Here is a 72,089-nt window from a genome sequence, read left to right on the forward strand (position 1 = left end):
AAGTTGAAAAACGTATTCGGGTTTTACCATTTAATGGTCAATTGTACGGAATATGTACTGTGCAATCTACTAATAAAAGTGTCAATCAATAAATCAAAAAAACGTGAGTCGCTTTTAGACCAATAACTTAAGAGATTGTCTGATTGGTCAAAAGCCCCTCACGTGAAATTTTGGGCCCGTACTCTCGGACCAGTGTTTTTCAACCACTGTGCCGCGGCACACTTAGCGGACTGTGACGTGAGATATTGTTTGGTGTGCGATTTCACCAAATTGGTCGGAAAAATATTTATTTGCAAACCAATAATTATAATCCGCAAACAATGTGTAGAGCAGGGGTCACCAACGCGGGGCCCGCGGGCACCAGGTCGCCCGTAAGGACCAGATGAGTCGCCCGCTGGCCTGTTCTAAAAATAGCTCAATTAGCAGCACTTATCAGCGAGCTGCCTCTATTTTTTGAATTGTATTTATTTACTAGCAAGCTGGTCTCGCTTTGCTGGACATTTTTAATTCTAAGAGAGACAAAACTCAGATAGGGCTTCACGGTAGGAGAGGGGTTAGTGCGTCTGCCTCACAATACGAAGGTCCTGCAGTCCTGGGTTCAAATCCAGGCTCGGGATCTTTCTGTGTGGAGTTTGCATGTTCTCCCCGTGAGTGCGTGGGTTCCCTCCGGGTACTCCGGCTTCCTACCACTTCCAAAGACATGCACCTGGGGATAGGTTGATTGGCAACACTAAATTGGCCCTAGTGTGTGAATGTGAGTGTGAATGTTGTCTGTCTATCTGTGTTGGCCCTGCGATGAGGTGGCGACTTGTCCATGGTGTACCCCGCCTTCCGCCCGATTGTAGCTGAGATAGGCGCCAGCGATCCCAAAAGGGAATAAGCGGTAGAAAATGGATGGATGGACAAAACTCAAATAGAATTTGAAAATCCAAATAAATATTTTAAAGACTTGGTCTTCACTTGTTTAAATACATTCATTTATTTACTTTGCTTCTTAGAACTTTCAGAAAGACAATTTTTGAGAAAAAATACAACCTTAAAAATGATTTTAGGATTTTTAAACACATATACCTTTTTACCTTTTAAATTCCTTCCTCTTCTTTCCTGACAATTTAAATCAATGTTCAAGTAATTTATTTATTTTTTTATCGTAAAGAATAATAAATACATTTTAATTTAATTCTTCATTTTAGCTTCTGTTTTATCGACGAAGACTACTTGTGAAATATTTCTTCAAACTTATTATGATTAAAATTTTAAAAAAAATATTCGGACATATCTACAAAATCTGTAGAATCAAATTTAAATCTTATTTCAAAGTCTTTTGAATTTCTTTTAAAAATTTTGTTCTGGGAAATCTAGAAGAAATAATGATTTGTCTTTGTTAGAAATATAGCTAGGTCCAATGTGTTATATATTGTAACAAAGTGCAGATTGGATTTTAACCTATTTAAAACATGTCATCAAAATTTTAAAATGAATCTTAATCAGGAAAAATGACTAATGTTCCATAATTTTTTTTTTTTTTTTTCAAAAAGATTCGAATTAGATGGTATTTCTTTTAATTTTTTTCGGTTGAATTTTGAATTGTAAAGAGTCGAATTTGAAGATAAAATATGTTTCAAAATTTAATTTTCATTTTTTTCGTGGTTTCTCCTCTTTTAAACCGTTCAATTAAGTGTTTTTTTTTTTATTTCTTCTCTACAAAAAACTTCCGTAAAAGGAAAAAAAAAATGTACGACGGAATGACGGACAGAAATACCCGCTTTTATATATGTATATATATATATATATATATATTAAAGGTAAATTGAGCATATTGGCTAATTCTGGCAATTTATTTAAGTGTGTATCAAACTGGTAGCCTTTCGCATTAATCAGTACCCAAGAAGTAGCTCTTGGTTTCAAAAAGTTTGGTGACCCCTGGTGTAGAGTCTGGGGATCAGCGGAGTAACCATGCAGTACTCTTGCGTACCAGTAGGTGGCAGCAGGTAGCTCGTTGTAAGCCTACTTCGAGACAAGACAATGATGGTTATGGTCTGAAGTCATATCGAACAATTGCGCCAGGTATTTCAATCAATCAATCATCAGAGCCCACATAAGGGTAAGGAAAAACTCACCACCCAGTAGGATGTCATTGGGACTGACTATGAGAAACCTTGGAGAGGACCGCAGATGTGGGTGACCCCCGTACTCTGGGAGAGACCAGATGCAATGGTCTAACATAATATTGTGAAAGTCCAGTCAATAGTGGATCTAACATAATAGTGAGAGTCCAGTCCATAGTGGGGTCAGCAGGATTTGATGAGAACAACTTAATATTGTAGAGCTGTGGACCAGCTCTATACTCTCGGCAGGGTCCTAGAGGGTGCATGGGAGCCTGCCCAACCAGTCTACATGTGCTTGGTGGACTTGGAGAAGGCATTCGACCTGTGAGGAGTGCTCATAGAGTATGAGATATCGGACTGTCTGTCATGATCAGTGTCAGAGCTTGGTCCGCATCGCCAGGCCCGTTTCCAGTGAGAGTTGGACTCCGCCAAGTCTGTCCTTTGTCATCGATTCTGTTCATAACTTTTATGGACAGAATTTCTAGGCGCAGTCAAGGCATTGAGGGGTTCTGGTTTGGTGGATGCAGGATTAGGTCTCTGCTTTTTGCAGATGATGTGGTCCTGATGGCTTCATCTGGCCGGGATCTTCAGCTCTCGCTTGATCGGTTCGCAGGCGAGTGTGAAGCGACCGGGATGGGTATCAGCACCTCCAAGTCCGAGTGCATGGTTTTCACCCGGAAAAGGGCGGAGTGCCATCTCCGGGTTGGGGAGGAGACCCTGCCCCAAGTGGAGGAGTTAACGAACCTCAGGGTTTTGTTCACGAGTGAGGGAAGAGTGGATCGTGAGATCGACAGGCGGATCGGTGCGGCGTCTTCAGTAATGCGGACGTTGTACCGATCCGTTGTGGCGAAGAAGGAGCTAAGCCGGAAGGTAAAGCTCTCAATTTACCGGTCGTTCTACGTTCCCATCCTCACGTATGGTCATGCGCTTTGGATCATGACCGAAAGGATAAGATCACGGTTACAATGAGTTTCCTCCGCCGGGTTGCGGGGCTCTCCCTTAGAGATAGGGTGAGAAGCTCTGTCATCCGGGAGGAACTCAAAGTAAAGCCGCTGCTCCTCCACATCGAGAGGAGCCAGATGAGGTGCTTCGGGGATCTGGTCAGGATGCCACCCGAACTCATACTGGCGAACCTTAAGACCTCCGAATTCGGGAGATGGGGAAGGGGTGTTTGAGGTTGGCGGGGTTGTGGGGGCAGAATTTGGTGGTAGCGAGGATGTATATTGTAGCGTCCCGGAAGAGTTAGTGCTGCAAGGGGTTCTGGGTATTTGTTCTGTTGTGTTTGTCATTCTTGTTTGGTGTGGGTTCACAGTGTGGCGCATATTTGTAACAGTGTTACAGTTGTTTATACGGCCACCCTCAGTGTGACCTGCATGGCAGTTGACCAAGTATGCTTTGCATTCACTTATGTGTGTATTATGTGACTGCTTGAATGGAGGAAAAGCAGACATGATGACAGGTTGTGGAGAACGCTAATGACGGTGCCTTTAGGGCACGCCCCCAATATTGTTGTCCGGGTGGAAATCGAGAGAAATTTGGGAGAATGGTTGACCCGGGATATTTTTGGGAGGGTCACTGAAATTCGGGAGTCTCCCAGAAAAGTCGGGAGGGTTGGCAAGTATGCCTGAACGCCTCCCTAGGGATGTGTTTCGGGCACGTCCGACTGGTAGGAAGCCACGGGGAAGACCCAGGACACGTTGGGAAGACTATCTCTCCCGGCTGGCCTGGGAACGCCTCGGGTTCCCCCGGGAGGAGCTGGACAAAGTGGCTGGGGAGAGAGAAGTCTGGGCTTTCCTGCTTAGGCTGCTGCCCCCGCGACCCGACCTCGGATAAGCGTAAGAAGATGGATGGATGGACTTTATATTGTCAATATGGGCTATTGAGTTTCGTTTTTAACATTTTCTGCTGGTGGTGTCAGTCATGTATTGGTTACCCGGGTCACAGGACAAATCCTGGAACCATTGTAAGGGGAAGTTAAGGGAAGGGGACACCGGATATGATGACACGTGTTGTGTGTTGGACACCCGGAAGTGGGAAAAGTAAGAGAGGGAATAAAAAAGGTAGAAAAAGACAATAGGCTTTTTTTTGGTGTATTGTTAAGCTTTGATTGCTAATAAGGGACACGTTTGTCACACAATAACGGCGACGAGGATGGGATAGTATCCGTCTAGATTAAAAAAAAATAAAAAAATTGTGCCTTGGCTCATAAAAAGGTTGAAAAACACTGCGCTGTACACGGCTCTGATTAGGCTTGTGTTACACTGCCACCTGGTGGCGAACTTGCCACATGGCAGCCATGTGACGACCAAAGCTGGATTTGTGTTGGTTTCTCTAAGAAATCTGTTAGTGAAATGTTGTCGGTGAAGATATTTATGGGTTGTCATTATCATATCAGCTTCTGACTTTTTATCTGACTCCATGTGCTGTGTAAAGGTAGAGGAAAGGGACATCCTTTTTTTTAATTTTTTTTTGCATTAAATTTTGGCGTGTAATGTCAGAATTGTCAAATGTTTTTCTTCAAACCCATTATAACACTCATGCTTTTAAATGACATTTGAAGTTTTACATACACACAAGGTCTTATGAACACACAAATATATTCTCTTCTAAATGGGAATCCATATATTCATTTTCGGCCTTTGCATGTTTTAAAGGCCTACTGAAACCCACTACTGCCGACCACGCAGTCTGATAGTTTATATATCAATGATGAAATATTAACATTGCAACACATGCCAATACGAACTTTTTAGTTTACTAAATTACAATTTTAGATTTCCCGCGTATGATGATGTGTGTTTGTGACGTTATTGGTTGGAGGGGACATGTTCGCTCAGCACCACTTACAGCTAAAAGTCGTCTCTTTTCACCGCATAATTACACAGTAATTTGGACATCTGTGTTGCTGAATCTTTTGCAATTCGTTCAATTAATAATGGAGACTATAAAGAAGAATGCTGTTGGTGGAAAGCGGTGTTTTGCAGCTGTCTTTAGCACCGAGACACAGCCGGTGTTTCTTTGTTGTGAAACTTTAACACAGAGCGGTCAAGCGAACATGTTTTCTCTATGTCAACCAGCATGTTTTTGGATGGGAAAATTGTGATTTATATCTTACCGGAGACATCATTGGATTATGCGTCCTCATGCAGTAGCTGTCAAAAAAGGCAGCTGTGAGCTTGGCTCCTCGGCTTCTCTGTGAGACACTGTGTTCACCGCAACCATCCGACTTTGAGGTATGTCTTTACAATCTCACTAAAACACTATTAAAACAATAAGCAGATAAGGGATCTTCCAGAATTATCCGAGTAAATGTGTCTAATTACATCTGAAACGCTCACACTGCCGCCGCTCGGAGCCGTCGCTTTTTATTTTATTTTATTTTATTATTATATTTTCTAATCCTTCACTATCAATATCCTCATCCACAAATCTTTCATCCTCGCTCAAATTAATTGGGAAATTGTCGCTTTCTCGGTCCGAATTGCACTTGCTGCTTGTGGCTCACATTATAAACAATGTGAGGATGTGAGGAGCCCTCACACCGGTGACGTCACGCGCACATCATCTGCTACTTCTGGTAAAGGCAAGGCTTTTTTATTAACGACCAAAAGTTGCGAACTTTATCGTAGATGTTCTCTACTAAATCCTTTCAGCAAAAATATGGCAATATCGCGAAATGATCAAGTATGACACATAGAATGGACCTGCTATCCCCATTTGAATAAGAAGATCTAATTTCAATAGGCCTTTAAGATATTATAAACATGCAAACAATCCGTCATGCCGTCTGCTACAAGCTTGGCTGACACCTTCGCTGGAAGCACGCCAGGACACGCCCCCTGTTCGCTCTCCACGTGCCAGCAAAGCTGCAGGCAATCTGTAATCAACACACCTGAGATTAATGAGGGCAGACAGCATGAACACCAACGGACCTGAAGATCCAGTGCCGGAACGTAGTTCACTCTCACAGTCACAATCCCGTCTATGGCTTCCCTCCCTTGTACTTGCGCTCTCTCTGTGCCTTCCCTGTTCCCGTGGCGTATGTCCTTTGTATCTCCCGACCGCTTGCCTGCCCACGGACTGCCTTCTCGTCTTGCCCCTTTGGTCTGACGAAACACGCACATGGTAACATTCCCATGGTTAATTCTACACATCGTTTTGCACCTATCACTTAGAGTAGCATACACATCCCACACACTCATCAAGTTCAATAGACCCATTGAAATGACTCCTGCCGTGGTGTCGTCTCCTTCCCCTGCCGTACATAACAGATATATTATAATTTTTCATGTAAAAACCCCATTTCCATATGAGTTGGGAAATTGTGTTATATGTAAATATAAACTGAATACAATGATTTGCAAATCATTTTCAACCCATATTCAATTGAATGCACAACAAAGACAAAATATTTGATGTTCAAACTCAAAAACGTTATTTTTTTTTGCAAATAATAATTAACTTAGAATTTCATGGCTGCAACACGTGCCAAAGTAGTTGGGAAAGGGCATGTTCACCACTGTGTTACATCACCTTTTCTTTTAACAACACTCAATAAATGTTTGGGAACTGAGGAAACTAATCGTTGAAGCTTTGAAAGTGGAATTCTTTACCATTCTTGCTTGATGTACAGGGGTCTTGTTGTTGTATTTTACGCTTCATAATGTGCCACACATTTCCAATGGGAGACAGGTCTGGACTGCAGGCGGGCCAGGAAAGTACCCGCACTCTTTTACTACGAAGCCACGCTGTTGTAACACGTGGCTTGGCATTGTCTTGCTGAAATAAGCAGGAGCATCCATGATAACGTTGCTTGGATGACAACATATGTTGCTCCAAAACCTGTATGGACCATTCAGCATTAATGGTGCCTTCACAGATGTGTAAGTTACACATGCCTTGGGCACTAATACACCCCCATACCATCACAGATGCTGGCTTTTGAACTTTGCGCCTATAACAATCCGGATAGTTATTTTCCTCTTTGTTCCAGAGGACACCACGTCCACAGTTTCCAAATATAATTTGAAATGTTGACTTGTCAGACCACAGAACACTTTCCAACTTTGCATCAGTCCATCTTAGATGAGCTCGGGCCTAGAGAAGCCAGCGGCGTTCTTGGGTGTTTTTGATAAATGGCTTTCGCTTTGCATAGCAGAGTTTTAACTTGCACTTACAGATGTAGCGACCAACTGTAGTTACTGACAGTGCTTTTATGGAGTTTTCCTGAGCCCATGTGGTGATATTCTTTACACACTGATGTCGGTTTTTGATGCAGTACCGCCTGAGGGATCAAAGGTCCGTAATATCATCGCTTATGTGTAGTGATTTCTCCAGATTCTCTGAACTTTTTGATGATTTTACGGACCGTAGATGGTAAAATCCCTAAATTCCTTGCAATAGCTCGTTAAGAAATGTTGTTCTAAAACTGTTCGACAATTTGCTGACAAATTGGTGACACTCGCTCCATCCTTTTTTGTGAATTACTTAGCATTTCATGGAAGGTGCTTTTATACCCAATCATGGCACCCATCTGTTCCCAATTCACCTGCACACCTGTGGGATGTTCCAATTAAGTATTTGATGAGCATTCCTCAACTTTATCAGTGTTTATTGCCACCTTTCCCAACTTTTTTGTCACGTGTTGCTGGCATCAAATTCTAACACACAGAAAAAACAATTAAAATGTAAAAATAAAGGTAAAAGGCCTAATCTAAAAAGAAAAGGCTAAGATGTTGATATCAAAATGTACAAAACATGTAATTCAATCCTCATATTGACACAAAGCTTTGTCTTTAGATATATACAGTAAATGAAATGTAAGCCTCCATATAAAATTTTAAAAATGCAGCAAAAAATATCAAAGTGTTCCACAATTTTTAATTTTTTTTTCATTGTTCAGCCCTCAGTGGAGAAAAAAGTTTGGCCATGCCTCATCTACCATTGTAGATGACGCAGTAAAACATAATTTATATGGTATGATCAAATACATCATAACCTCAAGTAAAAGAAGATCTTGGTGCGTTCAAGTGCTAGTCAAACATAGCTTGACCTTCACCTCGTCCTACACTTCATCTTCTGTGCAACAAACATTTGTGTGGGTGAGCTGCCCAATATGGACGACGATACCTGACATAAATACTGGAATACATAAATAAAAGAATTAACAAATAATTAAATGCATGACTAAATCAATTAAAGTTGGTAAATAAATGGGACATAAATAATGAGGGACAAGCGGTAGAAAATGGATGGATGGATAAATAGTCAAATGTTTTAAATTTATACCTAACTGTATTTTATTTCCACATGTATTTATTTCTACATGTATTCATTTACACATGTATTAATGCCTACACGTATTTATTTCTAAATGTATTTATTTCCTAATTCACTAATTCCTACATTTATTTATTTCTACATGTATTCATTTCCACATTTATTAATCCTTACATTTATTTATTTCTACATGTATTCATTTCTGCATGTATTCATTTCCACATTTATTTATTTATACATGTATTTATTTCCTCATTCATTAATTCCTACATATATTTATTTATACATTTATTTGTTACAAAATGTATTAATTTCCAAGTTAATTAGTTTCTACATGTATTTATTTCCACATTTATTTGTTTTTACATGTATCTATTTTTTACATAATTGTTTTCCACATTATTTATTGCATTGTATTGTATTTATTTCTACATGTATTATTTCCTCATTCATTAATTCCTATATTTACTTGTTACTAAATGTGTTTATTTCCAAGTTAATTCATTTCTTCATGTTATGTATTTCCACATGTATTTATTCATGCATTTGTTTGTTTCTACATGTATTTATATTTTACATACTTTTTTCCACATTATTTATTTTTGCATGTATTTATTCCTACAAGTTTTCATTTCCACATTTATTAACCCTTAAATTTATTCATTTCTACATGTATTCATTTCTACATGTATTCATTTCCACATGTATTAATCCCTGCATTTATTTATTTCTACATGTAATTTTATACATATATTTGTTTTTTTACACAATTTTTCTCCACATTATTTATAACTACATGTATTTATTTTATACATTTATTCATGTCCATATTTATTAATTTAAATATTTATTTATTTTCATATTTATTTATGTCTACATGTGTTTATTTCTACATGGATTTATTTTCACATTTATTTTTTTCTAAATGTATTTATTTCCGCATTTATTTATACCCATGTTTATTTTTTCTACACGTGTTTATTTGCATGTATATTTATTTCTACATGTATTTATTCCCACATTTAATTATTTCTACGTGTATTTATTTCTACATGTGTTTATTTCCACATGTATTTCATCCTACATGTATTTATTTCTACATGTATTTATTTCCATAAATATTCATTCCTACATGTATTAATTTCCACATTTATTAATCCCTGCATTTATTTATTTCTACATGAAATTTGTTTCTACATATATTTATCTTTTTACATAATTTTTTCCACATTATTTATGTCTACATCTATATATTTCTACATGTATTTATAGATACATTTATTTATTTATATATTTATTAATTCATACATTTATTTATTTCCATATTTATTTATGTCTACATGTATTTATTTCTACATTTATTTTTTTCACATTTCTTTTTTCTAAATGTATTTATTTCCGCATGTATTTATTCCCATGTTTATTTTTCTACATGTGTTTATTTGCACATATATTTATTTCTAGATGTATTTAGTCCCACATTTATTTATTCCCCCATTTAATTATTTCTACATGTATTTATTTCTACATTTATTTATTTCCATATGTATTTTTACCTGTATTTATTTCTACACTAATTTCCACATGTATTTCTTCCTACATTTATCTATTTCTACATGTATTTATTTCTAAATTTCTTTATTTCCATATGTATTTCTTTCTACATGTATTTATTTCTACATGTATTTATTTTATACATGTATTTATTTCCATATTTATTAATTCATACATTTATTTATTTCCATATTTATTTATGTCTACATGTGTTTATTACTACATTTATTTATTTTCACATTTCTTTTTTTCTAAATGTATTTATTTCCGCATTTATTTATTCCCATGTTTATTTTTTCTACACGTGTTTATTTGCACATATATTTATTTCTAGATGTATTTATTTCCACATTTAGTTATTTCTAAATGTATTTATTTCTACATGTATTTATTTCCACATGTATTTCTTCCTACATTTATTTATTTCTACATGTATTTATTTCCATTTATATTTATTTCTACATGTATTTATTTTCACATTTATCCATCCATCCATCCATCCATCCATCCATCCATCCATCCATCCATCTTCTTCCGCTTATCCGAGGTCGGGTCGCGGGGGAAACAACCTAAGCAGGGAAACCCAGACTTCCCTTTCCCCAGCCACTTCGTCTAGCTCTTCCCGGGGGATTTCGAGGCGTTCCCAGGCCAGCCGGGAGACATAGTCTTCCCAACGTGTCCTGGGTCTTCCCCGTGGCCTCCCACCGGTTGGACGTGCCCTAAACACCTCCCTAGGGAGGCGTTCGGGTGGCATCCTGACCAGATGCCCAAACCACCTCATCTGCCTCATCTCGATGTCAAGGAGCAGCGGCTTTACTTTGAGTTCCTCCCGGATGGCATTTTCACATTTATATATTTCTAAATGGATGTATTTCCACATTTATTTATTCCCATGTTTATGTTTTCCTCCTGTGTTTATTTGCACATATATTTATTTCTAGATGTATTCATTTCCACCTTTATTTATTCCCACATGTAATTATATCTACCTGTATTTATTTCTACACTAATTTCCACATGTATTTCTTCCTACATTTATCTATTTCTACATGTATTTATTTCCACATACATTTATTCCTACATGTATTTATTTCTACATGTATTAATTTCCAGATGTATATATATCTCCATTTATTTATTAATTTCCACATTTATCTATTTTTACATTGAATTATTTATCACATAGCCCAAACCACGTTGAGATCAAAAACATGAGGATATGTTGAAGAAGAAATAAGTAATACAAAGAAAAGTACACATGTACAGTATTTTACTTCCATTGATGGCCAACAGGAAAAGGCGGGGACTAGGGCGGTCATTGGGTGTTTGGTTGACCAATCACAGACGAGTTTACTGCTTCCCAACGTAAACAAGGAAGTGGGAGCGAATAATGACTTGTTCGCGGGGTAGTGTGAAGGAGAAGAAATGACTCCGCTGGGAATTCCTCTGCCAAACATGACTCCTTAAAGGTTACAAATAAGACGTTCTCTCGATGAAGGTAAGGACGAGGCTCGCACACCAACAGCCTTCTTTCATTGTGAGTTTTCGGGAACTTAATTTAAAGATAAGTGTTCGCTAGTCGGTGACTGTTGCGACGTCAACATGGACGAATGAGTTTTATATTCATTATTATTTATCACCTATTTCTCATACATTTCTTTTTAATAATTTATTTATGTTCATTTAGTATTAGGTTTGTACTATGAAAATAAAATGTTTTTCATTTTTTTTAGACACATTATTTTTAAAACATGTTGAGTTTGTTTAAAATGATCCATCCATCAATTTTTTACCGCTTATTCCCTTTGGGCTCGCGGGGTTTAAAATTATGTTGAAGATAAATTATAAGTTGTGTTCGAAATAAGGTAAATACTGCACAGTAAAATAATATAGAAAATGTAAAACATTGTGTAATTTTCTTTGACATTTTTAGAAGGAGCAAATATACAGTAGATATACTTGATAAACATATAAAGTAGTGGTGCACAAAAAATTGATTTACATATGAATTTCATATTCTTATTCATCCCGATTCTAAATCGATTCATCATTTTTTTAAATGACTTATTAATTCCTACATGTATTTATTTTTATATGTATTTATTTCCTTATTTATTCATTCCTACATGTATTCATGTGTACATGTATTTATTTCTACATTTATTTATTTTCACATTTATTAACCCATACATGTATTTATTTCCACAATTATTAATTCCTACAATTATTTATTTCTACATGTATTTACTACTTTTCTTTATTTTCAAGTTAATTAATTTCTACATGTATTACTTTACACATTCATTTATTTATGCATTTGTTTCTTTCTACATGTATTTATTTTTACATTATTTCTCTCCACATTATTTTCACATGTATTTATTTGTACATTTATTTATTTATTTAAAATGATGTTGAAGATACATTATAAGTTGTGTTCGAAATAAGGTAAATACTGCACAGTAAATAATATAGAAAATGTAAAACATTGTGTAATTTTCCCCCTGCTTTGACATTTTAGAGGGAGCAAATATACAGTAGATATACTTGATACACATATAAAGTAGTGGTGCACAAAAAATCGATTTACATCACTATTCTTATTCATCCCGATTCTAAATCGATTTAGCATTTTCAAAAATTGACTTATTAATTCCTACATGTATTTATTTTTATATGTTTTTTCTTCTACATGTATTAATTTCCACATTTATTAATCCCCACATTTATTTATTTCTACATGTATTTATTTCCTCATTTATTAATTCCTACATTTATTTATTTCTACATGTATTTATTTCCTCATTAATTCCTACATTTATTTAATTCTACATGTATTTATTTCCACATTTATTAACCCGTACATGTATTTATCTCTACATGTATTTATCCCCACATTATTAACCCATACATGTATTTATTTCTACATGTATTTATTACCACATTTATTAATTCCTACAATTATTTATTTCTACATTTATTTGTTATTACATTTCTTTATTTTCAAGTTAATTCATTTCTGCATTTATTTATTTACACATTTATTTATTTATGCATTTGTTTCTTTCTACAGGTATTTAATTTTACATTATTTTTCTCCACATTATTTTCACATGTATGTATTTCTACATTTATTTATTTATTTAAAATGATGTTAAAGATAAATTATAAGTTGTGTTCGAAATAAGGTAAATACAGCACAGTAAAATAATATAGAAAATGTAAAACATTGTGTAATTTTCCCCCTTCTTTGACATTTTTAGAGGGAGCAAATATACAGTAGATATACTTGATAAACATATAAAGTGGTGGTGAACAAAAAAATGGATTTACATCCGAATCACTATTCTTATTTATTCTGATTCTAAATCGATTTATCATTTTCAAAAATTATCTTATTAATCCCTACATGTATTTATTTCTACATTTATTTATTTCCACATGTATTAATTCCAAAATGTATTTATTTATACATGTATTTATTTCTCTATTTATTCATCCCTACATGTATTTATTTGTACATGCATGTATTTATTTATACATGTATTTACTTCCACATTTATTTATTTATACATGTATTTATTTCTACATGTATTAATTTCCACATTTATTAATATCTACATGTATTTATTTGTACGTGTATTTATTTCCACATTTTTTAATCCGTACACGTATTTAATTCCACATGTAATAATTCTTACAATTAATTGTTTCTTCATTTAGTTGTTATTACATTTATTTATTTCCGTTTCTACATGTATTTATTTCCACATTCATTTATTCGTGCATTTATTTGTTTCTACATGTATTTATTTATACATAATTTTTTTCCACATTATTATTTTCACTTGTATTTTTGTCTACATTTCTTTAAGTTATAAGTTGTGTTCGAAATATGGTAAATACTGCACATTAAAACCCCGTTTCCATATGAGTTGGGAAATTGTGCTAGATATAAATATAAACGTAATAAAATGATTTGCAAATCATTTTCAACCCATGTTCAGTTGAATTTGCTACAAAGACAACATATTTGATGTTCAAACTGATAAACATTTTTTTTTTGCCAAATAATCATTAACTTTAGAATTTCATGCCAGCAACATGTCACAAAGAAGTTGGGAAAGGTGGCAATAAATACTGATAAAGTTGAGGAATGCTCATTAAACACTTATTTGGAACATCCCACAGGTGTGCAGGCTAATTGGGAACAGGTGGGTGCCATGATTGGGTATAAAAACAGCTTCCCAAAAATTGCTCAGTCTTTCACAAGAAAGGACGGGGCGAGGTACATCCCTTTGTCCACAACTGCGTGAGCAAATAGTCAAACAGTTTAAGAACAACGCTTCTCAGCATAGAAACTCTGATGGAAACATTGCTAATTTTTCCATTTTATTCTGTTTGATGATGCAAGTACTAACGTTAGTAATACTATACGTTTAAGTACCCCTGGGGATACTTGAACTTATGCCAACGGGTACGTGAGATTTAGTAAAAATAACAACAATTCAAAAATCCTTTATACATATATTTATTGAATAATACTAGAAGAAAATATGAATGTAAGTTCATAAACTGTGGAAAAAAATACACATTGACAGCTAGATTTTTTTGTGGACATTTTCCATAAATATTGATGTTAAAGATTTCTTTTTTTGTGAAGAAATGTTTAGAATCAAGTTCATGAATCCAGACGGATCTCTATTACAGTCCCCAAAGAGGTCACTTTAAGTTGATGATTACTTCTATGTGTAGAAAGCTTTATTCATAATTGAATCACTTGTTTATTTTTCAACAAGTTTTTAGTTATGTTTTAATCTTTTTTTACAAATAGTTCAAGAAAGACCACTACAAATGAGCAATATTTTGCACTGTTATACAATTTAATAAACCAGAAACTGATGACATAGAGCAGTATTTTACTTCTTTATCTCTTTTTTTTTTCAACCAAAAATGCTTTGCTCTGATTAGGGGGTACTTGAATAAAAAAAAATGTTCACAGGGGGTACATTACTGAAAAAAGGTTGAGAACCACTGTACTATACAAAGTGATTACATGATGCAAATATGAAAAAGAATAACACTGCCAGCTCTTCCTCTGCTGTAGCTGAATAACTGACATTCTTTGAGTCACAGGGTGCAGTCACACGCTTTCCTCACTGCCGTAGCTAATTATTCACTTTGATGCAGCACAAAATATCAAACCGCTTGTTGCAAGTTTAACTGGCAAACACACCCGTTCTTTCCTTCATACGTGGAAGACCAGTAACAATAGTACTTTCTTGTGCTTCTTCATCGGCGTACGCAGCTGCTATGGCCATAAGGAGTGCTCCCATGGTTCGGATCTGTTGATTATGAATCCCAGTGCTTCCTCGACTTGCCCCGCAGATGAGTTTATGGATGACTGGCTCTTCCTCTCTCCTACCTCAGCCGCTTCTCAGAGTGGAGAAGAGGCGGAGGAACGGGGAAAACTCAAATCCAAGTTGGTCTCAGCATGGAACAATGTCAAATACAGTACGTCTGCATTATAATGTGCTTTTATTGTCCCAACACTTGGTCTCTTTATCACTTTTTTTCATTTCTTTTTAGGCTGGTCTTTCAAACAAAAATCGACATTCAGCAAGACATCCCCTGTGATCTTGTTAGGGCATCCATATAATCTCAGTGATCAAGGTGAGCGGCCTTTAAAGCACGATGCCACATTATTGATCTAATTCACCTGTCTGTTGTCATGTCAGGTGAGAGGGACTGTTTCCACCGCTCTTTTGCTTCCTTATTGTGGTTGACGTACAGACGAGGCTTCCCTCAGCTGAGCGGCTGCGCACTGACCACCGACAGCGGCTGGGGATGTCTCCTCCGCACGGGGCAGATGTTGTTCGCGCGAGGGCTGCTTTTACACCTCATGCCACAAGGTGACGTCACATTTGCTATCAGCATGGAAAGGATTTGGGAATTTTGCCTATCGTTCACTATTATTATGACAGACAATAACTTTTTGGGGGGTTGGGGGATTTTAAACATGATTAAAAACGTGAGAGCCGTCAAAGCCATCCTAAACAACTTCAAAAACAACTGCAAGTAGATACCGTATTTTTCAGAGTATAAGTCGCTCCGGAGTATTAGTCGCACCTGCCAAAAATGCATAATAAAGAAGGAAAAAAACATTTATAAGTCGCACTAGAGTATAAGTCGCATTTTTGGGGGAAATGTATTTGATAAAACCCAACACAAAGAATAGACATTTGAAAGGCAATTTAAAATAAATAAAGAATAGTGAACAGCAGGCTGAATAAGTGTACGTTATATGAGGCATAAATAACCAACTGAGAAGGTGCCTGGTATGTTAACGTAACATATTATGGTAAGAGTCATTCAAATAACTATAACATATAGAACATGCTATACGTTTACCAAAAAAACTGTCACTCCTAATTGCTAAATCCCATGAAGTCTTATAAGTCTAGTCTCTTACGTGAATGAGCTAACTAATATTGTTTGATAATTTACGGTAACATGTTAATAATTTCACACATAAGTCACCCCTGAGTATAAGTCGCACCCCTGGCCAAACTACAAAAAAGACTGCGATATAGTCCGAGAAATACGGTATATAATGTAGTAACAGACACATTCATAACAATGGGGCTGCATAGCTCAGTTGGTAGAGTAGCCGTGCCAGCAACTTTAGGGTTGCAGGTTCGATTCCCGCTTCTGCCATCCTAGTTACTGCCGTTGTGACCTTGGGCAAGACACTTTACCCACCTGCTCCCAGTACCACCCACACTGGTTTAAATGTAACTTAGATATTGGGTTTCACTATGTAAAGCGCTTTGAGTCACTAGAGAAAAGCGCTATAAAAAATATAATCACAATATGTAATATGTACAATATACACACTGCAAGTATATATATATATATATATATATATATATATATATATATATGTGTGTATATATATATATATATATATATATATATATATATATATATATATATATATATACAAACCCTGTTTCCATATGAGTTGGGAAATTGTGTTAGATGTAAATATAAACGGAATACAATGATTTGCAAATCCTTTTCAACCCATATTCAGTTGAATATGCTACAAAGACAACATATTGATGTTCAAACTGATAAACTTTTTTTTTGTGCAAATAATCTTTAACTTTAGAATTTGATGACAGAAAAACATGACAAAGAAGTTGGAAAGATGGCAATAAATACTCATAAAGTTGACGAATGCCCATCAAACACTTATTTGGAACATCCCACAGGTGTGCAGGCTAATTCGGAACAGGTGGGTGCCACGATTGGGTATAAAAGCAGCTTCCATGAAATGCTAAGTAATTCACAAACAAGGATGGGGCGAGTGTCACCAATTTGTAAGCAAATTGTCGAATAGTTTTAGAACAACTATTGTCAACGAGCTATTGCAAGGAATTTAGGGATTTTACCATCCACGGTCCGTAAAATCATCAAAAGGTTCAGAGAATCTGGAGAAATCACTACACATAAGCGATGATATTACAGACCGTTTATCCCTCAGGCGGTAGTGCATGAAAAACCGACATCAGTGTGTAAAGGATATCACCACATGGGCTCGGGAACACTTCATAAAATCAATGTCAGTAACTACAGTTGGTTGCTGCATCTGTAAGTGCAAGTTAAAACTCTGCTATGCAAAGCAAAACCCATTTATCAACAACACCAAGGAACGCCGCTGGCTTCGCTGGGCCAGAACTCATCTAAGATGGACTGATGCAGAGTGGAAAGGTTGTTTTGTGGTCTTAAGAGTCCACATTTCAATTATATTTGGAAATTGTGGACGGTGGTGTCCTCCGGAACAAAGAGGAAAATAACCATCCGGATTGTTCTAGGCTCGAAGTTCAAAGGCCAGCATCTGTGATGGTATGGGGGTGTATTAGTGCCCAAGGCATGGGTAACTTACACATCCTGTGAAGGCACCATTAATGCTGAATGGTCCATACAGGTTTTGGAGCAACATATGTTGTCATCCAAGCAACGTTATCATGGATGCCCCTGCTCATTTCAGCAAAACAATGCCAAGCCACGTGTTACAACAGCGTGGTTTCGTAGTAAAAGAGTGCGAGTACTTTCCTCCAGTCCAGACCTGTCTCCCATCAAAAAGTGTGGCGCATTATGAAGCGTAAAATACGACAGTGGAGGACCAAGGACTGTTGAACGACTGAAGCTCTACATAAAACAAGAATGGGAAAGAATTCCACTTTCAAAGCTTTAACAATTAGTTTCCTCAGTTCCCAAGCGTTTATTGAGTGTTGTTAAAAGAAAAGGTGATGTAACACAGTGGTGAACATGCCCTTTCCCAACTACTTTGGCATGTGTTGCAGCATGAAATTCTAAGTCAATTATTATTTGCAAAAAAAATAAAGTTTATGAGTTTAAACATCAAATATCTTGTCTTTGTAGTGCATTCAACTGCATATGGTTGAAAAGTTTTTGCAAATCATGTATTCCATTCATATTTACATCTAACACAATTTCCCAACTCATATGGAAGCAGGGTTTATTTATATATATATGTATATATATATATATATATATATATATATATATATATATATATATATATATATATATATATGTATATGTATATTGTGTGGGAAAAATCACAAGACTACTTCATCTCTACAAAACTCTTTCATGAGGGGTTTCCTCATTCATCAGAAGATCTCCTGATGATTGAGGGAACCCCTCATGAAAGAGTTCTGTAGAGATGTAGTCTTGTGATTTCTTTCCACACATATATATACACGTGTGTATATATATATATATATATATATATATATATATATATATATATATATATATATATATATATATATATATATATATATATATATGTATATGTATAATGCAGTAACCTCATAGAATATGTAATATGTACAATATACACACTGCAAGTATATATATAATGTAGTAACAGACACCTTCATAACTATGTATTATGTACATATACACACTTTTCTTTTGACAAAAAGGGCATGAAAAACACATTAAAATAACTACTTAATATTGAACGATGGACTTGAAGTTGATTAAAAATATATGACTTATTTTAAAAATATTTATGACCAAACATGAGAAGGGCCCTAATCTTAATCTAAATGTATATATTGTATTGGTTTTGAAAATTAAAAATATCAGTATTATGCGGCCCTCAGTGGAAAAAGTATGAAAACCCTGTACTAATGCCTAAAACAGTCATACATCCTCATTAATCGCTGTTAATTGGTTCCCGACATGACCGCGAGCAAAATTAATGTCTGCATAGTAGGACTCGTTAATTATTGGTTTTTAAAATGAATTGAAATGTCCATGCCGCTGGAATCCTTCTTAAACTCATGACGTCTCGCGGGCCAAATTCAGACACCCCTGGTGTAAGGGAAGTGACTGTTAAACCTCGTGCAATGTTCAAATTGTTGTTACTCAGCCAGCGTTTGTGGGTCTGATGGGCCCCTTGCATTTTGCGGCTTTTAATGCCTCACAATCAAACACTTTTATGTGAAAATACTGAACAGATGTTTACCTTATCCTAATAAACATCTGTTCAGTATTTTCACATAAAAGTGTTTAATTTTGAGGCAATAAAAGCCACAAAATGCAACGGGTCCATCATCATCATCATTTTCTTTTTAATTCCTTTCATGTAAATGCATACATACAAGCCATGTGCAGTTGACACTTTCATTGTTTTTTTTGTTTCTTACACATTTCCATGATCAAAAAGGAGCAGATGGAAGAATACTATTATTATATTTATCTGCCCCCTTTTTAACACAAAGTATTTTAGATGACTTTATAACTGTTCCCTCCACCAACACCCGTACGCCAACATACTTTTATTTTTCGTTTAAGCAGTTTCACAATGACATTTCCAATCTAATAATCAAAAATCAGTTTGATATAATTCCAGTTGTCTCTTTTTGTAACTCTTTTTAAATTCAAAGATATTCTTACAACTTGTTATCTTTGTTTAGAGAATTCCATGCTTTCACACCAGCAACAGATAAGCACTTTTGTTTCAAATTAGTTCCATCCGACCCACAAACGCTGCCTGAGTAACAACAATATGAACATTGGACGGAAAATTTCTCTGCCAGTTTCTGCATCCCATAGGGATTTTTCTTTTGTGTTTCTGCACCTGCGGTTCCCTCACAAGGTTGCAACATTGTTTGTCAACACTGTCTGCTCTCATTTTCTCGCACATTTGACCCTCTGATGTTCTGTGTACCTACACTCTGTCCTCTTCCTGCTGTGTGTGTGTGTGTGTGTGTGTGTGTGTGTGTGTGTGTGTGTGTGTGTGTGTGTGTGTGTGTGTGTGTGTGTGTGTGTGTGTGTGTGTGTGTGTGTGTGTGGACACACAGGACATCAATTTCCACACTTCTATTAGCCCCGGGTCTAGTGGAGCCGGACATCTTATATGTAATAGAAATGTGTAGAGGGGGGTGTATGGCGTGTGGTCATTAAATATGTATTCTGATACATGTTCTTCCCAGAAAATGAGCCAAAGTCAGTGAGTCTCAGTTTGAAAAATTAATGAATGGTATCATTTTTCTTTTAATAAATAATGAAAACGGGTCCCACAGAGCCGAACACTACACAAGGGTTAAAAATTGCTCCTCTTTGTCTTCTATTTGTTCCAGGCTTGACTTGTACTGTTGGCCAGCACGTGTTCAAAGACGACATGGATCTCCCTGAGGTCCGCCCTGAAACCAGTGCAGCGGGTTTAGAAAATTCCAAAGGGCTCAGTAAGTGGGGTCGAACGTTGAGTTTGGGTTCCCTCGCCAGAGGCGTGGAGTCCACCCACAGGAGGGTGGTATCGTGGTTTGCGGATCACCCCTCTGCCCCCTTTGGGATCCACCAGCTGGTGGAGTTGGGCACAACGTTAGGGAAGAAGGCAGGGGACTGGTATGGCCCCTCGATTGTGGCACACATCCTCAGGTGAGTCATTCCCGGCCTGGTATGCCGCTCAACTCCAGCGACATATTTCCATTGATGTCATTGTGTCTCAGGAAAGCTTCTGAAGCATCAACTCACCTTCCTGATCTTGTTGTCTATGTTGCACAAGATTGCACAGGTTAGTCATTTGTTTTTTCTTTTCTCAATACTATATGTTCATACAGTATGTACAGTAGTGCAAGTACTTATTACTTATTAATGCTTATCTCTCCAGTCTACAAAGAGGATGTGAAAGCGCTGTGTGGAGCTTCTCCTACTCAGCCCTGGAAGTCTGTCATCCTCCTGGTTCCTGTGCGACTTGGAGGACAAAATCTCAATCCTGCCTACATTGCCTGTGTAAAGGTATTCCGGTCCTGCTTTACGTTAGGGCCGGGCAATACGGCCTAAAATCTATACCGCAATATATACTGAGGTCTTTTGCGACAACAATATACACTATAGTGCCAAAAGTATTTCGCAATCCATCCAAATTATCAGACTCAGGTGTCCTAATCACTAGGCCTGGCCACGGGTGTATAAAATCAAGTACTTAGGCATTGAGACTGTTTCTACAAACATTTGTGAAAGAATGGGCCGCTCTCAGTGATTTCCAGCGTGGAACTGTCATAGGGTGCCACCTGTGCAACAAATCCAGTCGTGAAATTTCCTCGCTCCTAAATAATCCAAAGTCAACTGTCGGCTTTATTATAAGAAAATTGAAGAGTTTGGGAACAGCAACTCAGCCACCGAGTGGCAGGCCACGTAAACGGACAGAGCGGGTGTCAGCGGATGTGCAAAGAGATCGCCGACTTTCTGCACAGTCCAATTAGCCCACGTACTGTACGCAGAGAGCTTCATGGAATGGGTTTCCATGGCCAAGCAGCTGGGTTTGGAGGTTGCCAGGAGAACGGTACATTTCGGACTGCATTGTGAAATTTGGTGAAGAAGGAATTTTGTTTTGGGGTGTTTTCAGGAGTTGGGCTTGGCCCCTTAGTTCCAGTGAAAGGAACTATGAATGCTCCAGGATACCAAAACATTTTGGACAATTCCATGCTCCCAACCTCGTGGGAACAGTTTGGAGCGGGCCCCTTCCTCTTCCAACATGACTGTGCACCAGTTTTCAAAGCAAGATCCATAAAGACATGGATGACAGAGTCTGGTGTGGATGATCTTGACTGGCCTGCACAGAGTCCTGACCTGAACCCAATAGAACACCTTTGAGATGAATTAGAATGGAGACTGAGAGCCAGGCTTTCTCGACCAGCATCAGTGTGTGACCTCACCCATGCGCTTTTGGAAGAATGGTCCTACAAACACACTCTGCAACCTTGTGGACAGCCTTCCCAGAAGAGTTGAAGCTGTAATAGCTGCAAAATGTGGACTGACATCATATTGCGCTTTTGGAAGAATGGTGGAAAATTCCTATAAACACACTCCGCAACCTTGTGGACAGCCTTCCCAGAAGAGTTGAAGCTTCAAAAGATGGACCGACATCATATTGAACCCTATGGGTTAGGAATGGGATGGCACTTCCAGTTCATATGTGAGTCAAGGCAGGTGGCCAAATACTTTTGGCAGGATAGTGTATGTCACAATATATTATTTAGCATATGAATGCTAATAGATAAGAACCATTTCAAAACGGGTTACAAACAACATTCCCCCTAATTTGTCCGAACAAACGCACCAACTCTCTGTTCCAAACCTGACATCATAACAATTTTAATGTCTTATTGTTATTATTATCATCAAATTTTAGTAGTCATTTCCATTAGGTTATTTTGTAATACAGATGTTTTGGCCTATTTTACAATAGAATTAACAAAAAAAATATTGCACAAGCTATGTACTAGCATGTCTTGGTGGGGCTCCTGCTTTGGAAAGATGTGTACCCCTTTCAGAGATTACATTTAGTTCCCTTAAAACAGGGGTGTCAAACTCAAATACAGAGTGGGCCAAATTTTAAAACTGAACAAAGCCGCGGGCCAAGGTTGAACAAATTAACCTTTTAATAGGGACCCAAACAAGTTTTGCATTGAATATTAAACAAGAAAGGCTTATGTAGCTTTATAGTCACCTACAAAATCGAGTTTCAAATGATAATAATGAGCAAAAAATATCAATGGCATATCAAATAAAATGTAAATAAAAATTGGGGGAGCGGGGTTTGGTGGTAGCGGGGGTGTATATTGTAGCGTCCCAGAAAAGTTATTGCTGCAAGGGATTCTGGGTATTTCTTCAGTTGAATTTATGTTTGCTACGGTGCGGATGTTCTCCCGAAATGTGTTTGTCATTCTTTTTTGGTGTGGCTTCACAGTGTGGCGCATATTTGTAAAAGTATTAAAGTTGTTTATACGGCCACCCTCAGTTTGACCCTCATGGCTGTTGATCAAGTATGCATTGCATTCACTTGTGTGTGTTAAAGCAGCATATATTATGCAACTGGACCGGAAAGGAAAAGCGGACGTGATGACAGGCTGTAGAGGATGCTAAAGGCAGTGCCTTCAAGGCACGCCCCCAATATTGTTGTCCGGGGGGAAATCGGGAGAAATTCGGAAGAATGGTTGCCCCGGGATACTTTCGGGAGGGGCACCGAACTTTGGGAGTCTCCCGTGAAAATCGTGAGGGTTGGCAAGTATGAGTATCAGCGGTGAATGCAGTGTTGCAGAGGCATCGCCGCTGTATAATACCGGCGGGCCAGCTCTAATCTTAATTTGATATTACCTCAAGGGCCAAATTAAATTACACGGCGGGCCAAATTTGGCCCGCGGGCCATAGTTTGACACCCATGCCTTAAAACATTCACATGTTGCACAATGAGATGTAAGTATGGGATAAAGTGTACATTCCTGTAACTTTCTGTCTGTAAAATATATCAATTCAGTTTTTATTAGTATTTTTGTAATTTAGTAACATAATTTTATACTTAACATCCATAAATTAATATTCTTAATATAGAATAAGTAAGCATTTAACTTTGCTGCTTTGTTAGCTACAAGCTAACTAGCAAAACAGCAACGCATAACACAATGTTGATGACATTGATTGATTGGCTGCGTGTAAGTAGCATCACAGTGTAACGACCTGGCATTTACAGTTTATGTGTGGTGTTGGAGTTGTCCGACTTTTTGTGTGGCCATAAACGCATCGGTGACTGAGTCTAATGTTGCCACAAGAGCGGCTGTTGTTGATATGACAAATTACAGACGTTTTTATTTTTTTTAATGGTTTTTTTGGTGTGGTTGCGGCCAACAAGAAACAGTTTTGCTCAATAAAATGATCCATGGACCTACTGTCCTCTTTAAAGCGTCTCGACAGAAGTTACAATCGTTGAAACGTGTTGACGAACATAGTTTTAGCTGTCGTGGCAGTTTGTTGTCACCTGTCACTCACATCCTACACAATACACTGTTTTGTGTTTATCTTGTTTAGAGTTTTGGTTGGATTTTATTTTGCGCGAGCTAGGATTTGCTGTGTGCAGAGAACACGTGAGCAGTGTGCAATTGCACAGGCATGCACCTTTTGAGGGAAGGTTTGTTATAAAAATGTAATTACTGACATAAGCGGTAACAGAATAGAGTGAGGAAATACGACCATTTCACACCAATTCTCAAAAACCCTTCACTGGCTTCCTGTTCCACTCAGGATTAAATACAAAGTCTCCCTATTAACCCACCAGTGCCTCCATGGAAATGCCCCCCTCTACCTTAAAGAACTACTCACCCCCAAATCCTCCACACGACACCTCCATTCCAAACAGGCTAACCTCCTCCAACCTCCAATGACAAAGCTAGGAACTATGGTAGCCCAGGCTCTCTGCTCCGCCGATCCCAGTATGTCGAACGCTCTCCCTGACCACCTGAGGGTACCACAGACTGTGGATGCTTTTAAAAAAGGCTAAAAAACCCTTCTTTAAAAATTTTTTTTTTTTTTTAAAAAGCCTTTTTATAGATAAATGCATACTAGTTCTCGCTATTAGGCTGTTCTAGATTTTATTCTTATTTATTTTTATTATCTTTTTATTGTTATTATTTTATTTTTTTATTTTATTTTAAATACACTGTAGCATTTTGATGTTGTTTGCTCAATGTAAAGTGCTTTTTTACAAATAAAATGTATTAATGTTAACATATTGTATCCTGCGGATGTTGTGGATCGGTGGAGGGAATACTTCGAAGACCTCCTCAATCCCACCAACGCGTCTTCCTTTGAGGAAGCGGTGCTTGGGGAATCTGTGGTGGACTCTCCTATTTCTGGGGCTGAGGTCGCTGAGGTAGTTAAAAAGCTCCTCGGCGGCAAGGCCTCGGGGGTGGATGAGAGCCGCCCGGAGTTCCTTAAGGCTCTGGATGCTGTGGGGCTGTCTTGGTTGACAAGACTCTGCAGCATCGCGTGGACATCGGGGGCGGTAGGTCTGGATTGGCAGACCGGGGTGGTGGTCGCTCTCTTTAAGAAGGGGGACCGGAGGGTGGGTTCCAACTATCGTGGGATCACACTCCTCAGCCTTCCCGGTAAGGTTTATTCAGGTGTACTGGAGAGGAGGCTTCGCCGGATAGTCGAACGTCGGATTCAGGAGGAACAGTGTGGTTTTCGTCCTGGTCGTGGAACTGTGGACCAGCTCTATACTCTCGGCAGGGTTCTTGAGGGTGCATGGGAGTTTGCCCAACCAGTCTACATGTGCTTTGTGGACTTGGAGAAGGCATTCGACCGTGTCCCTCGGGAAGTCCTGTGGGGAGTGCTCAGAGAGTATGGGGTACCGGACTGTCTTATTGTGGCAGTCCGCTCCCTGTATGACCAGTGTCAGAGCTTGGTCCGCATTGCTGGCAGTATGTCGGACACGTTCCCAGTGAGGGTTGGACTCCGCCAAGGCTGTCCTTTGTCACCGATTCTGTTCATAACTTTTATGGACAGAATTTCTAGGCGCAGCCAAGGCGTTGAGGGGATCCGGTTTGGTGGCCACGGGATTAGGTCTCTGCTTTTTGCAGATGATGTAGTCCTGATGGCTTCATCTTGCCGGGATCTTCAGCTCTCACTGGATCGGTTCGCAGCCGAGTGTGAAGCGACCGGAATGAGAATCAGCACCTCCAAGTCCGAGTCCATGGTTCTCTCCCGGAAAAGGGTGGACTGTCATCTCCGGGTTGGGGAGGAGACCCTGCCCCAAGTGGAGGAGTTCTAGTACCTAGGAGTCTTGTTCTCGAGTGGGGGAAGAGTGGATCGTGAGATCGACAGGCGGATCGGTGCGGCGTCTTCAGTAATGCGGACGTTGTACCGATCCGTTGTGGTGAAGAAGGAGCTGAGCCGGAAGGCAAAGCTCTCAATTTACCGGTCGATCTACGTTCCCATCCTCACCTATGGTCATGAGCTTTGGGTCATGACCGAAAGGATAAGATCACGGGTATAAGCGGCCAAAATGAGTTTCCTCCGCCGGGTGGCGGGGCTCTCCCTTAGAGATAGGGTGAGAAGCTCTGCCATCCGGGAGGAGCTCAACGTAAAGCCGCTGCTCTTCCACATCGAGAGGAGCCAGATGAGGTGGTTCGGGCATCTGGTCAGTATGCCACCCGAACGTCTCCCTAGGGAGGTGTTTAGGGCACGTCCAGCTGGTAGGAGGCCACGGGGAAGACCCAGGACATGTCTCCCGGCGGGCCTGGGAACGCCTCGGGATCTCCCGGGAAGAGCTAGACGAAGTGGCTGGAGAGAGGGAAGTCTGGGCTTCCCTGCTTAGGCTGCTGCCCCCGCGACCCGACCTCGGATAAGCGGAAGATGATGGATGGATGATATTGTATCCTTTTCGGTTGTATTTTTTGCTCAAAACTATTATTAATTTACTTTTAATACTTTTTGTTGTAACATGGTTCTATCTACAATTATTTTCAAATGGAACAAGCACTTATGTTTATGTTTGGATACTTTATATTAGTTTTTGGTGATACTACAAATTTGGGTATTAATCCTATACTACGTAGTTACAGGAGCAGTATTGGTAGTACCAGTGTTCATGATTAAACATTTCAGGATCAATATATTTTTAAATTACAACTATAATCCCGACAATATCAATAGATATTCAAATTATTTCCTTATTCCCCTTTATTACATAGAAAATGTATAATCCAGTCAATAGTGCAAAATCTACTATTGGCTCTTATTTCCTGAGTTTGTAAACAACAACAAAAATGCCAAAATACAATTTTGTGATGCTAAAAAATAATCTAAACACTGTTTTATTGTCAATATTAGGGCTGCAAATCTTTGGGTGTCCCACAATTCGATTCAATATCGATTCTTGGGGTCGCGATTCGATAATATATAAATTTTTTCGATTCAACGCGATTCTGTATTCATTCAATACATAGAATTTCAGCAGGATCTACCCCAGTCTGCTGACATGCTAGCAGAGTAGTAGATTTAAAAAAAAAAAAAGTATAATTATAAAGGACAATGTTTTATCAACTGATTGCAATAATGTAAATTTGTTTTAACTATTAAACGAACCAATAATATGACTTATTTTATCTTTGTGAAAACATTGGACACAGTGTGTTGTCAAGCTTATGAGATGCGATGCAAGTGTAAGCCACTGTGACACTATTGTTCTTTTTTTTTATTTTTATAAATGTCTAATGATAATGTCAATGAGGGATTTTTAGTCACTGCTATGCTGAAATTATAACTAATATTGATACTGTTGTTGATAATATTCATTTTTGTTTCACTACTCTTGGTTTGTTCTGTGTCGTGTTTGTGTCTCCTCTCAATTGCTCTGTTTATTGCAGTTCTGAGTGTTGCTGGGTCAGGTTTGGTTTTGGAATTGGATTGCATTGTTATAGTATTGCTGAGGTGGTGGTTTGTTGGATTGATAAAAAAAAAAAAAAGTCGATTTTTTAAAAAATGAGAATCGATTCTGAATCGCACAACATATTCGATTCGTATTCGAATCGATTTTTTTCACACACCCCTAGTCAATATAGTGACACTGTACTTGATCTCGTAACTGTCGATATTGTAATCGAACCGCCCAGCCTTGTTCAGATGCAAGAGCTCTAGCTTAGAGGTTAACTATGCTTTTTTGTACCCTCCTATGGTGTGTAGTGTAGCATTGTTTAGCTATTCTTAGTCCTCTAGTCCCCCAGGGATGATAGTAACTATATGAAACAGTTTGTTTGCTGCCATGGAGGTGAGGATTAGTGATTCAGGAGCTACACTTTGGAGGTACATTAGCCTCTAGCTCCCAAACAAAGACGCTACTTTACAGTCGTGCTCATAAGTTTACATACCCTGGGAGGATTTAGGATTTCTTGGCCATTCTTCAGAGAATATGAATGATAAAAACTGAAAAAAGGAAAAATGGGCTGCATAGTCAGTCGAGTGGCCAAAAAGTTCATATTTGGTCTCATCACTCAAAATTACTTTGTTCCAGAAGTTTTGAGACTTGTCTCTGTGCTGTTTGGAGTAATGTACGCGGGATACTTTGTGAAATTTGCGCAGAAATGCCTTTCTTCTGACGACTCGACCATGCAGCCCAATTTTCTTCAAGTGCCTCCTTATTGTGCATGTTGAAATTTTTCAGAGAGTCCTGTATTTCAGTTGAAGTTATTTGTGGACATTTTTTTTGCATCTCGAACCAGTTTCCTCGCTATTGTGATTGAAATCTTTGCTGGTCTACCTGAATCCCTCATTTTACACTTCTTCATCAGCATTTGAACACTGCTGATTGGCATTCTCAATTCATTGGATATCTTTTTATACCCCTTTCCTGTTTCATGCAGTTCAATTACCTTTTTCTCGCAGATCCTTTGATAATTATTTTGCCTTCCCCATGACTCAGAATCCAGAAACATCAGTGCAGCACTTCATGAAAGATGCAATGGTCTGTCAGAAGCCCAGAAACTCACTGACCTTTTATACACACACATTAATTACAACCAAACAGGTCACAGGTGAGAATTGGAGCCTTGATTACCCATTCAAACCTGTTTGTGTCAACTTTTGTGCATGTTGTCAGATCAAAGTCCCTGGGGTATGTAAACTTTTGATCAGGGTCATTTGGGTACTTTCTTTTGTCGATTTGATTTAAAAAGAGTAAACCCAGTTGTTTGCCAATAAATAGCTTCACACAACCATTAAACATGTGTGGAAGAAAGGTTTTTGTGTTATCATTCATATTGTCTGAAGAATGGCCAAGAAATCGTAAATTCTCCCAGGGTATGTAAACTTATGAACACAACTGTATGTTAAAGACGCCTTTGTTCGCTTGTCGCTGTCAAATTTACTGGACACCACGAGAATGTGCCATCAACATGCATTGTCACGACGTGATGTTAGTATTAAAAGCTCTAAAGTTGATATCCTTTGTATCGTTCATCCTCTATATCGCACAACCCTATTTTATCAAAGCAAGGCCATTTAATTACATAATGAAGAGGGCTGCAGTTTCAAGAGCCCAAAGTCTCCGTGGCCAGACATCGATATTTGGATGTTACTTTAAAAAGTGCTTCCGCAGGTTATATTCCTTTGAAATTGCCTTTACTTATTTGCAAAGCTTTCACACTGCACTGCAACACATTCATTATTTGGCCCTCGCTACTCGTTTTCCAGCGTGTGCCGTTGGACAGATAGTTAACAGCATAAAGAAACAAAAGCTTGATGAGTGATGTACCTTCTTTTGAATTATTTTTCTTCCTCAGTTTTATTTCTTCGTACGTCTTCCTTTATTTAGCTTTGTAAGACAGAAATATAAACATTACAATAGCGTAACATCTACTGTTTAATTTACATTAACAATGTCCATTGTTTAAGTTACATAAATAAAAAAGAAGGTTTTGATTGATTGATTGATTGATTGAAACTTTTATTAGTAGATTGCACAGTACAGTACATATTCCGTACAATTGACCACTAAATGGTGACACCCAAATAAGTTTTTCAACTTGTTTAAGTCGGGGTCCACGTTAATCAATACGTATGTGTTAATACACACAGCAAACATTACACACATGCAGTTTAACACAATACAACCTAGCTTTATCGCCCTCTGCTGGTCGAATTGAGCGCCATATGTATTTAACCAGTTTGGATTGCCAGAGTTGAACATCCAAAAACAACACCACCACAAATACAAAATACATCAAAAAGTCAGCAATTTTAATACATTAATATGTTGCCGTCCATTCGCTGTTAAAAGTCAGATTTTTTGATATTGCCATCTTCTTCTACTCACCCACTGCTGCTTCATTGTGACACATATGCCTCACTGTTGCTCCCTATGTGGTGGTGGGAGTACTGCACACACGAGCCACCAGTTGAATAGGGCTGATTTACAGTATTTGTGGAGCCAAAATTAGATTTGGACCGCCACAAGTAGATTTTAGTGTATGGTAAAGCTATGATTATTGACCTATGCATACTTTCAATGACAGAGACTACTACAACTCAGAATATTTCTACTGTCAGCATTAATTGGGAGCTGTTCTATGATACAAAACCCAAAACCAGTGAAGTTGGCACGTTGTGTTAATGTTAAACAAAAACAGAATACAATGATTTGCAAATCCTTTTCAACTTATATTCAGTTGAATTGACAGCAAAGACAATATATTTAATGTTCAACCTAAGAAACTTAATTTATTTTTGCAAATAATCATCAACTTTGAATTTAATGGCAGCTCCAAAACCTGTATGTACCTTTCAGCATTAATAGCACCTTCACTGATGTGTAAGCTACCCATGCCTTGGGCATTAACACACCCCCATACTATCACAGATGCTGGCTTTTGAACTTTGCACCTTGAACAGTCCGGATGATTCTTTTTCCTCTTTGGTCCGGAGTACACAACATCCACAGTTTCCAAAAACAATTTGAAATGTGGACTCGTCAGTCCACAGAACACTTTTCCACTTTGCATCAGTCCATCTTAGATGAGCTCAGGCCCAGCGAAGCTGTTGGCGTTTCTGGGTGTTGTTGATAAATGGTTTTGGCTTTGCGTAGTAGAGTTTTAATTTGCACTTACAGATGTAGCGACCAACTGTAGTTACTGACAGTAGTTTTCTGAAGTGTTGCTGAGTCCATGTGGGGATATCCTTTCCACACTGATGTCGCTTTTTGATGCAATACCTCTTTGTTTCTCATTTGTCACTTCCGATAGTGGTTGTGACTACGTTTGTGTGTGGGTGTGTGGGCGGAGTGTGTGTGGTGCTGAATGAATAGCACCTGCATTTGCCTGTTAATTGTTTGGTTTGTATGTAGAGACTATGCACCAGGGTGACGTTTCTTCTGGGTACCGCAAATCAATCTGCATGTAGTGTATTGTATTTACTCAAAGGGAAACTAAATCACCCTCACAACGCCAGGAACTACTTCATGTTGCATCCTTTGACCCAGCGTTTTAGACAGAGCCCTGCTTTCCACTCTCAATGACTAATTAGTTTCTGATAGTCACACAGCACCGCCTGAGAGATCAAAAGTCACGGGCATAGCCGACGTGCAGTGATTTCTCCAGATTCTCTAAACCTTTTGATGATATTACGGAGTGTAGATGGTGAAATCCCTAAATTTCTTGCAATAGCTGATGGCGAATGTTGTTCTTAAACTGTTGGACAGTTTGCTCACTCATTTATTCACAAAGTGGTGACCCTCGCCCTATCCTTGTTTGTGAATGACTGAACATTTCATGCAAGCTGCTTTTATACCCAATCATAGCACCAGTGAAGTGCGGTGAGGTATATGTCTGGTGAGGCACTGACTTAATCAGAATCAGATTTACAAATATACAGTATGCGCGCTGCTCAGATTATTTGCCATTTGATTGGCAGCAGTTTACGGGTTATGTTTCATTTCTGCATTCTTTACACATACAAACTTACCCACAAAATGTGCATTTCATTAAAAACGAAACACAAATAATGTTATTGTCGTCTTACCTTTACTTATAAATGAAGTCCATGCGCCGGTCCTTCTGGATAAAAATATCCATCACTTTCTGGTAAAAGTCCTCCTTCACTTCCTTCAGTTTTAAAAGTCTTGTAAGAGTTCAACATAGTTGCCGCGATTAGCCGAGCTCCTACTCTCATAATTTCCACGAAATGCTAGCTGCTGTTTGGCGAGGAAGCAGGTCGCAATGATGACATATTTTAAAAACTCTTGTTTGTCTTTTACCTTAGCATTGTGGACCCTGCTGTTGAGTTGCCGCTGTTCATCCAAAGCCAAGTCTATCCTCGTCATCCCAAACGTTTTTAGCGCAATCTAGCATGAATACCAAACATGAGCGGCCGACCGCTCATGTTTGGTGAGGCTTCTTTGCAAATTCTTTAGGTCACAAAATCCCATTTGAGTCCACACAGTTCCACAGGTTTAAAAAAGAAGGCAAGGAAAGAAGAAAAGGCAGTTTCTTGCAGAACATCCACATAGCCAGTCTTTTCACGGGTACCACTCCTTTTGGAAAGAGCGAGTAACTTTTCGTCCTGCCGATTGAAACAAACCATTCAGCTCCGGCGTTGGATCTTCCTTTAGTATTTATCTCCTGCTTCGCTTGAAAGTCCACTTTAGAAAACTGTTTAAGTGCGGAAATGTTTTCATCAATGTTGAAAGTCGGGGTGCAGGAGACGGAAAAAATAAGTTGGTGCGGCACTTACCCGCTGAGGCCACCGTATGTCTGGGATCATGAGCGCCCCGTCCCTATCGTGAGGCACGAGAGCTGTTTGCCTCACCTCAGACTTTTTTCTTTGCCGTTTTGATGGCTCAACCAAAACACAAAACATGTTAGTCGCTGCTGCACTTGACTTGCTTACACCACCGTATGTCTCTGATCATGAGCGCCCCTATCGTGAGACACGAGAACTGTTTGCCTCACCTCAGTCTTTTTTCTTTGCCGTTTTGATGGCTCAACCAAAACACAAAACACGTTAGTCGCTGCTGCACTTGACTTGTTTACACCACCATATGTCTCTGATCATGAGCGCCCCTATCGTGAGACACGAGAACTGTTTGCCTCACCTCAGACTTTTTTCTCTGCCGTTTTGAATGCTCAGCAACACACCAGATATGAACACGCTCTGACCGCACGGCAGACAGAGAAGTTAACGAGGGACTGCGAAAATTCAGCGATTTTGAAGAAAAAATTATCCAAATTGGTGAAACTAAATTAAAATGTAAAACTAACCATTATAATTATTTTATCATTATACTGTAAATTTTATTTCTTTGCATGATCACAGGTGAGGCACTGCCTCCCCTGACCGCACGTCACAGCATGGCACCCACCTGTTCCCAATTTAGCCTGTTCACCACTGGTATGTTCCAAACAAGTGTTTGATGAGCATTCCTTAACTTTCTCAGTCTTTTTTGCCACTTGTGCCAGCTTTTTTGAAACATGTTGCAAATCAAATTCCAAATGAGCTTAATATTTGCAAAAAATAACAAAGTTTAACAGTTTGAACTTTAAATATCTTCTCTTTGCAGTCTATTCAATTGAATATAAGTTGAAAAGGATTTGCAAATGATTGTATTCTGTTTTTATTTACCATTTACACAACGTGCCAACTTTCTGGTTTTGGGGTTTGTAAATGCGGTGTTTTTTTTTAAACAAACATAATCAAACTAATCCTCTATTTTTCCCCATAGAAACTCTTGAAGTTACAATGTTGCATTGGTATCATCGGGGGCAAACCAAAGCACTCGCTCTTCTTTGTTGGTTTCCAAGGTATGTCATGCATTTTACACAATTATTGAGATCAGCAACCTTTTAAATGATCGACCTTTTCTCTTTCTGACCATGCTTTGTTGAAGATGACCACTTGTTGTATTTGGACCCTCATTACTGTCAGCCCACAGTGGATGTATCAAAGGACGGCTTTCCTTTAGAGGTATGGGGATACACACTACTGTAATTCTTTTTGCTCGTCTGAGGCCACATTCCTTTGTTTTAGCAGTGCTTTAACTTGTATTCTGCTAACTCGGTCTCTCCCACTATTTTCGAGTGGACTGCTGTGAAAAAAAGTTACTTCAACTTGTGTTTCTTTACCATCGGGGCGGTGGCGGCCGACGAAAAATATCAATTTCTCAGCAGTACTCAGCTGTACTACACTTTTCCACTACAGTAATGACAATGTCAAATAAACAGAAGATGTCTGGAACTAAATTCATAGAGAAGTTTTTTAAGTTTCTCATTGGGATGCCGACTGACGGGATCATCTGTTTAGATCAGGGGTGTCAAACTCAAATACAGAGTGGGTCAAAATTTTAAAGGGAACAAAGCCGCGGGCCAAGTTTGAACAAATTAACCTTTTAATAGAGACCCAAACAAGTTTTGCATTAAATATTGAACAAGCAAGGCTTATATAACTTTAGTGACATGCAAAATCCACTTTCAAATAATAATAATAATAATAATTAAAAAAATATCAATGGCATATCAAATAAAATGTTAATAAAAATGTTATGCCTTTTTTTCTATTTGCAATCTTCTGAGGTAAATATCAAATTTTTTCCACAGGCTAATAATAAATTTGAAAATAAAATAATATTGAATGAACCAAACATTCAAGCTTTGAAGTAGCAAGAGAAAATGCATGAATAAAACGTTAATTATTGGTCAGTTTGCTGGAAGTTTCCCAGAAGAGTTAGTGCTGCAAGGTATTCTGGGTATTTGTTCTGTTGTGTTACGGTGCGGATGTTCACCCTAAATGTGTTTGTCATTCTTGTTTAGTATGGGTTCACAGTGTGGCGCATATTTGTAACAGTGCTAAAGTTGTTTATACGGCCACCCTCAGTGTGACCTGTATGGCTGTTGACCAAATATGCCTTGCATTCACTTGTGCGTGTGTGTTTGTGTAAAAGCCACAAATATTATGTGACACGCTGTTAGTATGGAGGAAAAGCGGACATGATGACAGGTTGTAGAGAACGCTAAAGGCAGTGCCTTAAATGCACGCCCCCAATATAGTTGTCCAGGTGGAATTCGGTAGAAATTAGGGAGAATGGTTGCCCCGGGAGATTTTTGGCAGGGGCACTGAACTTCGGGAGTCTACCGGGAAAATTAGGAGGGTTGGCAAGTGTGAGTATTAGCAGTGAATGCGGTGTTTCAGCGGCACCAACGCTGTATAACACCGGCGGGCCAGCTCTAATGCTAAATTGATATTGCCTCAAGGGCTAAATTAAATTACACGGCGGGCCAGATGTGGCCCGCGGGCCAGAGTTTGACACCCATGGTTTGATCATCCCGTTCCGATAAAGAAAAGATAACAAACCTAACGCAGGTTTAAAAAAAAAAAAAAAAAAGATGACGCAAATGTATTTTCTTGCCTTTCTCTGGGTCTAAGTTGAATGTTAAAGTTGACCAACTTCTCGGTTTATGTCCCAATCTTCTACTATCCAGGTGAGAGTTAGGGAGAAGGTAATCAATGTTTACAGTTTGTCCCTCATAATTGTGAGAAAATAGAATGATAAATTACACAATATGCTACTGCATATGTCAGCAGACTAATTAGGAGCCTTTGTTTGTTTGTTTACTTACAAACCCCATTTCCATATGAGTTTGGATATTGTGTTGGATGTAAATATAAACGGAATTCAATGATTTGCAAATTCTTTTCAACCCATATTCAATTGAATGCACTACCAAGACAAGATATTTGATGTTCAAACTCATAAACTTTATTTTTTTTTTTGCAAATAATAATTAACTTGGGATTTCATGGCTGCAACACGTGCCAAAGTAGTTGGGAAAGGGCATGTTCACCACTGTGTTACATCACCTTTTCTTTTGACGACACTCAATAAACGTTTGGGAACTGAGGAAACCAATTTTTGAAGCTTTGAAGGTGGAATTATTCCCCATTTTTGTTTTATGTAGAGCATCAGTCGTTCAACAGTCCGGGGTCTCAGTGGTCGTATTTTACGCTTCATAATGCGCCACATATTTTTGATGGGAGACAGGTCTGGACTGCAGGCGGGCCAGGAAAGTACCCGCACTCTTTTACGACGAAACCAAGCTGTTGTAACACGTGCTGAATGTGGCTTGGCATTGTCTTGCTGAAATAAGCAGGGGCATCCATGAAAAAGACGGCGCTTAGATGGCAAAATATGTTGTTCCAAAACATTAATGGTGCCTTCACAGATGTGTAAGTTACCCATGCCTTGGGCACTAATGCACCTTCATACCATCACAGATGCTGGCTTTTGAACTTTGCGTCAATAACAGTCTGGATGGTTCGCTTCCCCTTGGGTCCGGATGACACGATGTCGAATATTTCCAAAAACAATTTGAAATGTGGACTCGTCAGACCACAGAACACTTTTCCACTTTGCATCAGTCCATCATAGATGATCTCGGGCCCAGAGAAGCCAGTGGCGTTTCTGGATGTTGTTGATAAATGGCGTTCGCTTTGCATAGTAGAGTTTTAACTTGCACTTACAGATGTAGCGACAAAGTGTATTTAGTGACAGTGGTTTTCTGAAGTTTTCCTGAGCCCATGTGGTGATATCCTTTAGAGATTAATGTCCGTTTTTAATACAGGGATCGAAGGTCACGGTCATTCAATGTTGGTTTCCAGCCATGCCCCTTACGTGGAGTGATTTCTCCAGATTCTCTGAACTTTTTGATGATTATATGGACCGTAGATGTTTCTTGCATTTGCACTTTGAGAAACGTTGTTCTTAAACTGTTTGACTATTTGCTCACGCAGTTGTGGACAAAGGGGTGTACCTCGCCCCATCCTTTCTTGTGAAAGACTGAGCATTTTTTGGTAAGCTGTTTTTATACCCAATCATGGCCCCCACCTGTTCCCAATTAGCCTGCACACCTGTGGGATGTTCCAAATAAGTGTTTGATGAGCATTCCTCAACTTTATCAGTATTTATTGCCACCTTTCCCAACTTCTTCGTCACGTGCTGCTCGCATCAAATTCTAAAGTTAATGACTATTTGCAAAAACAAAATGTTTATCAGTTTGAACATCAAATATGTTGTCTTTGTAGCATATTCAATTGAATATGGGTTGAAAAGTATTTGCTAATCATAGTATTCCGTTTATATTTACATCAAATTCAATTTCCCAACTCATATGGAAACGGGGTTTGTATATTTTTGGGGTTGTTACCGCGGAATATAAAGAGTTTTGCTCAATAAATGGATCGATGGAATTCCTGTCCTTTTCAAAGCGACTGGACAGACGTTACAATGATTGGAGGAACATAGTTTTATCCGTCTTGTCGTCATTGGCACTCACAGTTGCATCGCAACAGTGTTTTTCAACCTTTTTTGAGGCAAGGCCCATTTTTTTTATTAAAAAATACAGAGGCACGCCACCAGCAGCAAACGTTAAAAAAATTAAATCCACCAGGTCGCCGTTCCTTATTTGGAGTTTGTTTGTGTTTTCCTGTGTGTAGTGCTTTAATTTTTGTTTTGTGCTGTTATTTTGGTGGCCCTTCTTGTTTTGTTGGTGTTTTCCTGAAACAGATTCATGTTTTGCTTTGAGCGCTATTCCCGGCACCTGCTGTTTGTTAGCAAGCAAGAAGACTATTCAAGTTGTTGCTATCCTTCTTTGTGTGGACATTGTTGATTGTCATGTCATAAGTTTTTGCTGTCGTCTAGCATTTTGTTTACGTTTACTTTATAGCTTCTGCCCCAGGTCCCAGCGGTATACCCTACAAAGTATACAAGAAATGCCCTAAGCTCCTACACAGGCTGTGGAAGCGTTTGCGGGTTATATGGGCCAAAGGAACCGTACCAACAAGCTGGAGAAGGGCAGAAGGGTGCTTTGTGCCGAAAGAACGGGGATCCACAAAGATCAGCCAGTTCCGAACCATTTCCTTGCTAAGTGTGGAGGGGAAAATCTTCTTTTCAGTGCTGGCCAAAAGAATGAGCTCCTTTATGACCCGGAATGGATATATTAACACCTCTATCCAGAAGGGCGGTATCGAAGGGTTCTCCGGGTGCCTGGAGCATACAGGGCTCCTCAGCCAACTTATCCAAGAAGCAAAGGAGAAGAAAGGCAACCTAACAGTAGTCTGGCTTGATTTTGCTAATGCATATGGGTCAATTCCCCATAACGTGATCCAAGTGGCTATGGACCATTACCACATACCACATCACATCCAGGGGATGATCACCAGCTACCTGGGAGACATCAAGCTACGATTCCAAGCAGCCATGTCCACAACTAAATGGCAGCCAGTGGAGAAGGGAATAGTGACAGGGTGCACCATCTCTCCCATCTTGTTTGTCATGGGAATGAACCTGATCATCTCTGCAGCGATCATAAAGTCAAGAGGACCAAAGACTGCAGCAGGAAGTCAACAACCAGCAATCAGGGCATTCATGGATGATCTTACCGTGATAACACCAACTCACGTGCAGGCGAGATGGGTCCTGGCGGAACTGGATCGTATGGCTACTTGGGCAAAGATGATCTTCAAGCCCAAGAAATCAAGGTGTCTGGTGATCCAAAAGGGAAAAACAACGGAAAGTTCAAGTTGCTTGTTCAGGGGGAAGCAATCCCAAACATCCAAGGGAACCCTATTAAATGCCTTGGAAAGTGGTATGATGATTCCATGACGGATAAAAAACAGCATCTCCAGTGCCGAAAATCAGGTTGAAGAATGGTTGAAAAGGATTGACAAGTCTGGTCTGCCTGGGAAATACAAGTGCTGGATCTACCAGCATGGCTTACTCCAAAGACTTATGTGGCTTCTCACCGTGTACGAAGTGGCGATAACAACAGTTGAAGGGTTGGAGAGGAAGTTCAACAAGCACCTTCGGAAATGGTTGGGGATACCCCCGAGCTTTACATCTACGGGGCTCTACATAAGGTCGGGCCAGCTCCAGCTCTCCCTGTCTTCAGTTCTGGAGGAGTTTAAAGTCGCAAAATGCAGACTTTCCCTGACGTATAGGGACTCCCAAGATCGGCTGATCAGGGAAGCTGGAATAAGAACAAGATCTGGCAGGAAGTGGGCCGCTAGCACTGCTATTGCCCAGGCAGAATCATCTCTCAGGACCAAAGATACCATCGGAAGCCTCTGCACTGGAAGACAGGGTCTAGGAACATCACATTTCCAGCAGTGGTCCAAGTCCACTCCCAGGGAAAGGAGGACCTTGATTCAGGATGAAGTCCGAAACCTTGAGGAAGAAGGAAGGAGAGCTAAAGCCATCGAGCTCGCAACCCAAGGTGCCTGGACAAGGTGGAACCTTCCCAAGAGGAACGTGACATGGAGTGAACTGTGGAGGCTGGAGCCGTTTCGTATCTCCTTCCTGCTTCGAGCAGTATATGACACCCTGCCGACCCCAGTCAACTTGCATAGGTGGGGAATGAGGGAGGACCCGCTGTGCAGGTTGTGTGGCGGTAAAGGAACTATGGCGCACATTCTGTCTGGGTGCAAAACAGCATTGACCCAGGGAAGATACAGGTGGCGCCATGACAAGGTGTTGGCAATGCTCGCAGACATCTTGGAGCAAGAGAGGAGAAAGAAACACCCAGCCAAAACAAAACCATTGCTGAGCACCATCACCTTCGTGAAAGAGGGTCATAGACCAGTTGTCCAAGGCCAAGCCAACCAAAACCTCTTGCAGTTGGCCCAGGGATGGGAGATGGAGGGTCGACCTGGGGCGGAAGCTCCTCTTCCCAGAGGCAGTACTGTCCAACACTCTGAGACCAGACATAGTCTTGTGGTCCCCAGAGGGAAAGAAAATCATCCTGGTGGAGCTTACTGTCCCGTGGGAGGAGGGATGTGAGGAAGCGGCAGAGAGGAAGAAAACAAAGTACCAACAACTTGTCCAGGACTGCCGGGACAAGGGGTGGACAGCATGGCTGATGACAGTGGAAGTTGGTTGTCGAGGATTCCCTGCGCAATCTGTGTGGAATATGATGACAAAGGTTGGATTGAGAGGTCACTTGAGAAAAACAGCCGTTCGTAGGCTGGGAGAAGCGGCGGAGAGAGCCTCCTGTTGGCTCTGGCATAAAAGAGAGGACAATAGCTGGAAGCCTGGATGAGAGGAGCAGTGATCTGGCCAATCACTGCTGACCCACCAACCGGAGAGTGTTGTGGTTAAGGGTCGAAACACTCTGTGAACGTTGGGGACCACCTGATGACCTCTTGTCCAGGCCAAAGCTTTATCCATTAGAAATGGATTATAATAGCATCTTTGATGTATTTGCAAACAAAACAAAAAAAAAATAGCCAGTTCAGTTTTACTTTCATTTTGCATAGCCATTCCCTTTTCCTCTCCCTTTTGTTCATTTTTGGTTTAAGCATTACATTCCTTTTTGCCTGCATGTTGCCACCCTCTGCCCTACAGAACTTTTTTTTTTTTCATTTTTATTACAGTTCAGATTGGATTTTATTTTGTGCGTGGCATAGATTTGTGACGTGTGAGCAGTGCACAGTTGCACCTTGGAGGGAACGCTGGTCCAGAACATATTTAATTTTATTCATTATTGACGTGTTTCGTGCTACTTTCTGTTGTGTATTTTTTACATGAGATTTCCATTTCTTTTTATTATCTATTATTACACCCAAAATGTGTTTTCTTTTACCCTTTTAATGTCTACTCCGTCTATTCGTATTTGTGTTTGACTTTCATACTGTTACCAAATAACATTATTTTAGTTTGACATTCAAAGATACACTGTTTTGACAAACCATCTGTTTCTAGCTTCTAGTAGTTTCTGATTGTCACCTTTGAATCTGATCTCCACACCTTGCAGTCATTTCACTGTAAACATCCGAGGAAAATGCCTTTCTCCCGCATGGATCCCAGCTGCACCGTAGGGTTCTATGCCAAAGGCCGGAGGGACTTTGAGACGCTGTGCACACTTGTCACCCAGGTAGGCAACATCCAATCAGCGAGATGCATCCGTTACTTGTTTTTTTTTTCTCTCCCTCAGGCCGTCTTAGCAGCTGCAGAGACGTACCCCATGTTTATATTCACAGAGGGTCATAGTCGAGACCGGCAGGAGGAGGAAGGGACTAGCACCAATAACTTCACTTATATCAAGAGGAAACATGAGCGAAGGCGGGTGGACACTTGCAATAGTTTGGATGAGTTTGTTCTATTGTGAGCACCCTTTAGATAGAACTATTATATACTTCATTATACATGTATATATATGTATGTATATATGTACATATTTATATGTATATAAACATATGCCTTTATAAATATATATATATATGTATATATATAGATATATGTATGTATGTATATATGTACATATTTATATGTATATATACGTTATATGTATATAGCTATATGTATATATGTACATATTTATATGTATATAAACATATGTATATATAAATATCGATATATGTATGTAAAGATATATGTATGTATGTATATATACATGTATATAAACATTTATATATATATACATATATATATGCATGTATATATTTGTATGTATTCCGTACATACTCACACATGTATGTATATATATATATATATATATATATATATATATATATATGTGTGTGTGTGTGTGTATGTATATGTATGTATATATATATATATATATATACATATACATATACATACAAACATACACACATACATACATATATACATATACATATATATATATACATATATATATATTAAATATATATATATACACATATATATATATGTGTATGTATATATATATATATACATATATATGTGTGTGTATATGTATGTATATATATATATATATATATGTATATATATACATATATATGTGTGTATGTGTATATATGTATATATATATATATATATGTATATATATATATGTGTATATATGTATATATATATATATATGTATATATATATCTATCTATATATACAGAGATATATAGATACATACATATACACATATAATCTCTTTAACTTTTTACTGTATTTGACACACTCAAGCGGTATTGGAGAATCGATCCATACAGTCTGAAAGTGTGACACATGCTGCCTTTTGCTGCTTGAGGACTTGTGACTTGTCTCTGATTGGATGAAGAAAGTGCTTCTAACGAGCATGTGACGTGCTTTTTAAGTCACCAGCAACGCTCCGGCGACTGAGGGGAAAACAAACCCAGCAACTCTCTGTGACCTCTGCATTGATTGTGTTTTATTCAAACATTTGAAATGATACACTTTAAAACCATGTCAATGTCATGCTTTATTATTTTTCTTAAGGAATGTAGCCAACAAAGCAGCATATTGATGCTCTGCTTTTTTCCTGACTGGAAAAAGATTGCTGTCTGTCCCAAAAAAGTTTCAAGGTTTTATGAGGGATGCTGCATACGTCAATGGTGTGTGTAAGAATATCAACACCATAGTTCAACTTATTCTCTTTTATTATATACAACTGTTAGAGCAGAACAAAGTCAACAGTATACAAGAACTAAAAAAAGGTCTAAACTACTATCTTTTAAATTCTCTGGTTTTTCACACATGGACCTTCTGTGTGCAGGGAATTGTTCTACATTTGTAAACATGGACAGAAAAAACACCAAAAAACGGTTTGGAGAAAAAAATCTATCTAATCACTCTAATATCGATCATACTACTGACACTACTATAGGTATCGACACTACCAATTCATGGATGGAGTCGCCCTCCTCTAACGTGTATTTCTAGTTGTTACGTTATCTTCGCTGTGGACTTTATTTTGGTAATTTCCTGTTAATACAAACCCCGTTTCCATATGAGTTGGGAAATTGTGTTAGATGTAAATATAAACGGAATACAATGATTTGCAAATCATTTTCAACCCATAATAAGTTGAATATGCTACAAAGACAAGATATTTGATGTTCAAACTGATAAACATTTTTTTTGCAAATAATCATTAACTTTAGAATTTTAAGCCAGCAACACGTGAGAAAGAAGTTGGGAAAGGTGGCAATAAATACTGATAAAGTTGAGGAATGCTCATCAAACACTTATTTGGAACATCCCACAGGTGTGCAGGCTAATTGGGAACAGGTGGGTGCCATGATTGGGTATAAAAACAGCTTACCAAAAAATGCTCAGTCTTTCACAGGAAAGAATGGGGCGAGGTACACTCCTTTGTTAGGGGCAGCATGGCCAGAAACCTGAGGGTTGCAGGTTCGCTTCCCACCTATTGACATCCAAATCGCTGCCGTTGTGTCCTTGGGCAGGACACTTCACCTTTGCCCCCGGTGCCGCTCACACTGGTGAATAAATGATGAATGAATGATTGGCGGTGGTCAGAGGGGCCGTAGGCGCAAACTGGCAGCCACGCTTACGTCAGTCTTCCCCAGGGCAGCTGTGGCTACAGATGTAGCTTACCACCACCAGGTGTGAATAAATGATGGGTTCCCACTTCTCTGTGAGCGCTTTGAGTATCTAACAATAGAAAAGCGCGATATAAATCTAATCCATTATTATTATTATTGTCCACAACTGCATGAGCATATAGTCAAACAGTTTAGGAACAATGTTTCTCAAAGTGCTATTGCAAGAAATTTAGGGATTTCAACATCTACGGTCCATAATATCATCAAAAGGTTCAGAGAATCTGGAGAAATCACTCCACGTAAGGGGCATGGCCGGAAACCAACATTAAATGACCTTGACCTTCGATCACTCAGACGGCACTGTATCAAAAACCAACATCAATCTCTAAAGGATATCACCACATGGGCTAAGGAACACTTCAGACAACCACTGTCACTAAATACAGTTGGTCGCTACATCTGTAAGTGCAAGTTAAAGCTCTACTATGCAAAGCGAAAGACATTTTATCAACAACATACAGAAAACGCCGCCAGCTTCTCTGGGCCCTGAGATCATCTAAAATGGACTGATGCAAAGTGGAAAACTGTTCTGTGGTCTGACGAGTCCACATTTAAAATTTTGGGGGGAAATATTCGACATCGTGTCATCCAGACCAAAGGGGAAGCGAACCATCCAGACTGTTATCGACGCAAAGTTCAAAAGCCAACAACTGTGAAGGCACCATTAATGCTGAAAGGTACATACAGGTTTTGGAACAACATATGCTGCCATCTAAGCGCCGTCTTTTTCATGGACTCCCCTGCTTATTTCAGCAAGACAATGCCAGGCCACATTGAGCACGTGTTACAACAGCGTGGCTTCATAAAAAAAGAGTGCGGGTACTTTCCTGGCCCGCCTGCAGTCCAGACCTGTCTCCCATCAAAAATATGTGGCGCATTATGAAGCGTAAAATACGACCACTGAGACCCCGGACTGTTGAACGACTGATGCTCTACATAAAACAAAAATGGGGAATAATTCCACCTTCAAAGCTTCAAAAATTGGTTTCCTCAGTTCCCAAACGTTTATTGAGTGTCGTCAAAAGAAAAGGTGATGTAACACAGTGGTGAACATGCCCTTTCCCAACTACTTTGGCACGTGTTGCAGCCATGAAATCCCAAGTTAATTATTATTTGCCAAAATAAAAAAAATTTATGAGTTCGAACATCAAATATCTTGTCTTTGTAGTGCATTCAATTGAATATGGGTTGAAAATGATTTGCAAATCATTGTATTCCACTTATATTTACATCTAACACAATTTCCCAACTCATATGGAAATTGTTGTCCAAGTCCTCATTCATTATTCTGCATGGGGAAAAAAGCAGAAAAGTTCAACACAAGATCACAATAATCCTTGATAGAAGTGTTTCAAATAACATGCAAAAAAAACAGCAATAATCAATATTGGTATGATGCACATGTTTATAGTACTTACATTTTTTGGCCACCCATTAATAGAACATACTTAACTTATTGCGGTCTAAAAATGTTGGAAAAAGCTCCAGGCACGAAGCTGTGTCTTCCTCGGGGTAAAGAGAGGGTCAAAGTTTTTTTGGTATGTTTTTTTTATTTTTCAAAAATTTGCAAAAATTGTAAATCATAGTCTTTTTGGGGTGCTGTCTGTAGAATTTTAAGAACAGAATGAATGTATTCCATTTTGGATGAGGGTGTAATATAACAAAATATGGGGGAAATGAAGCACAAATCCTCAATAACTACAAGAACAAGACAGCCAGATTAGAAAATGTTTTATTATTCTGGAATTACATTCTCTCATGAAACTAACTTGTATCAGAATTGGGGACAAAAACAACTTTAATACCACGTCCTGTTTTAAACAAGGATAGTTGTTCAGAGCACGGAGGTCGCTCAACATTACAGTCCAGGTCTCGTATTTTGACACAAATGTACATCACTTGACATGTCTGCTTTTAGCTGTTTTCAAATTAATAAATACAACTATACTTACATTTTAAGGTGGCATTTTTTCCCTTCCGCATGGCGTCTCCGTGTTTAAAATAATTTTCAGAGTTGAGCGCACAAAGAACTTCGGGACGTTACAGGACGCGAAGTCTACACGGATGCAACACATTTGTGGGCCGGATTCAAAGGACACTTGGAACTGATTACCCCACAAATGCGCGCTGCAAAGGATGCAGCCGCCGAATTGAGACAAAGATGACGTCTCCCAGCTGGCCTGGGAACTTCTCAGAATCCCCTGGGAAGAGCTGGACAAAGAAGCTGGGGTGAGGGGAGTCTTTGCTTAGGACAAACGCATCCGCGACCCGACCTCGGACAAGCAGAAGAAAATGGATGAATTACCGTATTTTTCGGACTATAAGTCGCAGTTTAATTTAATTTAGTTAGAATCTATTTATTTTAAAACGGTGTAATTGTATGTATTTGTTTTAATAGTTTGAGTCCCTTTTTCCATCCCCATCCATTTTCTACCGCTTGTCCCGTTCAGGGTCAAAGGGGGTGCTGGAGCCTGTCTCAGCTGCATTCGGGTGGAAGGCGGTGTACACCCTGGACAACTCGCCACCTCATCACATGGCCAACACAGACACTCACATTCACACACTAGGGACCATTTAATGTTGCTAATCAATCAATGTTTATTTATATAGCCCTAAATCACAAATGTCTCAAAGGACTGTACAAACCACTACGACTACGACATCCTCGGAAGAACCCACATAAGGGCAAGGAAAACTCACACCCAGTGGGACGCCAGTGACAATGATGACTATGAGAACCTTGGAGAGGACCCCCCCCCCCCCCCCCCCCCCCCCTCTAGGGGACCGAAAGCAATGGATGTTGAGCGGGTCTAACATGATACTGTGAAAGTTCAATCCATAGTGGCTCCAACACAGCCGCGAGAGTTCAGTTTAAAGCGGATCCAAGACAGCAGCGAGAGTCCCGTCCACAGGAAACCATCCCAAGCGGAGTCGGATCAGCAGCGTAGAGATGTCTCCAACCGATACACAGGCGAGCGGTCCATCCTGAGTCCCGACTCTGGACGAGCGGTCCATCCTGGGTCCCGACTCTGGACAGCCAGTACTTCATCCATGGTTATCAGACCAGACCCCCTCCACAAGGGAGGGGGGGAAAGAGGAGAAAAAGAAAAGAAGCGGCAGATCAACTGGTCTAAAAAGGAGGTCTATTTAAAGGCTAGAGTATACAAATGAATTTTATGGTGAGACTTAAATCCTTCTACTGAGGTAGCATCTCGAACGGTTACCAGGAGGGCATTCCAGAGTACTGGAGCCCGAACGGAAAACGTTCTGTCATGTCTTCGTGGCATCGTGTGCAAGGGGTGCTTTTTCCAAGATGCAGTCGGGCAATGACACCGCGTACAGGTAAGAAAACAGATTTATTTAACTACAAACAGACTAATAACAAAAAAACACTGGTGCTAAGGAAAAAGGCAAACAAACATCTACTAGCGTGTGAGCTAGGGAAACAGAAGGTGGCTAAGCGCGAAAGCATTATCGAGTGAAGTGAAATGCATTATATTTATATAGCGCTTTTCTCGAGTGACTCAAAGCGCTTTACATAGTGAAACCCAATATCTACGTTACATTTAAACCAGTGTGGGTGGCACTGGGAGCAGGTGGGTAAAGTGTCTTGCCCAAGGACACAACGGCAGTGACTAGGATGTCGGAAGCGGGAATCGAACCTGCAACCCTCAAGTTGCTGACACGGCCACTCTACCAACCGAGCTATGCCGCCCCAGAGTAAACACTTTGGAACACAAAGAGGCTAGGCGTGGAAGCTTGCAAGTATCAAAACGGATTATTACCGAAGTCAGGAGTGCACGAAAACATCGAAAAGAGTGTAGCAAACTTGACGAGACCAGAATGAGTAAATGAAACAGGTCGGTTAATATAGAGTCTCTAATCAAAACCAGGTGTGCAAACAAAGGCAGGTGAACAAATCAAGTCGCCACGGTGACAAAAACAAACAAGGAAGTGCACAAACTAAGACTCGGAAGCGTCCATGAATCAAGAAGATAAACACAAAAAACTCAAAACCAAATAATGTAAGATCCGAGCGGCGGATCTTAACAACATTCAACCATCCCCAGGTAACGTGGACCCCGACTTAAACAAGTTGAAAAACTTATTGGGGTGTTATCATTTAGTGGTCAATTGTACGGAATATGTACTGTACTCTGCAATCTACTAATACAAGTTTCAATCAATCAATCAATCAAGCATGTTTTTGGCGGTGAGAGGAAGCCGGAGTACCCGGAGGGAACCCACGCAGTCACGGGGAGGACATGCAAACTCCACACAGAAAGATCCCGAGCCCGGGATTAAACCCAGGACTACTCAGGATCTTCGTATTGTGAGGCACATGCACTAACCCCTCTACCACCGTGATGCCCAATGATGGTATTATATACCATATATTATGTATATATATTATATGTGGCCCTCTGATGAGGTGGAGACTTGTCCAGGGTCTACGCTACCTTCTGGCCGAAACGCAGCTGAGATAGGCTCCAGCAACCCCAAAAGGGACAAGCGGTGAAGTGAATTATATTTATATAGCGGTTTTCTCTAGTTACTCAAAGCGCTTTACATAGTGAAACCCAATATCTAAGTTACATTTAAAGCAGTGTGGGTGGCACTGGGAGCAGGTGGGTAAAGTGTCTTGCCCAAGGACACAACGGCAGTGACTAGGATGGCGGAAGCGGGAATCAAACCTGCAACCCTCAAGTTGCTGGCACGGCCACTCTACCAACCGAACTATACCGCCCGACCAGCGGTAGACAATAGATGGATGGATATACCATATATAATATGGCAGCACAGTGGAACAGAGGTTAGTGCATCTGCCTCACAATACGAAGGTCCTGAGTAGTCCTGGGTTCAATCCCGGGCTCGGGATCTTTCTGTGTGGAGTTTGCATGTTCTCCCCGTGACTGCGTGGGTTCCCTCCGGGTACTCCGGCTTCCTCCCATCGCCAAAAACATGCACCTGGTGATAGGTTGATTGGCAACACTAAATTGGCCCTAATGTGTGAATGTGAGTGTGAATGTTGTCTGTCTACCTGTGTTGGCCCTGTGATGAGGTGTAGACTTGTCCAGGGTGTACACCACCTGCAGCTGAGATAGGCTCCAGCGACCCCCCCCCCCCGCCACCCCAAAGGGAATAAGCGGTAGGAAATGGATGGATATATATTATATACCAATTATTTTGGGCGGTATAGTTCGGTTGGTAACCCTAACCCTCAAGTTGCTGTGCCAGCAACTTGAGGGTTCCAGGTTCGATCGCCGCTTGCGCCATCCTCGTCACTGCTGTTGTGTCCTTGGGCATGACACTTTTCCCACCTGCTCCCAGTGCTACCCACACTGGTTTAACTATAGCCTAGATCAGACCTGGGCAAATTAAGGCCTGGGGGCCACATGCGGCCCGTTAAGCTTTTCAATCTGGCCCGCCGGACATTCCCAAATATTTTTTTTAGATCTTTAAGATAGAAAGTGTATCTGCCATTATTATGTGCAGTGATGTTTTCTAATGACCGTAAGTCTTCAACTACACAAAGTATTTAAATGGTTGGAATCTGCGCTTATGGATGATATGCCAATTACTATGGTAATATAATTAGTTACTATGGCAAGTTAATTAGTTACTATGGTAATATAATTAGTTACTATGACAAGTTAGTTAGTTACTATGGTAATATAATTAGTTACTGTGGCAAGTTAATTAGTTGCTATGGTCATCTATGTCACAGCAGCTCAGACGATGCACCAAGCAGTATGGGCGGGAAGTGTTTCCACAGACGGAAGGAGCTTTTCACAACAAAGTTCTAAAGCTTAGTGATATATCAGATTATATGTGGGTTTATTTTGTACCCTCCGTGTTCACATTTCAGTGTTTGTTGCATTTTTGTTGCGTTTCACTTGATTGTCAAATATGTCGATCGAAAGGGGGTGTGATGTTCATATTTAGTCAATATTCTGTGTTTTATCGTTCATAGAAAAATTTTAAATTCCACTATGTTTTTTAAGGCGGTCTGTCATAACGTTTTTAGCATTCATCTATCCATTTTCTAACGCTTATTCCCTTCGGGTTCGCGGGGGTCGCTGGAGCCTATTTCAGGTACAATCTGGTGGAAGGCGGCGTACACCCTGGGCAAGTCCCCACCTATTCGCAGAGCCAACACAGATAGACAGACAACATTCACACTCACATTCACACTATAGGGCCAATTTAGCGTTGCCAATCAACCTATCCCCAGGTGCATGTCTTTGGAAGTTGTAGGAAGCCGGAGTACCCGGAGGGAACCCACGCATTCACGGGGAGAACATGCAAACTCCACACAGAAAGATCCTGAGCCCGGGATTGAACACAGGACTACTCAGGACCTTCGTATTGTGGGGCCCATGCACTAAACCCTCTGCCATGCTTCGATCCCTCATGTGGCAATGTATCAAAACTGACATCAGCGTGTAAAGGATATCACCACATGGGCTCAGGAACACTTCAGAAAACCACTGTCACTAAATACAGTTCGTCGCTACATCTGTAAGTGCAAGTTAAAGCTCTACTATGCAAAGCGAAAGCCATTTATCAACATCATACAGAAACGCCGCCAGCTTCTCTGGGCCCGAGATCATCTAAGATGGACTGATGAAAAGTGGAAAAGTGTTCTGCAGTCTGACGAGTCCACAATTCAAATTGTTTTTGGAAATATTTGACATTGTGTCATCCAGACCAAAAGGGAAGCGAACCATCCAGACTGTTTTTGACACAAAGTTGAAAACCGTCAATAACCCACCCCCCATACCATCACAGATGGTATGGGGGGTGCATTAGTGCCCTGGCGTGGCGCAGTTGGAGAGTGGCCGTGCGCAACCCGAGGGTCCCTGGTTCAATCACCTAGTACCAACCTCGTCACAACCGTTGTGTCCTGAGCAAGACACTTCACCCTTGCTCCTGATGGGTGCTGGTTAGAGCCTTGCATGGCAGCTCCCTCCATCAGTGTGTGAATGTGTGTGTGAATGGGTAAATGTGGAAGTAGTGTCAAAGCGCTTTGAGTACCTTGAAGGTAGAAAAGCGCTATACAAGTACAACCCATTTATCATTTAAGGCAGGGGTAGGGAACCTATGGCTCTAGAGCCAGACGTGGCTCTTTTGATGACTGCATTTGGCTCTCAGATAAATCTTAGCTGACATTGCTTAACACGATAATTAATTAATAATTCCGCTGGTAATCATAGTGTTAAAAATAACGTTCGAAATATAAAACATTCTCATGTATTTTTAATCCATTCATTCGTTTTCTACCGCACCCGTTTAAAAATTTGCATTAATGGTCAAAAGTATTTTATCTATTATTGTAACTGAACACAAACATTATGTTAAAATGTTATAATCATATTTATTACTACAAACATACATTTTTAAGTGCAAATAATTGTGCAGAGAAATCCACTGTTTCAAGCAAATAGAAAAAAACCCCTTACAATTCAGTTTCTTTAAAGGGAAAAACATTGAGTGTAAAAAATGTTCACCAATGTTAATTTTGACAGGTTTTTGAAATTAGTTTCAGTTAGTCTTTTAACCAAAATGTGTTTTAGTATTGGGTTAGTCATCTAAATTAAATTAGATTTAGTCGACGAAATTCCTAAACATCGGTCTTGAAAGGATTTTATTAATTATAATTGCAGAGATTCTCAAAAACTGAATTCACAGCAAGACCTGCACTCCATCAATATTTCAATAATAACCAGAGGTGGGTAGAGTAGCCAGAAATTGTACTCAAGTAAGAGTACTGTTACTTTAGAGATTTATTACTCAAGTAAAAGTAAGGAGTAGTCAACCAAATATTTACTTGAGTAAAAGTAAAAAGTATGTTGTGAAAAAACTACTCAAGTACTGAGTAACTGATGACTAACCTGATTACGGCAACAAATATTGCACAAAAACATAAAAATAGAAATGAGCAAATTCAGAGCCAGGAATATCTCTTAAGCAACTAAAACAATAATATATATTAAATTATAGTACATTAAAATAAAATAAAAAAATGGCACATTGAGCCACAATAACTTAACAGCACCATAGGCTCAGTAGGCATTCATTGATTTGAATGATTGATTGATTAAAACTTATGTTAGTAGATTGCACAGTACAGTACATATTCTGTACAATTGACCACAAAATGGTAACACCCCAATAAGTTTTTCAACGTTAATCAATTACTTAATAAATGACCAAGTCGAGGTGATCTACCTCATATATACATTTACATACACACACATATCGTATATACATACAGTATATATATATATATATATATATATATATATATATATGTCTTGATTGGATTATCCAGAGAATAGTGCTCGATACCGTGGTAGAGCGCAATATGTAGGTGTGGGAAAAATCACAAGACTACTTCATCTCTACAGAACTGTTTCATGAGGGGTTCCCTCAATCATCCTGATGATTGAGGGAACCCCTCATGAAACAGTTCTGTAGAGATGAAGTAGTCTTGTGATTTTTCCCACACCTACATATATATATATATATATATATATATAGATAGATATATACATACATTTATATATACAGTATATAATTCATATTTATTTATTTTGCCGTTTTTTTAACATGTTGAAGGTGTTTTAATGAATATACATGCATATTTAACATATAGATTCTTATCTTTCATGAAGACAAGAATATAAGTTGGTGTATTACCTGATTCTGATGACTTGCAAATGGAGGAGAAAACAAGTTCCTCTTTTCTGTCTAATACCACATGAAAGTCGTTGGTTTTTGGCATCTTATCCGTCCAGCTTCCATATTTGTTTTTATACACTTTACAAGAAATACATTGGCGGCAAACACCGTAGCTTGCTAGCTTGTATGCTCTGGCTTTCGGAGACTCTTATTTTGTTAACGCAGGCGCGATGGAGCGGCGCTTTTATTGTGAAGACAGGAACTGTGCGATCAGTCTTTAGGCTTTTGACGGGAGGTACGGTTGAAATAAAAAGTGTCTTTTTTCCCCTTATACTTTTGATTGAAACTTGTATTATTAGATTGCACAGTAAAGTACGTATTCCGTACAATTGACCACTAAATGGTAACACCCCAATAATTTTGTCAACATGTTTAAGTCGGGTTTTACGTATCACGGTCATGTGACCGTCTGGCTCTGTTTGATTGGTGCAACGTCACCAGTGACTGCATGTGATTGGTGAAACGCAAGCATGCGTAGATTCTACTTTGAAGCTCTCATAACCAAAACAAACATTAATAGATCGATTAAAAAAAAGTAGCGAGTAGTGAGCTGAATGTAGATAAATGGAACGGAGCAAAAGTAGCGTTTCTTCTCTATAAATATACTCAAGTAAAAGTAAAAGTATGTTGCATAAACACTACTCGTAGAAGTACAATTTATCCCAAAAGTTACTCAAGTAAATGTAACGGAGTAAATGTAGCGCGTTACTACCCACCTCTGATAATAACATTTCACACACACACTACTATGGACAGCACAGTAGAACAGGGGTTAGTGCATGTGCCTCACAATACAAAGGTCCTGAGTTCAATCCCGGGCTCGAGATCTTTCTGTGTGGTGTTTGCATGTTCTCCCTGTGACTGTGCGGGTTCCCTCCGGGTACGGGACAAACGGTACAAATGGATGGATGGATGGTTAGCTTCAGAATAACAATGTTATTAAGAAGAATAAGAGACTTATAATAGTCTAAAAATGTTGGTCTTACTTAAAAATCCATCCATCCATTTTTTACTGCTTCTTCGTTAATGCATGCATTTAGCTGTCTTCAGTGTTAAAAAATATTATATGGCTCTCACGGAAATACATTTTAAAATATGTGGCTTTCATGGCTCTCTCAGCCAAAAAGGTTCCCGACCCCTGATTTAAGGCATGGGTAACTTACACATCTGTGAAGGCACCATTAATGCTGAAAGGTACATACAGGTTTTGCAACAATATATATTGCCATCTAAACGCCGTCTTTTTCATGGACGCCCCTGCTTATTTCAGCAAGACAATCCCAAGCCTCATTCAGCACGTGTTACAACAGCGTAGCTTTGTAAAAAAAAAAAAGTGCGGGTAATTTCCTGGCCTGCCTGCAGTCCAGACCTGTCTCCCATCAAAAATATGTGGCGCAATATGAAGCGTAAAATACGACCCCGGACTGTTGATCGACTGAAGCTCTACATAAAACAAGAATGGTAAAGAATTTCACTTTCAAAGCTTCAACAATTATGTTCCTCAGTTCCCAAACGTTTATTGAGTGTTGTTAAAAGAAAAGGTGATGTAACACAGTGGTGAACCTGCCCTTTCCCAACTACTTTGGCATGTGTTGCAACCATGAAATTCTAAGTTAAGGTAGACCGCTGGTACAGAGCCGGTACCCAGGATGGACCGCTCGCCTGTGTATCGGCTGGGACATCTCTGCACTGCTGATCCACCTCCGCTTGTGGAGGTTTCCTGCTGGCTCCACTGTGGACGGGACTCTCTCTGCTGTGTTGGATCCACTTTTGACTGGACTCTCACGGTTGTGTTGGATCCACTATGGATTGAACTTTCACAGAATCATGTTAGACCCGCTCGACATCCATTGCTTTCTGTTCCCCTAGAGGGGGAGGGAGGGGGGGGCACATATGCGGTCCTCTCAAAGGTTTCTCATAGTCATCATTGTCACCGACGTCCCACTGGGGTGAGTTTTCCTTGCCCTTATGTGGGCTCTACCGAGGATGTCGTTGTGGTTTGTACAGCCCTTTGAGACACTAGTGATTCAGGGCTGTATAAATAATCAATGATTGATTGATTGATTGATTATGAGTTTGAACATCAAATACCTTGTCTTTGTAGTGCATTCAATTGAATATGGGTTGAAAAGGATTTGCAAATCATTGTATTCCGTTTATATTTACATCTAACAGAGTGGTTCTTAACCTTGTTGGAGGTACCGAACCCCACCAGTTTCATATGCGCATTCACCGAACCCTCCTTTTTTTTTCAAATTCAAGACAAAGTTATATGTTTTTGGTAACACTTTAGTATGGGTAACATATTCTAAGTAACAAGAACTTAATTTAGAGTTTTTTTGAACACTCAGGGAACATATTCTAAGTAACAAAGACTTAATTTAGAGTTATTTGGTTAGGGTTCGGGTTAGGGTTATAATAAGCACATTAATCAATCAATCAATCAATTAATGTTTATTTATATAGCCCTAAATCACAAATGTCTCAAAGGACTGTACAAACCACTACGACTACGACATCCTCGGAAGAACCCACAAAAGGGAAAGGAAAACTCACACCCAGTGGGACGCCAGTGACAATGATGACTATGAGAACCTTGGAGAGGACCTCAAATGTGGGCAACCCCCCACCCCCCTCTAGGGGACCGAAAGCAATGGATGTCGAGCGGGTCTAACATGATACTGTGAAAGTTCAATCCATAGTGGCTCCAACACAGCCGCGAGAGTTCCGTTCAAAGCGGATCCAAGACAGCAGCGAGAGTCCCGTCCACAGGAAACCATCCCAAGCGGAGTCGGATCAGCATCGTAGAGATGTCCCCAACCGATACACAGGCGAGCGGTCCATCCTGGGTCCTGACTCTGGACAGCCAGTACTTCATCCATGGTCATCGGACCGGACCCCCTCCACAAGGGAGGGGGGGACAGAGGAGAAAAAGAAAACAAACGGCAGATCAACTGGTCTAAAAAGGAGGTCTATTTAAAGGCTAGAGTATACAAATGAGTTTTAAGGTGAGACTTAAATGCTTCTACTGAGGTAGCATCTCAAACTGTTACCGGGAGGGCATTCCAGAGTACTGGAGCCCGAATGGAACACGCTCTATAGCTCGCAGACTTTTTTTGGGCTTTAGGAATCACTAATAATCCGGAGTCTTTTGAACGCAGATTTCTTGCCGGGACATATGGTACAATACAACCGGCAAGATAGGATGGAGCTAGACCGTGTAGTATTTTATACGTAAGTAGTAAAACCTTAAAGTCACATCTTACACAGGAAGCCAGTGCAGGTGAGCCAGTACAGGCGTAATAGGATCAAACTTTCTTGTTCTTGTCAAAAGTCTATCAGCCGCATTTTGTACCAACTGTAATCTTTTAATGCTAGACATGGGGAGACCCGAAAATAATACATTACAGTAATCGAGACGAGACGTAACAAACGCATGGATAATGATCTCAGCGTCGTTAGTGGACAAAATGGAGCGAATTTTAGCGATATTACGGAGATGAAAGAAGGCCGTTTTAGTAACGCTTTTAATGTGTGACTCAAAGGAGAGAGTTGGTTCGAAGATAACATGCCTAATAAGGCATTAATAAGTACTTCATAATGACTAGCCAATATGTTACTAATTGGCATGTTAATAAGCAACTATCCATCCACCCATTTTCTACCGCTTATTCCCTTTTGGGGTCGCGGGGGGTGCTGGCGCCTATCTCAGTTACAATCGGACGGAAGGCGGGGTACACCCTGGACAAGTCGCCACCTCATCGCAGGGCCAACACAAATAGACAGACAACATTCACACTCACATTCACACACTAGGGAAGCAACTAATTGATGGTTAATATGTGTTCCCCAAACTAAAATGGGACCATGTTTTTTACTGGTGCACAAAATGAACCGTGCATGAACATCACCTTGTTTAGAGAACAAAACCAACACTGTGCATGAACTCAAAATAAATGACACACCTGAAAATCAGTCTGACTTCTGCTGTTGCCGTATCCGTAGTACGCCGATAGGGAAAGTTTTTATTTACACCAGGTGTAGGGAACCTGTGGCTCGCGAGCCAGATGTGGCTCTTTTGATGACTGCATCTGGCTCTCGGATAAATTTGAGCTGACATTGCTTAACACGATAATTAATGAATAATTCCACTCTGTCAGTCCACCCCAGGGCAGCTGTGGCTACTGATGTAGCTTACCACCACCAGGTGTGAATGAATGATGAGTCCCACTTCTCTGTGAGCGCTTTGAGTGTCTAGAAAAAACGCGATATAAATCTAAGTTATTATTATTATTATTATTATTATTATTATTAATTCCACTTGTAATCACGGTGTTAAAAATAACGTTCAAAATATAAAACATTCTCATGCATTTGTAATCCATCCTTCCGTTTCTACAGCACCTGTTCAAGAAGTTGCGTTGATGGTGAAGTGAAGTGAAGTGAATTATATTTATATAGCGCTTTTTCTCCAGTGACTCAAAGCGCTTTACATAATGAAACCCAATATCTAAGTTACATTCAAACCAGTGTGGGTGGCACTGGAAGCAGGTGGGTAAAGTGTCTTAGCCAAGGACACAACGGCAGTGACTAGGATGGCGGACGCGGGAATCGAACCTGCAACCCTCAAGTTGCTGGCACGGCCGCTCTACCAACCGAGCTAATGGTAAGAAGTTATTTATTTATCATTGGTTAGTGTGGGGCTTGCCCTCCCGGGGGTTCTTCAGATCACCAAGCACCGACATGAGAGCCTGTTTCAGGGTTACAAAATTGTTTTATTTTTCAATAAGTCTCTCAGTTGCTTTCCAGCAATTGTCTTTTTCTCTTTCGTTCACGCTCGCACTCTGCATCCAGTTCCTTCCCAGTCTCTCCTCCTGGCTGCTGCTTATAAAAGAGCGACAGGTGATTAGATCAGTGGTTCTCAACCTTTTTTCAGTGATGTACCCCCTGTGGACATTTTTTTAATTCAAGTACCCCCTAATCAGAGCAAAGCATTTTTGGTTGAAAAAAAGAGATAAAGAAATAAAATACAGCACTATGTCATCAGTTTCTGATTTATTAAATTGTATAACAGTGCAAAATATTGCTCATTTGTAGTGGTCTTTCTTGAACTATTTGGAAAAAAATATATAAAAATAACTAAAAACTTGTTGAAAAATAAACTAGTGATTCAATTATAAATAAATATTTCTACACATAGAAGTAATCATCAACTTAAAGTGCCCTCTTTGGGGATTGTAATAGAGATCTATCTGGATTCATGAATTTAATTCTAAACATTTCTTCATTAAAAAACAAATCTTTAACATCAATATTTATGGAACATGTCCACAAAAAATCTAGCTGTCAACACTGAATATTGCATTGTTGCATTTCTTTTCACAGTTTATGAACTTAAATTCATATTTTGTTGAAGTATTATTCAATAAATATATTTATAAAGGATTTTTGAGTTGTTGTTTTTTTTAATAATATTTTTAAAAAATCTCACGTACTCCTTGGCATACCTTTAAGTACCCCCAGGGGTACGCGTACCCCCATTTGAGAACCACTGGATTAGATAACAAGACCCAGATGGGCCATCTACGGACCTGTCACTGATTTCGAGGCCAGTCCTGGCACACCCTGATTCGCTGCAGGCCTACAGGCCACGCCCCTTCCACGGTTAGCTTCAGAATATTAATGCTATTCCAAAAAATAAGAGACCTATTCCACTCTAGAAATGTTGGTCTTACCTAAAAATGCATGCGTTTAGTTGTGTTCAGTGTTAAAAAAAAATATCATATGGCTCTCACATATAATATTTTAAAATATTTGGCTTTCTTGGCTCTCTCAGCCAAAAAGGTTCCCGACCCCTGATTTACACGATGAGTCGGGTGTGTTTTGACCTCTGCCGAACCCCTGAGCCTGACTCACCGAACCCCTAGGGCAGTGGTTCTCAAATGGGGGTACGTGTACCCCAGGGGGTACTTGAAGGTATGCCAAGGGGTACGTGAGATTTTTTTTCAAAAATATTCTAAAAATAGCAACAATTAAGAAATCCTTTATAAATATATTTATTGAATAATACTTATAAATAAATGGGTTGTACTTGGATAGCGCTTTGACACTACTTCCATATTTACCCATTCACACACACACATTCACACACTGATGGAGGGAGCTGCCATGCAAGGCGCTAACCAGCACTCATCAGGAGCAAGGGTGAAGTGTCTTGCTCAGGACACAACAGACGTGACGAGGTTGGTACTAGGTGGGGATTGAACCAGGGACCCTCGGGTTGCGCATGGCCACTCTCCCACTGTGCCACGCCGTCCCTAAGTGTTTACTAAGTGTACAAGTCAAAGAGGGCATTTACTACTCAACTTTCCGCTTGTTGCACCTCCACCAGTGCATTACAGTGGTGTCTAGACAATGGAACATAATCAGAGTTAAAAAAACTCAAAACTGAAACTTGCGAAATACAACAGCATGCATTCCTGTTGAGCAGAATAAAAGCGCATTCAAGAATCATATCATGAAATATCGGCTGCAAATGACAAGGCTGTCCACTACAAAAGAGCCTGGCCAAACGTATGACTTCAACAAAATATGAATGGAAGTTCATAAAGTGTGAAAATAAATGCAACAATGCAATATTTAGTGTTGACAGCTAGATTTTTTGTGGACATGTTCCATAAATATTGATGTCAAAGATTTTTTTTTTTTGTGAAGAAATGTTTAGAATGAAGTTGATGAATCCAGATGGATCTCTATTACAATCCCCAAAGAGGGCACTTTAAGTTGATTACTTCTATGTGTAGAAATCTGCATTTAGAATTGAATCACTTGTTTATTTTCAACAAGTTTTTAGTTATTATTATATCCTATTTCTAAATAGTTCAAGAAAGTCCACTACAAATGAGCAATATTTTGTACTTTTATACAATTTAATAAATCAGAAAATGATGACGGGCTTCACGGTGGAAAAGGGGTTAGTGCGTCTGCCTCACAATACGAAGTTCCTGCAGTCCTGGGTTCAGATCTTTCTGTGTGGAGTTTGCATGTTCTCCCCGTGAATGCGTGGGTTCCCTCCGGGTACTCCGGCTTCCTCCCACCTCCAAAGACATGCACCTGGGGATAAGTTGATTGGCAACACTAAATTTAACACTAAATAACACTAAATAATAAAAACTAGTGTATGAATGTGAGTGTGAATGTTGTCTGTCCATCTGTGTTGGCCCTGCGATGAGGTGGCGACTTGTCCAGGGTGTACCCCGCCTTCCGACCGATTATAGCTGAGATAGGCCCCAGCGCCCCCCGCGGCCCCAAAAGGGAATAAGCGGTAGAAAATGGATGGATGGAGAAAATGGTGCTGTATTTTACTTCTTTATCTCTTTTTTTTCAACCAAAAATGCTCTGATTAGGGGGTACTTGAATTAAAAAATGTCCACAGGGGGTACATCACTGAAAAAAGGTTGAGAACCACTGCCCTAGGGTTTGATTAAGAACCACTGATTTAACACAATTTACCAACTCATATGGAAACGGGGTTTGTATACCAGTAACTCACTTCATTTCACTATGGCAGTGGTCCCCAACCTTTTTGTATCCGCTTAATAATTTGTCCCGCGGCCTGTGGGGGTGTCCTTTTTTTTTTTTTTTTTTTTTTTTCTCTTTGTCATGAAAAAGGTACGTTTTTGTCATGAAAAAGGGAGGTTTTTGTGGTTGGTGCACTAATTGTAAGTGTATATTGTGTTTTTTATGTCGATTTAATTAAAAAAAAAAAAAAAAAAAAAAAAAAATCATATATATATATATATATATATATATATATATATATATATATATATATATATATAATTTATTAATTTTTTAAAATAAAAATTAATAAAAAATTCTTCTGCGGCCCGGTACCAATCGGGCTGGGGACCACTGCACTATGGGACACTGTGCAGTGCGGGGCAGTGGCCAAAGGGGGCGCTGTTGAGTGGGTGGAGAGGAGAGGGGAGGGGGCGCGGGCACAAAACACGACAGGCTCGCTCTTTGTTTTCTGCCAGGGAGGAAGAACCCGGAGACTTTTGCTACCGGCGAGCATCCAAACGCCGCTCTTGAGCACTCGTGTAAGTCCAACATTACGTTCCCGATCCACGAAGGCAACCGGCGTGTGTTCGACGTGTTGGCGAGCGCGGCGGTGCTGTGGGTCGGTGTGTGTGTTTGTGTGTGTGTTTGTGTGGAGGACAGCCAACCGTCATCAGTTACCGGCGGCGGCGCGACTGTGTGAGCAATGAATGAAATGTATTTGAGGAAATGTTGTGAGCGGAGCGCCCTGAGTCCGTCGACACAAGCGGCTGCGGATGCTGTAACTTTTCCCAACAAGCGGCTCATTCTTTTGGCCTAAAAGAGCATGGCCGGCTAAGCTAGGTCGGCTAACCCGCTAGCATGCTAATCAAGTAACAACTTATTCTCGTCTTTTTACCTCGCCTGCTAACATTTTAAACTTGTGTTTTTCTTCGAAAATACACGTTTTTGTTGATAAATCTTCGTGTGGTTTAATCATTTGTTGTGGGATTTGTTACTTTTTTGACCAACACTTCTGTGGTAACGTTAACAATAAAACATACTAGGCCCGGCTAACATTACTCTTGCTACTGGACTATAAGCCGCAGATATATCATAAATATGACAAATATCTACTTTGACTGACATTACCGCACATTTAGAACCTTTTTTTTTATCCAGTAAGTAACAATAACTACATAAATGTAGAATGCCTGACTCATAGAAGTGAACTATAGGCCAGAACAGTGGTTCTCAACCTTGTTTTTTAGTAAAAACATTTTTTTTTAATTCAAGTACCCACTTATCAGAGCAAAGCATTTTTTGATGAAAAAAAGAGATCAAGAAGTAAAATACAGCACTATTTCATCAGTTTCTGATTTATTAAATTGTATAACTGTGCAAAATATTGCTCATTTGTAGTGGTCTTTCTTGAACTATTTGGGAAGAAAGATATAAGAATAAGTAAAAACTTGTTGAAAAATAAACAAGTGATTCAATTATAAATAAAGATTTCCACATAAGTAATCATCAACTTAAAGTGCCCTCTTTGGGGAATGTAATAGAGATCCATCTGGATTCATGAACTCAATTATAAGCATTTCTTCACAAAAAATAAATCTTTAACATCAATATTTATGGAACATGTCCACAAAAAAATCTGGCTGTCATCACTGAATATTTCATTGTTGCATTTCTTTTCACAGTTTATGAACTTACATTCATATTTTGTTGATTAGTCAATAAATATATTTATAAAGGATTTTTGAATTGTTGCTATTTTTTTAAATATTTAAAAAAAATCTCACGTACCCCTTGGCATACCTTCAAGTACCCCCAGGGGTACCCCCATTTGAGAACAACTGGGCCAGAAGATTGCGTTGTTCCTGAAATTTAAATAAATGATAAATGGGTTGTACTTGTATAGCGCTTTTCTACCTTCAAGGTACTCAAAGCGCTTTGACACTACTTCCACATTTACCCATTCACACACTGATGGAGGGAGCTGCCATGCAAGGCGCTAACCAGCACCCATCAGGAGCAAGGGTGAAGTGTCTTGCTCAGGACACAACGGACGTGACGAGGCTGGTACTAGGTGGGGATTGATCCAGGGGCCCTCGGGTTCCCTAAATTTAAATGGTTGAAGATTGCTATTGATTTGTTAAATACTTTTAAAGATCACTCATTTTACAATACTGTTTTAAAGGCCTACTGAAATGAGATTTTCTTATTTAAACGGGGATAGCAGGTCCATTCTATGTGTCATACTTGATCATTTCGCGATATTGCCATATTTTTGCTGAAAGGATTTAGTAGAGAACATCCACAATAAAGTTCGCAATTGGAGAAAAGCCCTGCCTCTACCGGAAGTGGCAGACGATGACGTCACATGTTGATGGCTCCACATATATTCACATTGATTTTAATGGAAGCGTACAACAAAAACAGCTATTCAGACCGAGAAAACGACAATTTCCCCATTAATTTGAGCGAGGATGAAAGATGAAGATTGTTATTGATTTGTTAAATACTTTTAAAGATCACTCATTTTACGATACTGTTTTAAAGGCCTACCGAAATGAGATTTTCTTATTTAAACGGGGATAGCAACTCCATTCTATGTGTCATACTTGATCATTTCGCTATATTGCCAAATTTTTGCTGAAAGGATTTAGTAGAGAACATCCACTATAAAGTTCGCAATTAGAGAAAAGCCCTGCCTCTACCGGAAGTCGCAGACGATGACGTCACATGTTGATGGCTCCTCATATATTCACATTGATTTTAATGGGAGCCTCCAACAAAAACAGCTATTCAGACCGAGAAAACGACAATTTCCCCATTAATTTGAGCGAGGATGAAAGATTTGTGTTTGAGGATATTGATAGCGACGGACTAGAAAAAAACAAAAAACTTATAAAAAAAAAAAACGCGATTGCAATCGCGTTGCATTGAGACAGATTCATATGTTTTTAGAGACATTTACTAAGATAATTCTGGGAAATCCCTTATCTTTCTATTGTGTTGCTAGTGTTTAAGTGGGTTTAACAGTACCTGATAGTCGGAAGTGTACGTCCACGGCCGGGTGTTGAGGCGCAGTGTCTCGGAGAAGTCGACGGCTGCTGTACGGGAGGCACAAGCTCAGCTGAAGAGGCGACTTTTTAACCACAATTTTACTCACCGAAACCTGCTGGTTGACATTCGGTTGGGATCCATGTTCGCTGTGATCCATAGTAAAGTTTCACATCCGTGAATTTTAAAGAAGGAATCACCGTATGTTTGTGTGGCTAAAGGCTAAAGCTTCCCAACTCCATCTTTCTACTTTGACTTCTTTAATATTAATTGAAGAAATTGCAAAAGATTCAGCAACACAGATGTCCAAAATACTCTGTAATTATGCCGTTAACGCAGACGACTCTTAGCTGTGTGTGTGTGCGCAGCGCTCATATTCATAACAGCCCGTGACGTTACGTGTACACGTCATCATTACGAGACGTTTTCAAGAAAAAAGTCCTGGGAAATTTAAAATTGCAATTTAGTTAACTAAAAAGGCCGTATTGGCATGTGTTGCAATGTTAATATTTCAGCATTGATATATAAACTATCAGACTGCGTGGTGGGTAGTAGTGGGTTTCAGTAGGCCTTTAAATGTCCTGTATTGTTAAAAAGTTAAACTACCATTGGTAGTCACACACACTAGGTGTGGTGAAATTACCCTCTGCATTTGACCCATCTCCATGTTCACACCCTGGGAGGGGAGCAGTGAGCAGCAGCGGTGGCCGCGCTCGGACCTAAAATTTTTGGTGATTTATTCATTAAAAAAATCATACAAAAGTAAACAAATTTCTATGCATATGTGAATGTATTGAGTTATACTGTGCTTCATGGATCTAAACTTTACCACTGCCGATATTTTTTTCTATATTCTCCTTTAATGAGTTGTTGGTGTATTTTTTTCAGTATAAAAGTGTTTTTCTTCAGTCATAAAATTATGATAATGGTGTGCCGGGCATACATACATTTTTTATTTAAGGCTTAAATATCTAGAGTCAACATCAACTTCAGAGCTATCTGTCCATTCTAAGTCGTTTTTTTGTTTTTTTTAATGGGTTTTTTTTTTGTTTGTTTTCTGCAGAATTTGTCAAGGAAATCAGAATCAGAAATACTTTATTAATCCCTGAGGGGATTATTAAAGTTAAACTGTTTTTAATGGCAAACACACAACATATGCAAAATCTTTCACAAAAAGTAATCGGAGCCTTGGATAGGTCAATAATCCATAAAAACACTGATTTTGATTCAATATTATGTCTATTTGACTGATATTAACGCACTTTTAGAGCCTTTTTTTCAGTAAATAAGTATAACTACATAAATGTACTATGCCTGACTTATAGAAGTGAACTATAGGCCAGAAGATTGTGTTGTTCCTGAAATTACTCCAAATTAAAATGGTTGAAGATTATTGATTTGTTAAATACTATTAAAGATCACACATTTTACAATACTGTTTTAAATGTCCTGTATTGCAAAAAGTTAAACTACCATTGATTGTCTCTCTCACACACACACACACACACACACACACACGCGCACGCACACACTAGGTGTGGTGAAATTGTCCTCTGCATTTGACCCATCCCCGTGTTCACCCCTTGGGAGGGAAGCAGTGAGCAGCAGCGGTGGCCGTGCTCGGGAATCATTTTTGTTGATTTAACCCCATCAAGTCATAAAATTGGGGTCCCGCTTTTTTGTAAGCTTTTTGAAAACAAATTATAAATGTATGCATTATTCTGTTATATCTCACATTCTATTTTGTGTTTTGCAAAAAGGTTGTCAAACGTTAAATCATTTAAAAATGAATACAAAAGTGAACAACTTTGTATGCATATGTAAATGTATTAAGTTATAAACATTCATTCACTTTCTTATTTCTTTCATGGATATAAACTTTACCACTGCTGGTAGTTTTTTTTCTATATTCTCATTTAATGAGTTGTTTGTGTATTTATTTCAGTATAAAAGTGTTTTGCTTCAGTCATGAAATAATGATAATGGTGTGCCGGGCATATATACATTATTTATTTAACGCTTAAATCTCTAGTCTCCATCAACTTCACATCTATACGTCCACTCGAAGTTGTTTTTTTTCTTTAATGTTTTTTTGTTTTCTGCCCTTATTGTCAAGGAAAACTGTTTTTTTTACATATGCAAAATTGTCGCAAGAAGTAATCAGAGCCTTGGATAGGTCAATAATTCATAAAAACATTGATTTCGATTCAATATTATGTCTACTTTGACTGATATTAACGCACACTTAGAGCCCTTTTTTTTAACCAGTAAGTAACAATAACCACATGTCGTATGCCTGATTCATAGAAGTGAACTATAAGCCAGAAGATTGTGTTGTTCCTGAAATGAATCCAAATTTAAATGGTTGACTATTGTTATTGATTTGTTAAATACTTTTAAAGATCACACATTTAACAATACTGTTTTAAATGTGTTTGCCAATACACACATACTTACTTTGTTATTGAATTGTAAGAAAATTTAAATTGCTATCAATTACTTTTTGTGTCATCAACAGTGTCACATCCAGAAAAGAAATGGGTTTATGATTTGATATATTTTTGATTTGATATGACATATTGACTGGTTTGAAGGTAACGTTGACGAGTTAATTTGTCAATAGCTGCTCTAGTGGTGTTTACGTCGTCACACGTATTAACAGCATTTTCCATCCATCTTCTTCCGCTTATCCGAGGTTGGGTCGTGGGGGCAGCAGCCTAAGCTGGTAAGCCCAGACGCTCCTCTCCCCAGCCACTTCGTCCAGCTCTTCCCGGGGAATCCCGAGGCGTTCCCAGGCCAGCCGGGGAACATAGTCTTCCCAACGTGTCCTGGGTCTTCCCCGTGGCCTCTTGCCGGTCGAACGTGTCCGAAACACCTCCCTAGGGAGGCGTTTGGGTGGCATCCTGACCACCTCACCTGGCTCCTCTCGATGTGGAGGAGCTGGGGCTTTACTTTGAGCTCCTCCCGGATGGCCGAGCTACTCACCCTATCTCTAAGGGAGATCCCTGGTCATGGAGCTGTGGACCAGCTCTGTGCTCTCGGCGGGGTCCTTGGTGGTGCATGGGAGTTTGCCCAACCAGTCTACATGTGCTTTGTGGACTTGGAGAAGGCATTCGACCGTATCCCTCGGGAAGTTCTGTGGGGAGTGCTCAGAGAGTGTGTGATTGTGGCAGTCCGCTCCCTGTATGATCAGTGTCAGAGCTTGGTCCGCATTGCCAGTAGTAAGTCGGACCCGTTTCCACCAAGGCTGTCCTTTGTCACCGATTCTGTTCATAACTTTTATGGACAGAATTTCTAGGTGCAATCAAGGCGTTGAGGGGATCCGGTTTGTTAGCTGAAGAATTAGGTCTCTGCTTTTTGCAGAAGATTTGGTCCTGATGGCTTCATCTGGCCAGGATCTTCAGCTCTCACTGGATCGGTTTGCAGCCGAGTGTGAAGCGACTGGGATGAGAATCAGCATCTCCGAGTCCATGGTTCTCGCCCGGAAATGTGCGGAGTGCCATCTCCGGGTTGGGGGGAGACCCTGCCCCAAGTTGAAGAGTCCAAGAACCTCGGAGTCTTGTTCACGAGTGAGGGAAGAGTGGATCGTGAGATAGACAGGCGGATCGGTGCGGCGTCTTCAGTAATGCAGACGCTGTATCGATCCGTTGTGGTGAAGAAGGAGCTGAGCCGGAAGGCAAAGCTCTCAATTTACCGGTCGATCTACGTTCCCATCCTCACCTATGGTCATGAGCTTAGGGTCATGACTGAAAGGATAAGATCACGGGTACAAGCGGCCGAAATGAGTTTCCTCCGCCGGGTGGCATTTTCATTGTTCCTTATTAATTTAAGATAGTTTCCATGCTATTTTCTTTTATTACTTAAAATATTTGCTGCCCTTGTGTTTTTTATTGTTTGCTGCCATTGCGATTTTTACATTTTATACATATAAATGCTCAAAACTGAAGAAATAGCCAATAAAACCTAAACAATTTTACTTGCTGGACGATATCTCTGTACCACACATTTTCCCCAATAAATGATATTTTCAGCATTATTTTGTGACCGTTAAATAAAATGTATGTTCAAAATGCAAGCAACCATTTAAAAGAATAAAAAATAACTTAGTTATCCTAAATAAATAAACAAAAAAGATAACAACATTTACTCACCTCTGTAAGCAAAAATCTTACATAAATGTTGAACATCTTAGAAGGGCATTTTTTTCCTCCATTTGGAAAAACAACATATTATAGTATTCACGACACCAATTATACTTTTTTTAACTGCAGAATGTTTATGATAAAAAAGCAAAAACAAAAAGTTTATGATTGAAAAAGTATCAAAAATGAAGCAAAACCATGGCCCTAAAACCAGGTGTTACCATGTATTACCTCCATCAAACGTGGTGGAAATGTTTGTTTCAAGATAATGCAGTCGTAAACAGTAGGGATGCAACAATTCTCACTATAATCCTGCATGGATCCGCTTTAATAAAAAAAAAACAATTGTGATATCAATCAAGATCGGATGATATGGAAAAAGTAATCGTGATAATTTTTTTTGCCATATGGCCCAGCCCTAACTTATTACATAGGTGACGTGTGTGTGTGTGTGTGGCCCACAGAAACAAAGAATGTGAATGAATTACCACCAGTTAATTGTGCTGATGCACAGAGTGAGACCTCTGTCTCCCTGTTTGAAGTGAGAAATGAAGAAAACACACGTGGACACAATTTATCGAAGTATTTCGACTTCCTTTGTAATTATTGTTGGGTTGATTGACTATAGGCTCAGGCCTAGTCACCATCAAAACTTTTTTTCCAAGGTGCAAGTAATGTTTATTAGCGTACTGGCTGCCTCCACTGCAGTGCACAGAACCTCTATTTTAATTGGCCAACATGTCTGTCACTCAAATGGTGGTGATAGTGGAGGAAAAAAAAGTGGGCCTTTTGCGGTTAGGTTATCATACAAATCAAAACCTGGTTTTCGATTTTTTTACGATTAATCGTGAAGTCCTTTTTAAGGACATGTAAAATGATTGTTATATTCACCAAAAACTAAATTGAACTGTATTTTTTGTAATCCCTCTTCCCAGGGATCCTTATTTCTGCCACGCGGAGGTCCCACTCTCTCCTGAGAGATGTCCACTCCTGACCCCCCAATGGGAGGGACACCTCGGCCAGGTCCCTCCCCAGGCCCAGGGCTATCTCCTGGTGGCATGATGGGCCCAAGTCCAGGTCCCTCCCCTGGCTCTGCCCATAGTATGATGGGGCCCAGTCCCGGACCTCCTGGATCTGGGCACCCGCACCCTCCACAGGGACCCTCAGGATATCCTCAGGACAACATGCACCAGATGCACAAAGTACATTCATCATTTTGTATTTATCATCTTTTTAAATGTTCAGTTGGTCTCTCTAGTCACCATTTCTTGTACCAATGAGCTGACAAATTAAGACAATACAGCGCTGTACACTTAGCTTTTTCCACTACGTACTACTAAATGAAAAATAATAGTAGCATGTAATTTTTCTTCTGTTGCACAGAAGTTTTCTGCAGCAATATGAAATGTCTTAAAAATCACAATTTCATTATTAACACTGAAACAAGGTACACATGTTCCCTCATACATATAAACACAATGCCATCATACTGCAACACTCGAACACATAGAACATCCCTGAACTGTGCTAGCGACATGGACTTAAACTCATATCCCGATATAGTTCAGCCCATAAATTGAAATATTCGTTGACGTAACTAAATATCTCCATGCCTTGATTTGAAATTTTTTGGGACTGAAGGGGATCCCAAATACACAAAAACAGGCACCAACATGTAAGAAAAGTTGGTTTTGCATAATATGATCCCAACTTAATATAAGACAAAAATAAAAAAAACTTTAAAATGATATAAGATAAGTCAAATATCACCTCCAATCTTCTTTCAAAAAGATTATGCCATGCTCAATTATTCAACTAATTAAAAACAAAAATGTGAAATAAAGTGCTGTTTAAAGGACATGGTTAAGCATCAGCGGTAACATGAAAATAATTGACATTTTAACAATGATGTTTGAATAGGTAAACATTATTATGAGACATACACATAAAGATGAACACCAACCTGCCAACTGCTTCATGAAGCTGTGTGGCAGGCTGTGTTCTGAAAATAAGTAATTAAATTACTAACATAATTACTCTTTAACAATGTAATTAATTACTAGGGAAAGTAATTGTGTCACTTGAAAATATAAACTTCAAATATCCGACATAATGCAGTTGAGATAAGTTTCAAATGGATGGATGTTTATAGGCCAGGAGTGTGGGAGCGCCTTTTAAAAGGCGTTGCCTAGTAACGTGTGATGTCAGCGAGTCTGACTTTTGAGCGTTTTTTGTCAGTAAAGCAGCAATTAGTTGACTGATGGCAGCCCTTACTTTTTCCTCAGCTTAATGAATAGATTGAATGTGCTTCCACAGGTGTATGTTCTTGTCAACAAACGTGGTATTTTTTGGATGGCAAGTTTGTCACTTCTATCATTGATTTGTTCAATATTCCCTCCGACCCACGTAGTTAGTTTGTGTCAAGTGGTGGTAAAAAATAAACGATCAGTCTTTTACCACCCATTTCTTCCAACTAAGATCTAGTTTGATTGTGTGAGCTCAGTGAGCAGCCGTGCCCCTCCTATGTGCATGGCGGAGGAGGTGGGGGGGACCTCTCAACACTTCCGTGTCAATCACAGTCCAATTATTCAATGGTTATGGTTTGAATTTATTTCAAACATGCTTTACGGATTGACAATAAAATGTATTATTGTTTTATTTTAAGTCACATTTGTGATCAAATTTGTCACACCGTACAGCACTGCATTTGCTTTTTCATTGCCTTGTTTTTTTTGCCTGCTTTATTTATGAGTTTGAAGGTTGTCTAATTTGTATTTTTTGCACGATTGCAACCCTTTCTATTCAGCCAATGGACGCCATGCACGAGAAGGGAATGCCAGACGACCCTCGCTACAACCAAATGAAAGGCATGGCTATGAGACCGGGAGGCCACAGTGGTATGGGACCCCCTCCAAGTCCCATGGACCAACATTCCCAGGGTAATAATACATCACTAGAACACCAGAAGTGTGTCATGTCTCTCTGGTTTTGGCTGCCTTTGAACCACCCCTCACTGTCACAGACTCTCTGCATTGATCATTTGAACATGCAACATGTCTTTTTATAAAGAAATGTTGTTTGAATAACAATCCAGTTAAATGTACTACAAACAACCACAGTAGTTTCATAATGTACAATGAAACCTTGACTCATGAACTTAAAGGCCTACTGAAATGAGATTTTCTTATTTAAACGGGGATAGCAAGTCCATTCTATGTGTCATACTTGATCATTTCGCGATATTGCCATATTTTTGCTGAAAGGATTTAGTAGAGAATATCGACGATAAAGTTCGCAACTTTTGGTCGCTAATAAGAAAGCCTTGCCTGTACCGGAAGAAGCAGACAATGTGCGCGTGACGTCACGGGTTGTAGGGCTCCTCACATCCTCACATTGTTTATAATCATAGCCACCAGCAGCAGGTTTAATTCGGTCCGAGAAAGTGACAATTTCTTCATTCATTTGAGCAAGGATGAAAGATTTGTGGATGAGGAAAGTTAGAGTGAAGCACTAAAACAAAAAAAAGAAAAGGCGGCAGTGGGAGCAATTCAGATGTTGTTAGACACATTTACTAGGATAATTCTGGAAAATCCCTTATCTGTTTATTGTGTTAATAGTGTTTTAGTGAGATTATAAAGTCATACCTGAAAGTCGGAGGGCTGCGTTGAACGCCAGTGTCTCTGGGAGAAGCCAATGGAGGAGCCAAGATCACAGCTGCCTTTTTGACAGCTGCAGGAGGAGGTCGCATAATCCGCTGAAGTCTCCAGTAATTCATATCACAATTGGTTGACGTCGTAGAGAAACATGTTTGCTTGACCGCTCTGTGTTAAAGCTTCACAACAAACAAAGAAACACCGGCTGTGTTTCGGTTGCTAAAGGCAGTTGCAATCCACCGCTTTCCACCAACAGGATTGTTCTTTATAGTCTCCATTATTAATTGAACAAATTGCAAAAGATTCAGCAACACAGATGTCCAAAATACTGTGTAATTATGCGATGAAAAGAGACTACTTTTAGCCGTGAGTGGTGCTGGCCTGAAATGTCCACTCCAACCGATAACGTCACAAGCACGCGTCAACGTAAGCGTCATCATTCCGCGACTTTTTCAACAGGATACCTCGCGGGAAATTTAAAATTGCAATTTAGTAAACTAAACCGGCTGTACTGGCATGTGTTGCAATGTTAAGATTTCATCATTGATATATAAACTATCAGACTGCGTGGTCGGTAGTAGTGGGTTTCAGTAGGCCTTTAATTTGAAACAACCTACTCTATGCTCCAAATGAACGAGAAGAAATTAGTCGCTTTAGTGAAACGGCTGATTCTGAACAAAAGTTGAACGAATACACAACATAAACACAAAAGTACATATTTGATCACTATTTGTTATGTTTCGGAGAAGCCAGCTTCCCTTACAGTCTTGGAGCCTTGGCCACTGCAGTCTCAGATCCCCAGCAGGTCTGGTAGGTGAACGCGCACTGGCATGTTGGTACAAGGTGGAAGAGGGAAGCCGGCAAATCAGATCTGTAACTTCGGGACAAGGATTGGCTCTGAGTGCCACAATCAATAACATGTAGGGCAAATCCTGGTTCCCCAAAAAAAACAATGTAAACAAAAGGGTTCTAGTTGACAAAAAAAGTAGTAAACAAAACGCCGACGTCGCAACAGCAAGCTACGTTCTCCAAAACATCAACAACCATGTTGCTACAACAGAAAAACAAAAAAGGTCAATGGTTCTTACCTTGTGTCGAATATTTGTAGAATTTTGAACACTCAAGTATCATCTGATAGTCACCTCTAGCTAGCGTTAGGGCAAACGAGCAGTGTGAGGTGATCTTTCATCGGGTTTTGAAAATACCGCAAGCTGTAAGCTAACTAGCTAAAACTTTAAAGCATGTGGTTGCATAGCAACCTCTTTGCGAGGCTGTGAGAGTTTGGACTCATTTAAAGCGTTTCTGATCACACAAATTGATCTCTAGGGCTTCTCTGACCGTCGCAAGGTACAACCATTGTGAAAATAAACAAGTTACAAGTGTCGCTAGCCATCTAAGCTAAAAACGCAAACACATTCAATTGGCTGCGCCCGTGTGTATGGGATGTAAAATTGTCGCTTACATAGGGGTCCTGCCTCTTCATAATTTCCGCGCCCACGTCTACAGGAGGCAATGGAAGTGCTATAGCTTCCAAAAGCATACAAAATAAATGAACGGTGAAAATGGGTAATGGATATTTACAAAACGGTAGTTATGGTCTGAGTCTGCATTTGAATTTAAGAGTCTTGTGTGCAGACATTTTTTCTGACTTACACTTAGGCAAAGTTTAATGATCCACAAGGGAAATTGTTCCACACAGTAGCTCAGTTACAAATGATGGAAAAGATGGAAAAGAT

The 72,089-nt window shown here is 39.5% G+C and overlaps 2 protein-coding genes across 3 annotated transcripts in view; both read left to right on the forward strand.

Annotated features, from left to right (window-relative positions):
• Nucleotides 1-11,305: 11,305 nt before the first annotated feature.
• LOC133541766 (cysteine protease atg4da-like) lies at nucleotides 11,306-41,084 on the forward strand. Its single transcript, XM_061885339.1, has 11 exons — nucleotides 11,306-11,439; nucleotides 15,250-15,455; nucleotides 15,531-15,614; nucleotides 15,680-15,853; nucleotides 20,630-20,927; nucleotides 20,999-21,063; nucleotides 21,160-21,287; nucleotides 33,538-33,616; nucleotides 33,703-33,779; nucleotides 40,616-40,735; nucleotides 40,796-41,084. The coding sequence occupies exons 2-11, from the start codon at nucleotides 15,296-15,298 to the stop codon at nucleotides 40,967-40,969; spliced, it is 1,359 nt and encodes a 452-aa protein (XP_061741323.1). The 5' UTR covers nucleotides 11,306-11,439; nucleotides 15,250-15,295; the 3' UTR covers nucleotides 40,970-41,084.
• An 18,824-nt stretch (nucleotides 41,085-59,908) lies between these two features.
• The window catches only part of smarca4a (SWI/SNF related, matrix associated, actin dependent regulator of chromatin, subfamily a, member 4a), a 50,089-nt gene continuing 37,908 nt past the window's right edge, over nucleotides 59,909-72,089 (forward strand). For both annotated transcript variants that reach the window (XM_061885341.1, XM_061885342.1), the window contains exons 1-3: nucleotides 59,909-60,049; nucleotides 67,636-67,902; nucleotides 69,507-69,639. In XM_061885341.1, coding sequence (XP_061741325.1) covers nucleotides 67,681-67,902; nucleotides 69,507-69,639 — 355 coding nt within the window. In that variant the 5' untranslated portion in view covers nucleotides 59,909-60,049; nucleotides 67,636-67,680. The remainder of the gene's footprint in view (nucleotides 60,050-67,635; nucleotides 67,903-69,506; nucleotides 69,640-72,089) is intronic.

The sequence above is a fragment of the Nerophis ophidion genome, linkage group LG23 (genome assembly GCF_033978795.1).
Source record: "Nerophis ophidion isolate RoL-2023_Sa linkage group LG23, RoL_Noph_v1.0, whole genome shotgun sequence".
Lineage (NCBI taxonomy): Eukaryota > Metazoa > Chordata > Actinopteri > Syngnathiformes > Syngnathidae > Nerophis > Nerophis ophidion.

Excerpts from the sequence above, each read along its gene's own strand:
- LOC133541766 (XM_061885339.1), top strand. The coding sequence starts at position 15,296 with ATGAATCCCAGTGCTTCCTCGACTTGCCCCGCAGATGAGTTTATGGAT. Across the intron at positions 33,780-40,615 it reads AGGACGGCTTTCCTTTAGAG|TCATTTCACTGTAAACATCC; the intron begins GTATGGGGATAC and ends CACACCTTGCAG. Across the intron at positions 40,736-40,795 it reads TGTGCACACTTGTCACCCAG|GCCGTCTTAGCAGCTGCAGA; the intron begins GTAGGCAACATC and ends TCTCTCCCTCAG.